The sequence below is a fragment of the Dermacentor andersoni genome, chromosome 1, assembly GCF_023375885.2.
Source record: "Dermacentor andersoni chromosome 1, qqDerAnde1_hic_scaffold, whole genome shotgun sequence".
NCBI lineage: Eukaryota > Metazoa > Arthropoda > Arachnida > Ixodida > Ixodidae > Dermacentor > Dermacentor andersoni.
This window is the reverse complement of record NC_092814.1, coordinates 382,015,601-382,076,548: the sequence shown is the minus strand read 5'-3', so window position 1 is coordinate 382,076,548 and position 60,948 is coordinate 382,015,601. Positions and strand designations below refer to the sequence as shown.

Genomic DNA, 60,948 nt, shown 5'->3' with positions numbered 1-60,948 from the left:
CGGATACTTATAAACTCGCCGACATCAGACAAAAATATGGGACTGTAGGAATTATCAGCAGTACTAACTTTCTGTTGGTGCTTTCTGACGGCAACATTGCATCACTGACGAATAATAATTCTACCATAAAAAAAGAAACTGCTTTTCTCTGCATTTGTGTCTCCTAGGCCAGCAGGCATGAGAAGATCATCACGTGTTCAAAGGTGGCAGCGTCCATGCGGTGGCGTAGTAAAGCCGGCGCATGTTCAGTTTCAGCCGTTTTGTTAAATGCGACATTTACTTGGTTAGCGAAGTAGATTGATGACAAAGTCGTATTTATTTCCAATAGTGGCTCAAGGGATGACCCAGACTGCCAGTGCGCAAGAGTGCGCTGTCGTCGCCGCCTCTTGGTTATTGAAGAATGGCATCCATCGGTGGACCGTAATGCCTTCCTCCGCTTCGGTGGCTGTACGTTGAGACAAGAAACTTGCAATGTTCCGCGTTGGCAGGAATACCTGTAACGGCAACAATTGAGCTCGAGCAATGATACTGGGCCTGGGCATTAGGGCTTTCGAAATGATACTTTTAAATTATAGTGCTAATAAACTGAATGAGAATAAAGTGGACGGAAGCATCAACCGGCCAGCTAGCAGTCCAGATAAGCAAAAGACGTAGGAGTATTGGTGGGAAAAAAGCAGGAAAAATTGATACGGCCGCATATATTATAGGCACAGGTAGCGGTACAAGGTAGATAGAGAAGTTTTGAGGAAGATAAAAAAAAAAGGTTTAAGGAGATGTATACAAAAATTTTAGAATGTAAGTGATGTAAAAGTATACCTGATAAACTCAAGCAGGATAGGTGAGTATTTCTCACTGCCCCGTTCCACAGGGGATCACAATCCATCAGCATCATCATCGTTAGCTGGGAAGTTCCATTATTGTTAGAAGATAAAAGATAATCACCCTAGACTCATAGCACTATGATAAATTGTAGCTCCACTGCTGCTGCAGCCTCGCCGGCACCTCCGACGTGCGTGACGTCGCCACACTTTCCCCCTCTCATTATTCGTCGAACAGGATTTAAAAGAAATGAAACGCGTGAAGGCCCATTTGCTACACTAAGTGCACTTTCAAAGTATATATGTATATATATATATTTATATATATATATATATATATATATATATATTGTTTCTCTTACAACGCCTAATTTATGCGGTTCTATTTGGACCCGAGATATTAAATTTAATTTTGCAAGTTGGCCGAGTGCTTGAGGCCTACTTCGCTTCTGCTGCGGGTCGGCCCGGTATTGCACTGTCTCCGTGATCGGCCTATGCATTCGTGACCACGCGCCGTGATAAGGACGTAAGCCTGCCAGGGTACCACCTGGGAAGGCAAGCCCGACATTGCACTACGTCCAGGATCGGTGCACACATTGATGTCGCCCGTACGGACATAAGCCGCCCAGGGTACCCCCCCCCCCCCCCCCCCCCGCCTTAGAATACATGCGGGGGATGCATACAGGGGCTAGAGGTAATAAAATGGGACCGAAGCATGTACCGAGTACGGAGGAAACAGGTTTAGAAGTGTTCATCGCCGCCACTTGCTTCGCGTATACGAAGCAGCGTCGAGTGGCGGCGATGAGCATCGAGGAGCGCGGTGAACACTCGAGCAGAAACGTGAAGCGGAGCAGCATCGACACGCAGCATGGCTTGGAAGGCCATTGCACACTTGCTGGTGAATGCGGAGTCGCGCAGCGTGGATGCGCAGTGACACAGTGATGAGCGAGCAGCGGAACCGTGCCGTGTTGTTTGCGGGTGCAAACAAATATTTTGAGAAATACTTCGTACAGGACAAGGTTGATTAGGCGACCAACTCTGGTTTCAATAACACCTGCCTGCGATGTCGGAGCGGCACAAGTTTATGTTGGGCGAAACGTCTATGGTGAAAATGTGTTCAACTTCGTCTTGTACTTATAATTGAAAATAGTCTCTAAACAAGAACAGCGTTCCTCGCAAGCGTCGAAGACAGCTTTGCTTGACGCTATTCGCACAGCACGTTGGATTCAGACTTCATTTTTTCAGAAAATGTGCTTCTGGGCAGATTTGATAGGTTAGAGCGGGATATGTAATAAAAGAGGCGAGAAATTCTAAACGTGTTCAAAACTCGACTTTCACAAAAGGTGCTTCCGCTTCGTTTGAACGACATGCCCTAGTTTGGCCTAGTAATTGAAGCCGCGGTTTGGCATTCCATGTGAGCTTGGAAGTTTGCTGGAAGAACGGACAAGTGCACTGCGCAACTCCTATTTGAGCTAGTAATGCGAGATCTGGGATGTCCTTGTGACTGTATGGTGGGCTGTTCGATTGATATGGCTAGTAAGCCTACTGATCATATCATCCAGGGGCATTGAAATGCTCCGAAGTCACATCAGACAACAAAACAATGAATTATAATCCTGTGTGAGACAAAATTTCAATTGATTATCGTCATTAGTCACTATGATAACTAAGTTGATTTCTTCTGAAAGGTGAATGCAGCACAAAGCGCGAGTATTCAACATGTTCTGGATGTTCTGGATTTGCATGTCAACGAGGTGCAGGAACGGCATACCACATCTCACCTTTTAACGATGCCTCCTTGTAGGTCTCGTAATGGCTAAAGTGACTTATTATGATGCGATTAAAGGTCTTTTTATTGCCATTACACCGCCAGGTAACTTCGATGCCATCATAACCACTCGGATATGCCTCATTCCATTTGAGCAGTGCGTCAGATTTGCTCAGTACGATAATGACAGTGGAGAGCGAAGGTGGACCTGAAATTGCAAATGGGTAGAGGTTCAATATATCAGTACATTGTGAGATGCGACGCCTTTAACATCAGTAGCAGTACTGTACGTTTCATGTATGTTCATGTTCATGTCTATCTATGTTTTATCAAATTAACTCTGGGTGTTTAAGGATACATGAACAGGTGATAGCAACTAAGACGACATGACTAGAAAATTCAGGATTATTGCTAGAGTGCATAGGACTGCTGTGAGCTGGGATAGTCTGAAACATTTTTTTCCCCAGGTAAATAATCCCCGTGACTCCGTACTTAGGCGCTTGAATGAAATCGTGTTTCAGTTCACTGATAAGGCTTACATAGTTAATAACAACGGCCGTATGCTCGGCTATATATACAGGGTGTTTTTTTATTCGTTACCACAATTATCAAACATCCCTCGTGGTATACTACGCGTATAGCACAATTCTACTTTATGACCTAGATTACTCTCAGAGGCGCGCATTATTTTCACGAGAAACCATAGTTAATATTTGAGTAATAAACAAAGCTTTAGCAATTAACATTTGAGCCTATTATTTAGGGCATATATTGCAATTTAAGAAATGCAGCCGGTGACTTGGAAAGTCATATTCACCTGGAACGAATTTCGAAGTTCACACCAGTTTCGTGATATGCGTTCTGAAAGTTTGCGACGGAATGCATTGGTGTTTCAATAACGCTTTCTTGCTCCAGTGCCTAAGATAGCGTTTTATTAATTGTGGTTAGAAAAGTGAAACAACACATTATATTTACGGCAGGTTTGAAGGCGCATATCACGAACCTGGTGCTAGTTTCAGAATTCGTTCCAAGTCGATGGACCATGCGAAATTAGTGAATATTGCGGCATCCATTATAGGAACCTTGCAAGCGAATCTCCGCCGTTGCCGTTATGCTCCTTACAAAGTCTAAACGTGAAAATATCCTATCGAGCCTCGCGTTGCCTTACACTGTAGGCACGAGGGAAAGGACCATGCGTTTGTGTCGCGGCGCAAACCATAGCTTGCAGACACCATGTACGAGGATGGCAACCAAGAGAGAGAGAGAGAGAGAGAAAACAAGGGTAGGAAAGGCAGGGAGGTCAACCAGAACAGCATCCGGTTTGCTACCCTACACTGGGGGTGGGGGAAAGGGGAATAGAAAGAGGAAGAAAGGGAGAGAGGAAGCACTGAGTACGTGTGGGAGCGACACCTTACACAAGGACACTATAAACGGTCTGTTAAGCCCGTGCACTTCAAGTACCGCACTAGTGCACGAATCGCTTTTCGAGCTAGTGACGGGTGTGGCCACGGTCCGAGTATCTTTGACTCGGTGAAACATCTCGAGTCCAGTCTGCGTAAAGTTGCCCGCAGAGAGAGGCGTTGGACATCGTAGCGAGGGCAGGTACACAATAGGTGCTCGATGGTCTCCTCGCACCCACAGGAGTCGCACTTCGGGCTCTCGGCCATTCCCATACGGTAGGAGTATGCGTTCGTGAACGCCACTCCCAGCCACAAGCGACACAACAAGGTTGCTTCGCCGCGGGGAAGGCTAGATGGCAGTTGTAGCCGTAGCTTGGGGTCCAGTTTACGTAATCTGCAATTTAGGCCACTTGAAATCCAGAGATCTTGGGACTTCTTACGCGCAAGTCGGCGAAGTTCTCTGGCAGCGTCCGACCTCGCCAAAGGTGTTGGACGCGTCTTGGTATCTTCGTGGGCACAACCAAGAGAGCCGGCTGCAGCCACAGTATAGGAGGAATTTTTGAGAGCGAACGTGCCATGTGCTAAGTAATTGTTCGGTGTTTGAATTCAAACATGCGGACTAGCATTTTAGAGCATCGGTGAAGACGAAATTCAAGCAGTCCTTGAGATAACGTTGCAGCCACACTTCATGAAATGCACTAAGTGACTGGCGATCAAGGAGTGGCAACCAGGCACTCCAGCTGTATAGAATATATGTTCGAATACGCGGCAAGTATAATGCAAAGAACATCAACACATTACTGCTGCCTCATCATGGAAAAATAAATAACGTTTTCTATGGTTTCTAAGCGCTGTAATTTGTTTGAAATAAGTGTCGCTTTGCTTCGTTTCTACACTAGAGTGTGTCGAGCGCAACAATATTTACCAAAATGAAATCTATATGCCGTTGTAATAAAAATGCTGTTTCTACCCCCGCGCAAGAACTACAACAAAAGAGAAGAAAAACAGTTGTCATGCACAAGGTGAATACCGGTTGATATATTAAAGTAAAACAGATTCTAAGCTTCTGAGACGAACTGACACATACGCATATAAACAACACACTTTAAATGCACGTGCGATACATAATTTTTGCTCTGCACCCATGATGTCGTTGTGTGAAGTTCTAGTGGTCAGATGAAGTAATCAGCGTCATAACAAAATCAAAATGTGAAATAAGTGGCGGCCACCAAGCAGTTAGCCTATCACAACGTTCGGCCAATCGCACTGTCCATGCATAGGCGCCGATGGATAGAATTTGTGCGCATTCATAACTTTGGGCGTTACCCTTCGCTAACGCAAGGTTCTTTTTAAAAATTACTACAATCACGTGTATAATGACAGAACATTTGCGAGGCGATTTATTTTGTTTCTGTCGAAAAGATAAAAATTGTTTAGCGGCCCCGGAGCCGTGCGAATCAACTAATTGAAGCGAAGTGACAACTTGTGGTGGTAATTTTTTGAAGTGCCGGTGTTTCATAATGCGTATTGCATGGAGGACGGGGTAAGCTTACGTGCTGGTAACGTACTCAGCTACCACAGTGAGACTAACGCGGTCATAGAAAATTTTGTCATTTTTTGGTTGTGTCAGAAGACGAACGACACCTACGGCGCAGTTGAACGAGGGGTTAGCTGGTGCACTTTAAGTAAAGTTTGGGCACTAGATGTGCGAGTGCTCAGGGCATGACAGCAACACATGGAAAACATGAGAAAACGCAACTAGTAAGTTGTCACGAGGAAACGACCAGAAGTAACGTTGCACTCGTGGAGGCTTCGCAAGTATACGACTCCCGCAAAAACTTTCCCAGGCATTGAAACAATGGTGAAACAGATCTGGTGTGCTTCGTCTGGAAAAAAAAAAGTTATAATCAGGTTAACCTAGTGATAACATCACGGGTGTAGAAACGAGCGTCTGAAACTGCGTTTGCCAGCCTCTCAAGTTACAGGTGACCTGATATACGAAGAGTTGACATGATGCTCTCCTTTGCTCATTTCGAGTGAAGCATTCTTTCACGGGTTTGCGGCATATAGTCAGGTGCTTAGTTAGCGCGCAGGACGCGTTTCACCCGCACTCTGGCGGTTAAACATGGCGGATTAGCGCAAAGCTGCAGAAGTGGTTGTCTGACCGTTGCTGCGCGTGGCGCGTGCAGCCGAGACTGCTCGTGGTTTCGTGCGCGCCGTCGTGTTGCAAATCGAGAGGTCGCCGCTGCTGTTGCAGCGAGTGTCATCCAGCGATATCTGTTCTGTCTGTGCGCGCGTGACACCACGCTCGTTAGTTTAGTTAGTAAGCGAATGGTTACTGCAATATATACGGCCGGTAAATCTACTAACCTCACTTCGCATAACTATCTAATGATTTGCTATCGCGATCAACGCTTAACCTTTCGGGCGAAACTGCGACTTCTTTGTGTGTATTTCAATATGTAACCCATATTACCCAGTTATAAAGTTGATTAGTGTAATTTTGTGATTAATTAAATTATGTATTTTTATTTGCGGTGTAAATAACGTGCGTCTCTCCGAGTAATCCGGCTCAATGAGTAGATTTGTGCTATATCCCACAGGCCATTTTAAAATTTTCTGCTAATGTACAAAAAAAAGGAAAAGAAAGAAAAACGTTTACCGTGACACCTCTTTTTTTAAAACCTAGGGCGCTGTAACGTAAAACTATTCCAAACTTTTCTATTCCAATTCTGCAATCAGTCCTTCACGATTGCTGAAAAACTTTTTTGGACCACTCCCGCTTTACCTGTCTATCACGCGACGCCACGAAAACTGCGATAGCTCTCCATCTGATATGACGTGTACACACTGATTATGCATGATTTTGCAAGTCTTTTGGCCATTATCCCTCGGCTATTGGTGAAAAGCTTTCGGGCTGCACCCACTTCACCTGCGTGTCAGGCGACGGCACAAAACCGCAAAAACTCACCACGTCAACGTGACGTTTACGCGTTAAAGATGCATTAATATGCCGGACAAAACTTAATTTTCTTCTGAATAGCCTCAGGCTGCCCGTTCCGAAAGGAATAAAAGATGGCTGCCGCCGATCGCTCAGGCACTGGCTACTCACACCTGCCGGAGAGCATGGGTTTATTTGCGCGTAATAAACTTTTTGCGTGGCCGTGTAACGTTTTCGAGCACTTTCGGCACGTTTACGACCTCGTTCTGCCAACTCTTCTTTGCTCATGATCCATTTTAGTGGCATTCTTAAGCTTCCGTTGCATGCCGCCGCGATTCTCGACGAGCCACCGTAAGCTAAGTAAGGGAAAACGGACCAATCACAGACGGTGGCACCACCCTCTTCATACGGTTATCGATTTTCAGTGCAGTGGTTCGGCCCCATCAAATACTTCTCCACCTAAGCGTGCTCCTCGCCTCTTGCGAGCCAATTAAATAAGACAAGCCGTTCAGTGTAGGCAATGTTATTCGTTTTTCAAGCAAACAAAAGTGACCTCTTATGAACGGGGAGAGCGTTTGATTGGTCTGTTTAGACAATCCTGCGGGTGACCGCCTGATGCTTGCATCGGCGGTTACGCAAATTTGACGCCAGGAGATTGGAATAAAAACATATTGGAATAGTTTTACGTTGTAGGGCCTCTATTTTTCGAGACACTCGTCAGTTGTATGGTAGAACATGCGCTATCCGTGTGATAGACTAGACAGAATAAATGCCGTAGCTCGAGTCCTCCCTTCGTTTGGTTATCGTATTATTACCGGAATGCAAGCGTAAGAGGCATGAAATTGAACGTGTCATTCCTATCCTTAGCTTCCCGCAGATGAGCATGTTGCTTAAGCTTATTTCGTGAATTGTTACACTATCCCACAAAGCGCGGATTCCTCATGCATCGAACGCTTTACCTCACCCAACGAATCGATCATACCATGAAAAGCCACCGTTCACATGGAATGCTGAAATTTTTCTTCGGTATTTTGTACCTCGGACTTGACGTGAAAGACACGACGTTTTCAAAGAAGTTGCTTCTATACTAAAGGTCAAGTGCACCCTTGAGACGGTTTAAGAAATATTGCATACTGTCAGGTGCATGAACGTTACCGTCATTTATGCTACTCGCATTTTGCAGCTCCTAGGTCGTTGTACCTAACGTTGTGACCAGGCCGACACAAGGCACCTACTTCCTGTTACCGTATTTTGCTTCGTATACCTGGATTTTTTAGATGCGCTATACCGAAAAACACAATAGAATCAATACTAGCTGTGGCTTGTCAAGTACTTCTTTTTATGATTAACCCACTTCCCTCTGTAAAACTATTGCGTGCTGACTGTATAATAAATAAATAAATAAATAAATTTGAAGGATCTTATATATAGGACGTAAAGTGCTGCGCACACTTTTAGCGAAACGACAACGTAACGCAAATATGCGCGTGGCGGCGTTATAACAAGCTTCCTGAAAGTAGACGCCAAGGGTGTGGCAATTTCGCTCCTTGTTATTCCGCAGGAACAGGATACTCTACACGCGTGGAAGAACTTATAAAATTTGAGGGCGATGGACTTGGCTTCAAGCATTGCATTCAGGTTGATCGTATGACTCTTCAAGTTAACAAGTTAATTAGTTTAGTTTTTATAACCAGTTTCCCCATTCCGACCGCGCGTCATTAAAACGTCTGAAGGTCCGGTAAAAGAAAAACGTTATAAGCATGGGAACTTGCATATTTTAGGAGAATTTCGTACCGTATTCTCTGAAACGCTGAATCAGAGACAACCGCGCTTGAGCTGCGCACCAAGCTGTAACAGCGCTATCTATTACTGCTTATCCACCGTGTATGGAGGCAATCGCCCGGAAGATGCTTGGATTTGAAGACGTATGAAAATTGTAGGTACAGAAAGAGTAGAAACTTGATACCTGCACTCTGCGACCTCTGTGACAAATGTCTCTCTCGTCCGCATCCATGGTCATTACAGCCGCGGATCCAAATCGTGATGTAGTCTTGCGGTATTTGGTGGGTCAGCCGTAGGTATCCACTTGACAACGCAGCGGTCCGCCCATTGTTAATAGTGATATCGCAGTCAGCCGAATCACTGCATGTGGTCCATTCTTCTCCCTCCAATTCCCTGTACTAAAGAAAGAACAGAAAACATGCTTACATTGTTAACATGCGTACCGCATCATGGGGTTCACCAACTGCCACACTGCTTATTCGTTAGGTACGGCACTATGGGTACATTACGATGGCAAAGACTCCAGTGAGAGCAGACTATGATAGCGTTTCTTGAAAACGAAAAGAAGAGCTTTTAAGAATTATATGTGGTATATCGTCTGATAAGCGCCTCCAATTGGGGAGAGGACAACACGAAACACACCGATAAAATATCACACGTCGCAGTCATTGAATAACTATAGCATTTTTTATTCCAAAGCTGCCTCTATGCCAAAGTGGGAAGGGGAGGAGATCGACACTGCTACAATGACCAATTAATTTATGTTGATTTTATCTAAAATTGAAGCAGCGCGATGGAGCGGACATACGAGAAACAGGAAAACAATCCCAACAGGACTAGCGATGAATTCATTCCATTCAGCTGCCGATCCCGAGGATGTCAACCAGTGTTCGTTTAAAGATTGCGGATGGTGCCCGTTTCACGGGCGGCGGCGCAGAACGCCTCGAGACCACCGCGCGTATCCACCCGTGATCGAATTCAGTCCTCGAGGTAAGTCGCCAAGAGAGGTGCTTTGCATGCATATCCCCCACAAGGCGCGAGTTGCCAGTCAGAGCTCGTTCTTGTGCTTGCTTTGTCCATTTGTGTTCAAGGTCGCACTGGTTTTCACAAATAAGTGTAATAACTTCTTGGAGACAAACTAGTTAAATAAGTTAGCTGCCAGTTTTCATTACGCTCGCCAAGCTTATTGGAGTGTTGAATGTTACTTATGCACGGAACCGTACCGCGTCCTTCGACAAGTGACTGACGTCACTTGTGTCCGCCAGCCCCACTACATTTTCTGTACCGTTGTCCAGCGACGTTGTCCACGTTTCGAGATTCTCAAGCTTTACCAACCGCCCTCTGCTGTGCGCTTTTAGTGGCCGGCGCTTCTGCCGCCGGGGTTCAAGCTGCTCGAAGACGATGATGTTGACCCTCGGATTTAGTGGGACGTAAGCGGCCCCTGGCCGAGGACGACGATGCGCCTCGCCGGCTGGCTTCCATGTTGGCCAGTACTTGCAACCCCTTGTAACTACACCTTGGAAATAGTTTACCTATACTGAGCTTCCACGTAATAATATATTGAATGGCAGGTATGAGGTTTATCCTTTGAGTCTGTAAGGGTTTAATAAACTATAATTGGCTGTGATATTCAGATACCACCAAAGTGGAGGATAGAGGCAAGAAATGCTTCGTATAAAAGAAACACCGGTGGTCAGTTTTCGCGCGGCTTCGCATTCTTACGGAATTCCTGGCCACATACGTCGCATCCGCCCCGTCGACTTGAGGAGGAGGGGGGGCAGGGAGCCAAAGCTCGTTTGCTCCGCTATGCCACACCGTGATGTCCGACACAGGTCCGCAAGATGACGTCGCGAGGCGGCGGACCATTTGTGTGCGGCGACGGCGCGAACGAGGCTCCCAGTGGCAGCAGCGCTCTTTTAAAGGAAGCTGGAAAATCGTAGGGGCCATCCGAGTCACCTCTTTTGCAGCTCTACCCGGTACTTTTTGTTGGTTACCTCTGCTACAGTGCGCCTGCACTTTCTCGGATTAGTGCAATTGCTGTGCGCACACTTGAAAGTGCTCGGGCTCGCGCACTTTCACAATGACTACCGCGATGTGCGTCAACTTGGGGCACTATTGCAGAGGCACACGCGTGCCCAGTTCGAGTTTATCTGCAACATGTGTCATTGCGAGTGCATCTAAGGCTACTGACTCGACACAGGAATCATCCACTGACGAACGTCGCAAGCCGGTCGCCGCCTACTGAGAAGCCATGTTGTCGCAGCAAGACTTATTGCTGTCGGATTTCGAAGTGCATGACACACCAGAAGTTCCACTCTGGACGATGGCAAAGCCAAAGTGAGACTCTCAATCACCGGAATAACGAAGAAGTCGAAAATACCGCTTGCTGGGCTCAAACATTTCGCGTTATCCTACATTACTTACATGTATGGATATATCGAACACGTTTTCGTTGATGATTATGTGACACAGACCTCTTCCGTGGCAGCTTACATGATACCTGGAATGGGGATCGCACAACGGTTCAAGATAAGACACAGAACGTCGTCTGGAGCAGCTGAGTTGACCGGAATTCGAGAAGCAATTCCCTGCATACTACAACAAAGCCTCGAGAAATGGACATTGTTCTGTGACTCAAAACCAGCACTGCAATTCATCGGCAATTATATGAATCACAGAACCGCATATAGTCATCTGGTTTATGATATCATGTATCTGCTTGCTGAGACATCTCAATCCGGGCATTCCATCGTGCTGCAGTGGATTCCTAGCCATTGTGGAATAGCTGGAAATGAACAGGCTGATGCGGAGGCATCAGCCTGTTCGTCACGCTTGTAAGCATACGCCTGTAAGCAAGTCACGCTTGTAAGCATAACAGATTCCCTACACTTGCTCAAGGGCTGAATAAATGTTAACAACCGATCACCAGTCAGTTCTCCCAGCAACACGTCTCCTCGGTCCAGTAGCAACTTGGCTTTGAGTCGCTTCTGTTACTCACTCCACGAGTAATAATCGACAGTACCATTGTGCACACGAAAAAAAGTTGCAGTGGGACCTGAAAAGGGAAGCATTGCCAACGATGGCAAATTATTAGAAAACTACACGAAGTAAGAATCGTAGGTGAGAAAGACTACTTAAACATTCGCTTACTTAATAAATTGACAAGCATGGTGTTACACGTGCAGAGGCAAACACGGACACATATCACTCGTCGAGCGCGAACACACGCTGTCACCGCGCTGAACCGAGGGAAACGGACGCTTCTGCTGCCTCTCATCCGCTCCTATTAATCATTTGCCTGCTTTCTTTTTCCCGCCAATACTCTAAACGTCTCTTACTTATCTGGGCGGCTGACTGATTAACGCTTCTCTCCGCTTGGAATCAAATCGCTTATGGAAGGTGGACGTTACCTACTGGTCTAACCTTCGCATTCCTTTTGGTTGTACTGAGCTGTTTGCAGATTTTTGCTGCAGCGGACGCATATGGCATGCTATTCCGAATATTTGCTCCGGTATGTTTTGGTACTTAGGTAACCAGGTTCGGTCTCAAATAGCAAGGCACTGCCCTTGTGTGTTATCGTACAGAGTTTCCTTTCTGACTTCTTGCCGAACTTATAAATCTCCATGGTATTTATTATTTCTATTCCTTGCACTCAATTTACCGTCTTTGTTTCTCTCACTTTCTTGTGATGATTCCTGGATGTCAATTTATACTTTCAATTAAGCTGTACTCGATAACCGACTTTTTTCACTTCTTCCTCCATTCCGTTTCCTCTTTGTGAGGTACAGGTATTTGTGCCCTTTTGCCGCTCATTTATTTTCCTTCATGTTCCTGAGTCTTTATGAAAAACTAATCTCGCTCTGCGCTTCTCTGATTTCAAAAAAGGCCCAACCCATGCCACTGCCTAATTTGTTGTTTTACTGTGGGCTCTCAATGCCAACCGGCCTACCGATCTTTGGTTAACTTCCTGCCCCGACAAGATATCTGTTAAGTACAGAATGCTTTGAAAGTGAGCGCAATTTCCATTGCTCCTTGTTTATTATGTACTATATGCTACGTATGCGTTTATTATGTATTATGGGTGTTATATTACATATTTATTTGTCGCTTTTTTGTGCGCTGCCGCTTTGCCGGTAAAGGAAGGCCCGCAGCTCCGTCAAGCTGTCATCTATGATAGCTTGACACACCAGTCGTTGTGTGTGCCACATCTCTCCTCTGTTTGTGTTTTGACTGGTTTAAATCTCAAGAATATGTAGCAACTGACACAGACCGCAACTCATCTATGAATGATTTTTCTGTGGGAATTCCCGCATTTTGCAAAACTACTTGTTGCAAATAAAGCTCAAGGTTCAAAGGTCCCAATGGCAAGTGGCACTCAAGCCTGGTGATGATTTATTGGCATCTCCTTTGAAACGGGGCGGTGACAAAAGGTCAGCTAGCCTGCTTGAATTACTCAGGTATGCTGTAGATGCTTTTCATTCTACCATTTTTGTATAACTCTCCTTAATCTTTTCTTCTTCCTCAAGCCTTCTCCATCTACCTTGTACCGGTATACCTATGCCTGCAACGAATCCGGTCGTATCAATCTCTTTCCTGATTTTCCCCCTCCATTACTCTAAACGTATCTTGCTTACCTCTGCAGAGGCGCCATTAGCGGCAGTTTCTCTCCCTATGGCAAACTTGCCCTAAAGTTGCAGCCTCTTCGCAGAACGGCGGTAGATACATACAGCGAAATCAACTTTGCTTCTATGCTTCTGTGCTTGCTTCTATGCTCGAGTGCAGAAGCAAATTACTGGTCCAGTGAAGAATTAGGCTTTTAAAGCGTTTGACACCGCCAAATCATCGTCAGCACTGATGCTGCGGCGCCATTTGATACCAAAAAATCACGACAATTTCGCATGTCCGTGGCATCATATCTTTTAGGTTCGCCGAAATAAACAGTTTGTCTCAATAAAGATGAAACATGGCTAATATTTATGTGGATAGTGTCAGACGAGGCTAATCTAAGGCTCATTTTAACGTTTACTTGATGTCCCTTTGAGGTGCGAGGAGCCCTGGCAAATTCGCGTTGAAGTGGACGACCTGGGCGACGCTGTCATGTTACGCGATCACGGTAAACGGTGGTCGCGGGTGAGGCACGCACGCACGCACGCACGCAGGCACGCACGCACGCACGCACGCACGCACGCGCACGCGCACACGCACACACATACACACACACACACACAAAAAAAAAAAGAGCGAGAAGAAAGGGGGTTAACCGAGGGGCCCGATTTTATTAGTCATATCTTAAGAAGCCAAGAAACACTGACACCAAGGAAAATATTGGGGAAATTACTTGTGCTCAATAAATGAAATAAAGAAACGATAAATTATTTTCCCTTATGTTGTCCTTGGTGTCAGTGTTGGCTTCTTATGATATGACTAATAAAATCGGGTCGCTCGGTTAACCCCCTTTCTTCTCGTTTATTACATAACGAGGGTCTCGAATCAGGCAACATCGATGCCTTCAGGTAGCATGTGTGGGTTTATTGACCGGTTGCCTTCACCCAAAAGAAGATCACCTTCTCGTGACGCCTGCGGCAGAAAGGATGTTCCACATCCGTCGCCCAGGTCTGCGAGTGGTGGCGCTGGCTAGCACTCCCAGGGTTCTACTAAGAAACATAAATACCCAAGAAAGTGGATGGGGCAACGGTGCCGTGGTAGCTGAATTGGTAGAGCATCGCACGCGTAATGCGAAGGTTGTGGGATTGTTCCCCACATGCGGGAAGTTGTTTTTTCATCTACTTTCATTTCCATTAATTTATCGTTTCTGTATTTCATTTATTAGGTACAAGTAATTTCCGCTAGGTTGTCCTTGGTGTCAGTGTTTGTTGGCATCTTATGATATGACTATATATATATAATATATATATATATATATATATATATATATATATATATATATATATATATATTGTATTCTACGAAAAAGGTAAGACGACGATTGGTAATCTTTTCAAATACTTTAGAAAAGCAGCTCGTCAAAGCGATCGGTCTATAATTTATCATGAAAGTAGAGTCGTTTCCGGTTTCGAGAATGGGAATAACTATGGCTTTTTCCACGTAGAGAGAAGGCGGCCTGTAGCATAAAGTGTGTTAGACAGGCCAAGTAAACATTCTAGCATACTTTCACGTAGCATTTTCATCATATCATATGTTATTCTATCCGCCCCGGGTGCAAAACTTTTGCACAAGTCTAAATCAATGTTTAGCTCCTGCATAGAAAAAGGTTGGTTGTATGTATCTGCAGTTGCGTGCCGAGTATGCATTCGAGCTGACTCCACTATCCTTCCATAGCTAGAAAAATTTTGCGTGTACTGCTGTGAGATAGATATATACTCAATATGCTTCCCTAATGTATCACCTGTTGTTCCAACGTGTTTCCGTGTTTATTACCAAGTGGAAGAGGGTTGAATGCATTCCCTTTGCGCCTCCTAAACCTGTTATAGACTCTTTTTTGTATCTGTGTAAGAGTTGACAGACGAGAGGTAATTTGTCCAGCTCGTTCTTTTCCCAATGCGGGGTCTACGTCTGCCGTTTACCTTGCATCGTTTAAAGGCAATAAATCTGTCCGTTGTAGGGCAGCGGGAGAATACACTCCAAGATTTGTTTTGTTCCTTTTTTGCTTTTTCACAATCCGAATTCAACCAAGGCTTTGACGAAGGTCTTCCGCTCGGGGACTGATGAATTTATTCTTGTGCGGCATGAAGGATGGGCTGACATATGTACACATTTCTTCCACCCCCAACTTTTAAATTGCGTCAAATGATAAGGTAGAAAGCTCTTTAAATTTACTCCAATTAGCTCCATGCAAGTTCCGCTTTTTCGGAAGGTCAGCAGGCTCATGTTGAATGGTCTGTAGCGCCACTGGGAAATCGTCGCTATTATACGAATTTTTCATCACTTTCCATTCTATATACGGTATGAGTGCTGAAAAACCTATTGCTAAATCTATTGCAGAATAAGCCTTACGCACTGTGTTGAAATAAGTTGAATCTTTTCATTGCACAGGGAAGTACCTGACGACATAAGGAACTTTTCTATGAGTCGTCCCCTTGCGTCACAACGTGAGTCGCCCCACAGTGTGTTGCGAGTGTTCAGATCCCCGACCAGTATATATCGCTCCGGCAGTTGGTTAATTAAGATTTCAAATTCCACGCTATTAAGACGATATTATGGTGGAATGTACAGCAAACACACCGTTACAAGCCTATTCGAGAGTATGGCTCTAATAGCAACAGCTTCTAGGTGTGTTTTAAGTTTTACATTTTGACATGCAACAGTATTTTGGACCCCTTTGAGCCAACCTGTTCCAGATGTCGCGGGCGCCTTCGCCCTACACTTCGTGTCTGTGTACGCTGAAGGGTACAGTGACCGAGCTAGTGAGCTTTCCAATCACCCTTCCCTGGTTTCAAGTCTATCGGTCACAGAGGAAATTGTCTTTTAGAACATGAAACGCTTACAACCGTCTTTTTCACGTAGTCCTGATGACAATCCACCTGCTTTGATTAAGACGTATGGGTCTTTGCTTGTTCCAGTGCTTACTTGTATTTTTAATTCTGCTTTAATAACGAACACATTCCAAAATGCTTGGAAACGAGCGCGGGTCGTTCCCGTTTTTAAGTCAAAGGTAAAAACTGCTGCGAGTAACTACAGACCTATTTCTCTCCTATGCGCAGCATATAAATTATTCGAGTCAACTCTGCACTCAATAATTTCATCGATCCTCTATTAAAAATACTATAATTCCTCAGCAACATGGATTCATATCGGGACGCTCCACGACTAGCAACCTCGTTAGCTTCATGATGCATGCCTCTCAAGTAGTGTATAAGAAAGGACAGCTGGATGTCATTTATTTTGACCTCAGTAAGGCGTTTGATGTTGTATGCCACAAAATACTCCTTCGAAAGTTGACACAACTTGATCTGCACCACTCTGTCACAGCGAGGATCAGAAGCTGCCTACGCGACCGGCACGGCTACGTTAGCGTATAAATGGTCAGTCGTCAGAACTTTATGTGGTTACAAGTGGTGTTCCTCAAGTGTCTGTCCTGGGCCCTCCTCTTTTCTCACTGTTTATTAACATTTCGACAGCCATTCAAAACTCTTCAATTTTCTTATACGCTGATGACGCGAAACTTTTCAAAGCTGTAAAAAATGTGATCATTGAGCCGCTCTTCAGAAGGACATTGCGAATGTTGCGTCAGGGTGCGCTGGAAACAAGCTGGTCATAAACGCATCAAAAACGAAAGTTGTAAGCTTCCCGCGGAAGACCAGCAGGCCTTTTTTTCGATATGGCGTTAAAGACGTTCTCCTGCCAAGAGCTCAGGGAACAAAGGACCTTGGAGTGTATACTTCGATAGCTCTCTGAGTTTCTCGCCCCATGCTCAGCAGACGAGGCAGCGCGAACTTCGAACGCTCGGGACAGTATGTCGGGTGACCAGAGACTTCAAACAACCTGGGCACTTTGTAACTTTATATAAGAGCGTATGCCTTCCAGTTATTGCGTACGCCTCCGTCGTTCGGGGCGGCACTTGTAGGTCAAATCGCTCACTTCTCGAATGTGTGCAAAAAAGTTCACATCTTCATTTAAACATCGATTCTGTCAAAAGCCTTCCATCTCCATAGAGCTGACAAAGACACTCGTGTTACCTGTTGACTACCCTAACCTGTAGACGCAACAAATCGGATGTTCTTTTTCTCCACAATATAATACATGAAAAAATCTGCTGCTCGAACTTTCTTTCTAATGTGCGCTTTTACATTCCACAGAAAGGCACAAAGAAACAGCGTGCCTTTCAGCCTTCCGATTTTTGTGACCCTGTATCTAGAGTGCAGGCGACACATAATGCCCATTCCGAGTGCCTGGATGTATTAATGCCTAATTTTAATATTTTCCTGAAAGTAGTTGCAGAGTAGTTTGAATAACTGAACAAAAACTCTCATTTTTGTTGTGTGTTCCGTCACTTTTAATCCTTTTTCTGTTTCTCCACTTGTGCTTTGGATTGTCTTCGTGCATACATATTATGCTGCGTTAAAATCTGTATTCGCGAAATTATTATTATTTTTATGTATGCGCGCATGTGTATGTGTGTGTGGGCGTGCACTGTTTTTCTTGTGCATTATATTGTAGAGAGCGCCAACACCAAGACCCTCGAAGTTCTTCCTGAGCACTTTAATAAACACCCTGTATTATTATTATTATTATTATTATTATTATTACTATTATTATTATTATTATTATTATTATTATTATTATTCAAGCCGCCGGAGGACACATGACGCATCACCCGGGAAGGCGCTCTCACAGGGTGCGAATGCGGTAGACCTACGTGATCAGGACGTTTGGAATGATAACCACCCTCTGCCTATTGCATTGAACGGGACAAAGCAAGCGGTTGGGTTCACCATCAGTTCAAACGACTCCTTGGAGTCATTTGAATATGGACGTTCTTAAGACGCAAAGCAAGCTTACTTCAATCATCAGCAGCAGCAGCCTATAGACCGTTTTTTCGTAGGCGCCGCCATATTGTGAACGCAGTGGCGCCGCCTATGAGCAGCGCCATACTGGCTTGGGTGAAAGCGGTCTTTTGCATGGCAGGTATACGCTCGGCGGTAGCTTCTGGCGTTTGTTTTCGCGGTCGTGCGGTCTGTTTAGTACGACGTGCGTCTTCTACGTGGTAAGCGGTTCTGTGAGACGTGCTGAAGTGGTTTAAGGCGTCATGGCCGGAATTTCTGCTGGCGTTGAGGTGGACGAAACACGCAGCGCGATGTGTGCGTGCATATTTGAGCCTACAATCAGCCTCGGAGATTAATTGTGTATTTCTGAATGTTCCAATCACTAATGTGACCTTATTGCAGTGTTATCCTCTATTTCTAAGCTGCGGTTTAGGAGCCATGAAACATACGCGACGATCGTAACAGCGTGGGTACCGTTCTGCTACGATAGGAGCTTTGCTGTTATACTTTGACAAGCGTTCAAACTGTTCGCTGCAGGTTACATTGCGTCGCTACTTCGTTGGATGGATGAGGTTTCCACCCATGAATAAAATAGTTTTGGCTAGTAATAGCAGCATACCTTACAGTCTGAATTAAGCTTGTCCAGCAAAGCGACCGTTTACGAACTGCGCGAGCGTCCTAATTAAGCAGTAGTAGGTGCTGGATTACAGATATTTTTGTTCTGTATGGCGCATGGTCCAAGCATACGGCATCAGCGGTTATATATTTATAAACGTTGTGCGGCGTTAGCCCGTTTTCTCTTGCTTTTTAGAGAAAGAGGATCATAACCGAATATTTTTTTCGGTTGTGTTCGTTCAGTTCTCTACCACGCACTCACACGTATTACGGAAATTTTGCGCTCAAAAATAGGCATCGCATTCTTTTTATGCGAACCCTCTCATATGTTATGGCTGTATACAGGCCAAAAAGGCAATGTCGAAGCACACAGCTTATATATGTATCGTGCTGGCTCACCAACCGCAGTGATCGCTGTGTTGAGCAGCGCCATGGGCCTCATGCAGCAAGGCTAGCGTAGACATGTGGTAATTTCAAGCATACTAGACTTGAAATGCGTGAGAACGATGCCGGTGTATCACAAATATTTGATAGCGCCTGCCGCTCAGATGTTTCGGGGTTGCCTTAGGTTGGCCGTGCACGAGCATGCGCTCTTATGTTTTACTCCCTACGCCAATCGATCAGACAGTGAGCTGATTTACCATTTAATGCTGGTACTACAGAGATGCCGGTTTTCTTTGTTGAATTAAAATCGATATAAACAATATAGTAAACAACACATACACGCACCGCGACTGATAATGCGCGTACACCGCGGCTGATTATGCGCGTCGCATTTTTGTGCCCTCAAGACATATTTCTGCCTGCAGTAGTTACCGATGCATCGAAAGGCTTCCCTGACGACCTTATATGAAGGAACATGGCGTAAATTTCACAAAGTAAGATCTAAAACATCTCGAAATCGTTCCGCAGCACGCGACAGCAATGCTTTCAAGCAGCGCCGCGCCGGATCGCCCAAGCTAGAGAGGAGGAAAGGCTCTCCGCGCGCCCCATCCTCCTCGCCTGATGAAACGGTCTATATATGCCCACTGTAGAACAAATGTCTCTCCCAGCGATCTCTACTTACGCCTGTCATGTGCCAGGTGGCCTCACCTTATGCCAGCAAACTTCCTAATTACAACCCGACACCTATACTTCTCTGCTGTCCTCGACAGCAGTTCCCTTCTCTTGGCGCCCATTCTGTAAATGTAACAGGCAAACGGCTATCTGCCTTACCCGTTACAAGAAGTGTCCAACTTTATTTCGACCTCTTAATGTGAACTAGTAAATCGACTACCTCCGTTTGCTCATTAATCCACACCACTCTCTTCCCATCTTTTAACCTACCGTCTATATCATTTTTCAATCCCATCGCTCGTTGCGCGGTCCTTCACTACTTCTCAAGCTTCCTTCCTTCATCATCATCATCATCGTCGTCGTCATCATCATCATCATCATTATCATCATCAGCCTGGCTACGCCCACTGCAGGGCAAAGGCCTCCCCCATACTTCTCCTACTACCCGGCTCATGTGCTAATTGTGGCCATGTTGTACCTGCAAACTTCTTAATTTCATCCGTCCACCTTTCTGCCGCCCCCTGCTACGCTTCCATTCCCTTCACTCTTAGGCAAAGTTACACCCTTTGGTTTGCCCCTTCTGCCACACAACAATAATCGTTATCTGCCTTGATGCGTTTCCTTTCTTTAACGCTGCGAGCCCGGTACTTTCCAGTAACGAACGGCACGCGCGTTATCAGCATAGAACAGTTTACACCCTTTGGAGTGCCCCTTCAGATAACGGGCGTGCCGTTCGTTACTGGAAAGTTCCGGGCTCGCAGCATTAAAGAAAGGAAACGCATCAAGGCAGATAACGATTACTGTTGTGTGGCAGAAGGAGCAAGCCAAAGCGTGTAACTTTGCCTAAGAGTGTTGGAATCCAGTCCGTAACCCTTAATGACCACCGGTTGTCTTCCCTCCTCATCACATGCCCTGCCCATGCCCATTTCTTTTTCTTGATTTCAACTAAGATGTCATTAACTCGTGTTTGTTCCCTCACCCAATCTGCTCTCTTCTTATCCCTTAACGTTACACCCATCATTCTTCTTTCCACAGCTCGTTGCGTCGTCCTCAATTTAAGTAGAACCCTTTTCGTAAGCCTCCAGGTTTCTGCCCCGTAGGTGAGTACTGGCAATACACAGCTGTTATACACTTTTCTCTTGAGGGATAATGGCAACCTGCTGTTCATGATCTGAGAATGCCTGCCAAACTCACCCCAGCCCATTCTTATTTTTCTGATTATTTTAATCTCATGCTCCGGATCCGCGGTAACTACATGCCCTAAGTAGATGTATTTCCTTACCACTTCCAGTGCCTCCCTACCTACGGTAAACTGCTGTTCTCTTCCGAAGCTGTTAAACATTATTTTAGTTTTCTGCAGATTAATTTTTAGACCCACCCTTCTGCTTTGCCTGTCCAGGTCAGTGAGCATGCATTGCAGTTGGTCCCCTGAGTTACTAAGCAAGGCAATATCATCAGCGAATCGCAAGTTACTAAGGTATTCTCCATTACCTCTTATCCTCAATTCTTCCCAATCCAGGTCTCTGAATACCTCCTGTAAACACGCTGTAAATAGCATTGGAGAGATCGTAACTACCTGCCTGACGCCCTTCTTTATTGGGATTTTGTTGCTTTCTTTATGGAGGACAACGGTGGTTTTTACATACGGCTCGTTTACACCCTGATTCCGTAATGCCTGCATGACTGCTGAGGTTTCGGCTGAATCAAACGCTTTCTCGTAATCAGTGAAGCTATATATAAGGATTGGTTATATTCCGCACATTTCTCTATCACCTGATTAATAGTGTGGATATGGTCTATTGTTGAGTAGCCTTTACGAAATCCTGCCTGGTCCTTTGGTTGTAAGAAGGCTAAGGTGTTCCTGATTCTATTTGCGATTACCTTAGTAAATACTCTGTAGACAAAGGACAGTAAGCTGATCGGTCTATAATTTTTCAAGTCTTTGGTGTCCCCTTTCTTATGGATTAAGATTATGTTGGCGTTCTTCCAAGATTCCGGTACGCTCGAGGTCACGAGGCATTGCGTATACAGGGTGGCCAGTTTTTCTAGAACAATCTGCCCACCATCCTTCAGCAAATCTGCTGTTACCTGATCCTCCCCAGCTGCCTTCCCCCTTTGCATAGCTCCCAAGGCTTTCTTTACTTCTTCCGGCGTTACTTGTGGGATGTCAAATTCCTCTAGACTATTGTCTCTTCCATTGTCGTCGTGGGTGCCACTGGTATTGTATAAATTTCTATAGAACTCCTCAGCCACTTGAACTACCTTATATATATTAGTAATGATATTAATATGCATCTGATTTTTGCCTATTCCTAGTTTCTTCTTCACTGCTTTTAGGCTTCCTCCGTTCCTGAGAGCATGCTCAATTCTATCCATATTATACTTCCTTACGTCAGCTGTCTTACGCTTGTTGATTAACTTGCAAGGTTCTGCCAGTTCTATTCTAGCTGTAGGGTTAGAGGCTTTCATACATTGGCGTTTCTTGATCAGATCTTTCGTCTCCTGCGATAGTTTACTGGTATGCTGTCTAACGGAGTTACCACAGACATTTATTGCACACTCCTTAACGATGCCCATAAGATTGTCGTTCATTGCTTCAACACTAAGGTCCTGAGTTAAAGCCGAATACCTGTTCTGTAGCTTGATCCGGAATTCCTCTATTTTCCCTCTTACCGCTAACTCATTGATCGGCTTCTTATGTACCAGTTTCTTCCGTTCACTCCTCAAGTCTAGGCTAATTCGAGTTCTTACCATCCTATGGTCACTGCAGCGCACCTTGCCGAGCACGTCCACATCTTGTATGATGCGAGGGTTAGTGCAGAGTATAAGGTCTATTTCATTTCTAGTCTCGCCATTCGGGCTCCTCCACGTCCACTTTCGGATATCCCGCTTGCGGAAGAAGGTATTAATTATCCGCGTATTATTCTGTTCTGCAAACTCTACTAATAACTCTCCCCTGCTATTCCTAGAGCCTATGCCATATTCCCCCACTGACTTGTCTCCAGCCTGCTTCTTGCCTACCCTGGCATTGAAGTCGCCCATCAGTACAGTGTATTTTGTTTTCACTTTACCCATCGCCGATTCCACGTCTTCATAGAGGCTTTCGACTTCCTGGTCATCATGACTAGATGTAGAGGCGTAGACCTGTACGACCTTCAATTTGTACCTCTTATTAAGTATCACAACAAGACCTGCCACCCTCTCGTTAATGCTATATAATTCCTGTGTGTTACCCGCTATATCCTTATGAATCAGGAATCCTACTCCTAGTTCTCGTCTCTCCGCTAAGCTACGGTAGTACAGTACGTGCCCGCTTTTTAGCACTGTATAGGCTTCTTTTGTCCTCCTAACCGCACTGAGCCCTATCATATCCCATTTACTGCCCGCTAATTCCTCCAATAGCACTACTTCCTTATTAGCATCCAAACTTCCGCCCCATATGCTAGTACCGGTAGAATGCAATGATTGTCCACTTATCATCAAGGGTACCGGTAAACTGCTTGTCATGACTTGGTAATACCAACGTTTATAAATTTTCTTCTCATTGTCGGGGTCCCCTGTGAATATTTGGCCTAGAAAATCGCGCTGTAGCTTAGATTCTAGGGGCTTATCGACTGCCAATCAAGAATTCTCTTTCACTTGCCAGACTATTGGACATTATCCTAACATTCTGCATATTAACGTTCAGACCTACTCTTACACTTTGTTGGCTAAAAGCCTCAGTGATTTGTCGCACACCATTTTCATCACTTCTGAAGAGAACAATATCACTTGCAAACCACTAGTTGCTGAGATGCTCCCCGTTGATTTTCATTATTACTCCTTCCCAGTCTAATAACTTGAATACTCCTTTTATTTATGTCATATTTACTTACGTGCACATACTGCAGCCGGCCTTGGGGCTCTAGTACACATGGATACAAACCACTTTAACATGGGCAATTAAATATCGTACGTCATGTCTAAAAACTGATACAGTGGCAAAGAACGCGTGTCATCTGATAATGAATTTCAATGGGCTATGGTTCTCGGAAAGAATGTGTACTTGATAACACGAGTTCGCGCCAAGAAAGCATGAAATTAAGCACATGAAAATGTCCCGTCATAGAGGGCCTAGCAGGTGCTAAGTATTTTGTGTTAGAAAGAAGACAAGAACTACTATGCATTGCAGAAACGCTAATGACTCAACAGCATCGCGTGAGGAGAAGAAGGTGAGCCCTAACAAGTATATATTTAAAGAAAGTGAAAATTCGTGGCCTTTGCGCTGCCAAATAAATCGTATTAGTGTCTTTTGAACTGACTCGATTTTATCAATATCACGCTGCTTATAACGGCCCCAAACAACAGGAGTAGCCTAATATTGTTACGGAGCAGTTGGGAATAGTGGGACCAGAACAAAGGCGAGGATTTGGCAAAATGAGCTTGCGGCTGTTTCGGGCAGCCATCTTGTGTATCCAGCGTTGCTGCAATTTGTAAATACCGCTAAATACACCTACGCTTCACTAATTCTGCCCTTTGCATATTGGTGGCGGTGGGAGCAGCTGATTTTAGTGTGCGACGCAGGTAGTGGGGTTTTCGTAAAGCTTTATTTAGTAACAACTTCAATATGCTGAGACGAAGACATATTGTTGGTGACGATGACGCCACGATGGCTATATTTTTCGACGCGGTCTAACGGCGAAACATTGAAGCTGTAGTTAAAAAAATTGAGATGAGCTTCAAATGAAGGACATTACAACAGTTTTGCGAAATGTAATGTTCATCGTCCAAGTCGTGCACCATGTACAATGCTGGGCAAACTAATCACGCAGTCACTAACGGCCTTGAGCTGATTTGATTGCATAATAAATACACGGTCATCGCCGTATAAGCGCATATGAGATGAAGTGTTACAAGGTCGATCGTTAATATATAGGAAAAAGAACGATGGGCCTAGGAGAGAGGTCTACAGAACGCGTGATCGTGTGTCGACGACAGTGGAGTCGATGGAGTCAAAGTTAACGAAATAAGAGCAGTGACAAAGAAAACTAGAAATACATGAATGTAAGCGAGAGTTATTCAGAAAAGCATTTCGTTTCTACGAAATTTTAACATTTAGGAAAGTACCATAGGTATATAAAAGGCGATAAAAATGGCATCGACAAGGTCACCAGTGTGCATATTACATTCGCATTACGCGTGCTCGCACGCGTAATGCGAAGATGTGGAATCGTTCCCCACTCGCGGCAAGTTGTTTCTTCATCCACTTTCATGCCATTATATTTATCATTTTTTAATTCATTTAGTAAGTACAAGTAATCTCCCCTATGTTTTCCTTGGTGTCTTTGTTTGTTGGCTTCTCATGATTTGCGTAATATATGAAACTAATACAAAGTGGTTGATTGTATGCCGCAGATTTCTGAATTATCTGACTGATGACATGAATTCTATCCATTGTTGAATATAACCCTTCTTGAAGCCAGCCTATTCACTCCATTGAATGAAGCCAAGTGTTGCCCTGATTATATTAGAAATTACCTATGGGAATATATTGCACAAAACAAATAGCAAGCTAACTGGCCTATAATTTTTCCGTTCTTTGGCGTCTCCCTACTTAAGGCTTATTATGGTGTTGGCATTCTTCCAACTATCCGGCACTCTTGAAGTATTGAGGCATTGCGAAGAAAGGGTCACTTTTGTTTGCTTGAAAAACGACTAACATTGCCTACACTGAGCGGCTTGTTTTATCTAATTGGCTGGAAAGAGGCGAGAAGCACGCTCAAGTGGAGAAGGATTCGATGGGACCGAGCCAGTGCACTCAAAATCCATAACCGGATGAAGAGGGTGGTGTCGGCGTCTGCGATTGGTCCGCTTTCCCTTACTTAGCTTGCGGTGGCTGGTTGAAAATCGCGGCAGCATGCAACGAAAGCCAAAGAATTGCGCTAAACCGGATCCTCAGCAAAGAAGAGTTGGCAGAACGAGGTTGTAAACGTGCCGAAAGTGCTCGAAGGCGTTACACGGCAACGAAAAAAGTTTTGTATACGCAAATAAACCCATGCTCTCCGGCAGCTGCGAGTGGCCAGTGCCTGAGCGATTAGCGGCAGCCATCTTGTATTCCTTTCGGAACGGGGCAGCCTGCGGCTATCCAGAAGAAAACTCAGTTTTGTTCGGCATATCAATGCATCTTTAGCGCGTACACTTCACTTTGACGCGGTGAGTTTTTGCGGTTTTGTGACGTCGCGTGACAGGCAGCTGAAATGGGCGCAGCCCGAAAACTTTTGACCAATAGCAGAGAAATAATGGCGAAAAGGCGTCGAATGAGAAATAAAAATATTTCTTTTGTTCGGTCAAATCATGCATAATCAGTGTGGACACACCATATCAGATGGAGGCTATCGCGGTTTTCGTGACGTCGCGTGACAGACAGGTGAAGGGGGGGCAGTCCAAAAAGTTTTTTAACAATCGCGGAGGGCTGATGGCCGAATTGGATTAGAAAAGTTTGGAATAATTTTACGCTATAGTACCCCTGGTGTACGAGCATGATCGCCGACATCAACGCGAACCTACGTGATGTGTCCTCCACGTGACATCATCCTGACTCCACGTGACCCCATTGGACGTAGCACAGTCGTCGCCACAACATATGCCCAGTGGTTGAAACATTCACACGTCGTCAAGAAGGTGAACTTCAGTTCACGGGCGGTGTTTTGGGCAGCGTATATAAAACTTAGGAAAAACAGTGCTCGGGAGAAAGAGCGCCCATTGTGCTTAAATACTTTTGGCATGAAACCATTTGCGCGCGGCACAAAACACCGCCATGAACTGTCACTAATTTGTCCAAGCATGTACTGCTGAACCTTACTTGTTCCTTACTTCGAACGACTCGTACCTGGATGTAATCGACGCTGCTGTTGACGCACACCCAGCGTAGCAAAGAGGTTGCAACTTCATCTTGAACGTTGGTTTCGAGTGTGACATCTAGGTCGGGGGCTGCGAGTGGTATATTAAAAAAATAATTTCGTGAAAAAATGTAATGAACTATGCAGAAAGCGCCGCAGTCAGGCTTATCATAAAGGAGAAGTGTAGGGCTGAATGTACTGTATGCATTTTACTGTTACAGGTGATGTCTTGGAGATGAATAAACTTAAGCGCTAGAGACAACACAAAAGGGTGTGAGTCAGCAGAAGGGCCACAAGATTCAAGAGCGTAGACTCATCCTGTTTCTATTTAAGAGCTTTAAAGAGCAGATTTGCTTCCACCTCAGTGTGCCTAGTGTGCAAATAAAAATCTCACGAACGCTTTGCTTTTAAATTATGGCCAAAGGTATGCCCTACGTGTCTATTCTAAAGTTTAGAGCTATGTTGGATGGACACAGACGTAAATTATGGAACGTACGCACGACGTACCTGGCCAATTTTCATATGGTTCGTCTTAAAGTAATACGTGGGGCGTACGCGTTTGAATTCGTTCATGGTACCTCGGAAGAATAAACTTATTTTCAAAGAACGACCTGCGTGTCACATTAAAGAAAAAAACATACACGGGACGCATCTCGTTAATGTCTGCAGTGTATTCAATGTATTGAGCGATAAGGGTGTTTTTTTCATATGCACCAAGAGACAGAGAGAAAGGCAAAGGAAAGACAAGGAGGTTAACCAGAGATTATCTCCGCTTGGCTTCGGTGGTTCTTCGGTGGTCAAAATTAATCCGGAGGCCCCCTCTACGGCGTGCATCACGATCAAATCGTGGTCTTTGCACGGAAAACTTCAGAAATCAATTCAATTCTTCTATGAAGCGCATTCCGCAGCCTGTGCTTCACAGAGTCACTTCGTTCGCGCAGGACACTTCATATTTTGCACAGACAGCCCTATCACCGGAAGTAAGTGATGAAGCCATATCCATTGCGACATCGTCCACTGATCGGCCACCTGGGAGTTCAGGCTGCATGGACGCAATCAATGAAACGAAGCGAATTAAGCCAACTTACTTTCCGCCAGAACACCGCAATGAAACCACGAACACCGTATGTTCATTTCACGACGAAGAGCATTTACCTTCATCCGCAGCGGATGAACAGCTTACATGTGGAGTTCAAGCTAATTTGCATATCTCAAGCTCCACACACTAGACCTCAGCAAACTGCTGGCATTACAGAAGCATCAGGGACACCAGATATCACAAATTGCCAACTAACAGAAGTGTCCGCTCAGCATGACGTCACATGAATAAGTGGCTTCTGAAGAACCACACACATGAACCTCACCATCAAACAAGCCGCCGCAGAAAGCGCGGTGCCAGCGCCTCCAAGAACAAGTTCGGCTAAGGGAAGGACAAATCCGACACAGACGACGACGTCGTCGAAAAAGAGAGCTATCGAAAGAAGGCATCTATCGAAAGAAGCTATCGAGGAGCTATCGAAAGAAGAACAACTCGGCCACTATGTCGTTTTCCTAGGAATGAATGCCTTCAACGCCAGTAATCAAGACTGCGCCTAGTATGACAAATGGGACACGCCTAGTATGACAAATGCGACAACATCCCAAACGACGGCCAAAAGGACAGGTGCGACCTTATGGCATACTAAAGCAACAAAAACATCACCTCAAAAACTTAGTGCAACCAGCACTCGTTTCAGAAAACGCACACGTCGAACCACCAGCACAGGGGCGAAACCAGGATTGTTTGACTGAAGGCGGGGGACCCACGACCGGAGAATTCCTTCGGAGGGGGGGGGGGGGGGGAGGGAGGCGGGGAACTTATGCGTTGTGTTTTTAGCATGTTTAACGGGCCTGAAGGCCTCCTAGACACATCAGTGTGAAGAAGCTATTCCAGCATCGCAATAAATATATAAATAAATATTTAGCATATTTCCACAGCAGTGCTCCTTCCAAGAAAATGAAAATTAATACAATACATGATAAAGCACATACATAAAAAACTGTATTAAATAAAGGGAAAAAAACATACCCTGCAGAAACAATATAATATCAGTTAACTAGATCGCAATATAGCTTCGAAAGAGTATATTTCACAACAGGAGAGAGAACTAACATATCTAATAAATGTGCATATCAATTCCAACTTTGGTAAAAATGCGCTAGATTACACACAAAAAAAATAAAGTTAATACACCCTTGTGGCGGCGGCTGATGATTCTAAACGTTGGAAATGGAAACAAAAATAACAAAAAGGTAAATGGGAAAAGAATAACAAAACAAATAGAAGAGAGCACGCAACATGCATTTCAGTCAGTGTCATATTTTGCCATACAGTACAGCATGTTGCACAAAAGCAAGTAACAGCTTTCCGACTATACACTTTTCACTACACAAGCTAGGCCACCGATGCGGCCTCGGACAGCACCCTGTATGGAGTCTCTTTCAAAGCGATGACAGGGACAGAGGAAGGTTTCGTCACAACCACAGATGCAAACGTTTGCGCTGTGACAGTACACAACAATACGCAGCCGGGATTTATTCGATGGTCAAGCGAGTGTTGATACCGGCATAGGTATCAGTCCTGCGCCCGCGCCGCACAATTTCCCCGCAAAAGCGCCGCAGAGATACGATGGGCTATCATTATACCGGCATACTAGTGCAGACGCATACGTCGATTACTGTGCGCAGCATCAAACATGTCGACAACACGCTGAAGGTCTGTCTTATTGGCAAGAGATCGCTCGAGCGCAAGTACAGCTAGGTCGCTCAGATGGTTATTCGTCAACTCGCTGTGAAGTTTCCAATGTTCGAAGGTACGAAAACGTCTGCTCGCAAGATGATGACGATGACGGTATCGTCACGGCGAGAACACCTAGCTTGTGCAGTTCGTGGAAGGCTAGTTTATATTCTCCCAAGACAGTCACCAGTTGCAGCAGTGTCTCTATCTTGCAATTCCTTTCGGCTTCGATGCATTGAAGAAGTTTCGTTACCTGTTTGCACTCGACTTCAACGCTTTCGATGTCGCATGAATAGTGCTCGGCGAAAGGCTTGACTAAGGAAATGTCCATAAAATTCTTACTCCGAGGGTAAAGGGCGCTGACTCCGCAGAGTACATCATTTTTCTCCGTGAACCGCCTAGTCAGCTCCGCAATCTGGTGGTTCAAAACGGCTAGAAAAACCTTGACTCTGAACGTTTCCTTTGAATCTAGAGACTGTTCTCAATACATACTGTTATAATGTAAGCGGAAGACGCGTCATTCTCTGCTTTTCTGTTGGGGGACACCGCGTTCTCCTCGGAAATACTGCAGGTTTGCTACGGTGTCAAAATTAATCCGGAGTCCCCCAGTACGGCGTGCCTCATAATCTGATTGTGGTTTTGGCGTGAACATCCCCATAATCCAATCCAAGTTTAATACTTCTGCCACGATGTGACGTGTCATCACGGCATATCCCATCATGGACAGGGGCTTCGCTTACAACGATCCCCACATTGCGTGGGATCTGCATAATGCTTTCGTTGACCCGTCTCTCGTTGCTCCCTCTCATGTGGTTTGCAGCGCGCATTCCCTCGGGGGAATATGTAACGGTGCGAGACGCACCATGGCTGGAAGCGAAGAGAGACGAAGAATAAAAGCTAGTGTTCGGGATACCATGTTTGTCTGCGTCCTCCTGATCGCGTCGCACATATATAGCGTTTGTTCCAAATTAGAATCCGGATGCGATGGCTTGACACAAGCCCGTGGCTATACATGGACGCGCGCCTTTTGCGTCCAATGTATATTGCTTTTATAGAAAGCCACTTAAGGCCAATCAATTCAATTATGGGGTTTTACGTGCCAAAACCACTTTCTGATTATGAGGCACGCCGTAGTGGAGGACTCCGGAGATTTCGACCACCTGGGGTTCTTTAACGTGCACGTAAATCTAAGTACACGGGTGTTTTCGCATTTCGTCCCCATCGCAATGCGGCCGCCGTGGCCGGGATTCGATCCCGCGACCTCGTGCTCAGCAGCCCAACACCATAGCCACTGACCAATCATGGCGGGTACCAATTAAGGTATTGCATAGATTCCTGGGGATGAGGAGTTTCTTGAACCTCATTAGGAAACTTCAGAAACGAGCGATTAGAACTGTCTCGCTCTAAAATTAATGATTACACGGCGTCATTGTTCAACCACTTTCACATATTACCATTTGATCTACAATGCGAACAGAGCATAACCATATCCAATTAAAGGGTTGTGAGATACAACTACTCTTTTAGCATTTCAGTGTTTCCTTTTTCAATGCGAAAAACCAGAAGTGTTAACGATGGGCATTCTAATCTTGCCCTATGTAATAACGTATATGGACAAGGTCTGTTGGTGTTCGCAGGTATCACACGTCGAAATAAACTACGAACGCAAATTATTTCCCCAGATTTGGCATACAACGCTAAACAATATTACTTAAACTTAATTACGTTTCAATAAATATTTCCCATGTCAAAGTTATTTTTTTCGTACAGTCCACGAAATACACTGCATTGTATTCATAGTTCATTCACAGGTGCATTGTGCTAGTATGTACCATTAAATATATTTGTATTGCGATAAGTTTTATTATGCTAATGAAGAGTAATCATAATAAAATTCTCATACACTCGTACAATAATTGCTGTTTTTTTTTTGACAGCTACATTTGTGGTTCAATGCATAAAAGGACGTTTTGATGAGAAAGTAACTGGAACGCCAATGCATTTCTCTGGAAACTTCGGAAATTAATATCTAGAAACTGGTGTCGTCCTCAGAATTCGTTCCAAGTAGATGCACCTTGCGAACTCCACGGTTAGAAATTGTAAATTACGATATGGGCCATAATGTAATTAGTTAAAAAAACTTAATTATATAATTTCGTTAACTAGTCAAATATGAATTTCAATTTTTTGTGTAAGTAATGTCCGCCTCTTCGAGTAGAGCAGCTCATGAGCTAGAATTGTGCTATCTGCCACAGGCAACCGTTAAAACTTTTTTAAAGTGTTCGGTGAAACACCCTGTGTATATAAATGTACAGGGTGTTTCAGCTAACTTTAGCCAGAGTTTAAAAATATGCCGATTCACTCTAAGACGACGCGACCAAATGCATGTTGCTCACTTCTGTATGTGGTGTGTCAAGCTATCTTTTGTATTTTGCTTAACTGGATAATTAGTCAGGATTAATTAACCAAGTTTCGAAGCAACGAAGCTAGGAAAGATATTCCACTTAGAAAGTTGCAGAGTGGCTTGCAAAACGCCCCGAATAAACAGTTTCTGTCTTTCTATCTATTAAGTATTAGTGTTTTTCCGCTTACTGCACGTGCCCGCGAAATAAAAAAACAATGCCACGTGACAAGCGCGCTTGCGCGTCGTGATTGCAGCGCTCCCAAACATTTCTCGCACAAACGAACATAGCATTTAACCGGATGTGCTGCCGCTGCGCCTGCTTATCTCCATCATGAACCGCCGCGAGGGAAGCACATCGCTGGCGTAAATCGCACAGTCAACGCCTGTCGCCTTTTAGGCAGCAGCACGCCCTGCTAGATGCTATGTTCGTTTGTGCGAGAAATGTTTGGGAGCGCTGCAATCACGACGCGCAAGCGCGCTTGTCACGTGGCATTTTTTTGCATTTTACGGGCATTCTTGTATTTCGCGGACTTTCTAAGTGGAATATTTTTCCTAGCTTCGTTGCTTTAGAACTTCGTTAATTAATCCTGCCTAATTATGCAATTAAGCAAAATACAAAATTATCGTGACGCACTACATACAAAAGTGAGCAACATGCATTTTGTGTGTGTATATATATATATAGGGTGTCCCTATATAGGTTATATATATAGGTTATTTAAGGTGCCCTACAACTGTGTAATTGATATCTTTGCAATTCAAGTAATCATTAAAAAGTTCACTCATCAAAAGTAATTGATTATGTAATACTTCGTGATTAAAAAATTGTGGCTGTCAGTACATACGACTACGGCTACTATGCGATCGGTACGATTTCTCTAGAGCTCTGGGGTATCCTTAAAATCTTGGTCCAAGTTCGCTGGGACACCCTGTGTGTGTATATATATATATATATATATATATATATATATATATATATATATATATATATATATATATATATATATATATATATATATTAATTATTACTTGAGGACGACGCAACGAGCCATGGAAAGAAGAATGATAGGTGTAACGTTAAGGGATAAGAAAAGAGCAGATTGGGTGAGGGAACAAACGCGGGTAAATGACATCTTAGTTGAAATCAACAAAAAGAAATGGGCATGGGCCGGACATGTAATGAGGAGGGAAGATAACCGATGGTCATTAAGGGTTACGGACTGGATTCCAAGGGAAGGGAAGACATTAAGACGTTTGCAGGGACAACATGGCCACAATTAGCACATGACCGGGGTAGTTGGAGAAGTATGGGAGAGGCCTTTGCCCTACAGTGGGCGTAACTAGGCTGATGATATATATATATATATATATATATATATTTGGTGTAAGGATACACTCTTATCTGCGTATTGTCTGTTACTTTTCTTGCTATGCTAGGATTTGCCTGTATTTTATTTATCGGACCACCTACTAGCCTTCGGCTACAGGTCCGACAAGTTTTTGTTTGCTTGTTTCTGTGATATGAAAATATTCCGCAAGCACCGTAAGTTAGTACTGGTTGTGTGCTCTGCATGTAATATGTTTATTCTCCGGTATGGCATATGAGATTGACAATACTGTTTTTAACATTTTAATGCCTGAGTTTAAAAGCTCGGTCAAATGCTCTGGACTTCTTCTGTGACAGAAGAAAAACAAGGGATAAAAAAATAATAATGTGCGCTTACTTTTCCGCCTCTGCTTTCTGATATTCTACTCTCTATCTCTCTTTTACTACGACGCAAGGCATGTATAACTATTTAACAATTTATGAGGCACCCTGAAGCTTTCATTAGACCAGCGGTCACAGTATTTTCTGCAACTAAAAGCGCAATGTTCATAACTCGGAGCTTTCTCATCATGATTACAATGATGAAACAGCAGCACCAGCGGTCGGTGTCGGGGCGTTGGTATAACGTTGAGAAACACTGGGAGAAGATATACACAAGCGGCGGACAGAAAAACTGACCGTACTCTGCAGATGAGGTGAACGTCGCACTTACTGTCTTTCCAGGTAGTAACAGCCGCCGCTGCAACATAACCAACCAGTAATCTTCCGTCCGAACTTCTGAACTGCGCTTGCACGTTAACTTGGACGGTGGTGCCAGGATAGAGCCCGTGCACGGTCAGATTTTTGTCATTGGTTTCAAATTCTACGCACGATGCAAGGTTACTCGGACAGTACTTCCCACGGAAGCCGTCGTACAGGCGGGTGTCATTTTGCGAGAATTCCCAGGCAATTTCAAACGAGCTGTTGCTCGCGGCTTCAACTCTGGTCACCGAGGGTCTTGGTAGTTCTATGAAGAATAGAAGGGCACAAAACAGAGGGAAAAAAATGGTTGTTTCAAGAGTCAGTCCAATCCAAGCTACTGAGTATTTCTCTAACACACTCCCATTCTGTCGTGTATGTGCTTAGCTGTAGCGAACCATTCGGCGAAATTGCCGGTGCCTCTTTTGCGTTAGCTAGTGGTAGAGATCGGCTCATTGGGGAGGAACATGGGAAGGAGTTGGAGGGGAAGCGTTGATTATAACGGAACACGTTTGGGGATATTTTGACACTGTAGGCACGTGAATTAAAATGACAGGAAAACAAATAACAAGGATTGGTGCAATCGCTTTTGTTAAGCGTCACGAAAGTTCAGCGTTAAATGATCAGTGGTCATATCTGGGATGGAAATATGGGCGCGTGGGCGCTTTACGAACACGCCGCTCCCGTATTCAAGATCTGACAGGCAGCATTTCGCAGCAGAATAGAGTGGTGTGAATAGCACGTTGTCCTTCATGAAGCTTTCACCGTATATATATATATATATATATATATATATATATATATATATATATATATATATATATATATATATATATATATATATATATATATATATATATATATATATATATATATATATATATATATATAAAGGGGGTTAACCGAAGGGCCCGATCTTTATTAGTCATATCATAAGAAGCGAACAAACACTGACACCAAGGACAACATAGGGGAAATTACTTGTGCTTAATAAATGAAATAAAGAAACGATAAATTAATGGAAATTAAAGTGGATGAAAAAACAACTTGCCGCAGGTGGGGAACGATCCCACAGCCTTCGCATTTCGGGTTCTACTAGGACACATAAATACCCAAGAAAGTGGATGGGAAAACGGCGCCGTGGTAGCTGAATTGGTTGAGCATCGCACGCGAAATGCGAAGCTTGTGGGTTCCTGTTCCCACCTGCGGTAAATTGCTTTTTCATCCACTTTAATTTCCATTAATTTATCGTTTGTTTATTTTATTTATTAAGCACAAGTAATTTCCCCTATGTTGTCCTTGGTGTCAGTGTTTGTTCGCTTCTTATGATATGACTAATAAAAATCGGGCCCCTCGGTTAACCCCCTTTCATAGCGTTTATATATATATATATATATATATATATATATATATATATATATATATATATATATATATATATATATATATATATATATATGTGTGTGTGTGTGTGTGTGCGTGTGTGTGTGTGTGTGTGTGTGTGTGTGTGTGTGTGTGTGTGTGTGTGTGTGTGCGTTTCCTTCGGAATGGCACAACTATCATGCTGCTGTCAAATGGCACACGCATGCATAGTCAGTCCGCCAATTCTTTAAATATCTTTTTGGGATATGTGGCCCACAGCGAGCCTCAGGGCAGCGAACTTCATTTGCGGCTCAAGAGGTGCTTCAAGTTTTTCTTTCATTCGCTTTATGCGTTTGCCCCCCGTTACCACAACGTTGAATAGCTGACTGTAACAGGCTCGCTCAGGTCGACCTGAGCATTTTCCTTATAATATCGATTTAACTCTTTCTGCATGCATCATGCATGTATACTTGCTTACGTGCCTACAATATTTTTTTTTTACTTCAACACTTGTTTTTAAAAATATGTGTCCTTACCTGTTGGTGGCGTTATCAATGTTGTGTTCACTGCGGAACTGCAGATTTCACCGGAGCAACCTTCGAGGCTCGCTATGTAGTACGTCCAAGGTTGCAGATTGTTAATAGGAACAGTACACCTCGAGGACATCTTGTTCGTACCTTCAAATGCCCAGCTTCTGTGGAAGCTCAACTTTCCGTGCTGGAAAGCAGCAGACAAAGTTGAAGCACTCGTGAAGCACACTACGTTACATTCCAGTATTCTCTCGGAGTGACGTGCCGAGTGCGGAAGAATTTAACAGCTCACAAGTCTAGTGCTTCCCAGCTGGTAAATACTTTGTGGCAAGTTATCGTGTACACGCTGCCGGTTGTTGCACTTGGGAGGCCCAGAGCGCGCCGATTAGGGAAAGGAAAAACCACGCCCAAGCGCTGCTTTGCTGGCGGATGACCTTGCCATTGACGACTAGGATTTGTCAGTGTGTTGTGAAAGCCTGGAATCGCGAATAGACAGGGCTTACCATGGCTGTCGTAACAAGGTAGAAACAAGCCCAGGGCGCGTGGCAAACTACACTGGTCCAACAAGTCGACACGGGCGGGAGTATTTCCGGCGAAATTTTGTGCAGAGTGTACATCAAGAACGCCCTCGCTGAAGGGACGAGCTGCGCGTAGACAGGAGAGAGAGTGCTGGCGGACAGGAGCAACACGAACGAATGCGGTTGCTTCTCGAGAGTTTTCAGCGATCGCACTGATCAAAACACGCATGTCCTTGTGGTGAAGATGATATTTGCTGACAGCGAAGTGAGAGCGCAAAGACAAAGACGAACAGAAACACAAACCACGTTTACATGGAATGTGACAGTAGCGTGTCGCATTCGTTAGCGAATCACGGACATCACTATGCGACAGCGTTTACGCGTGGTGCATTGCCTTCGTAGGAATCGTGGTGCACCCCCTTCGGTTCCACGTTGGAACCTGTTTACGGCGATAGACGCTCCGCCGTTGAGTGGAGGAGGGCACAGGGCAGCACTGACATTTGGGCGAGTTAGCGCAGCTTCATCTTAAGGAACAGCGCAAAAACACACGAACGAAAAGGAAAGAACCAATCAGACAGGCGCTGACCCTCTGCTGACGCGCGGCAATTTTGCGTGTAAATCTCGGGCTTCTTTCGCGCTGGGAAAAACTATTATGCAGCGCGTATTGGGTTAAAGAAACCTGTATCGGGAGTTTTTCATGTCGCTCTACAATTTTCTCATTCACACTTTTCGTCTAATTGCAATATTTAGGAAGTCGATTAAAGAATTAATTAATACTAATTATGTAATTAGGCGGAATGCAAACAATCATATGAGTATCTCCAAACCAAGTCAAACAACATTACCCTGATTCTGTGCAGCTACGTGGCATTTGCGTATTTTTAAATGCTGGCGCATATTAGTTGGGATGCCCTGTGTATATCAAAAAGAGAGGTCGATGCCCAAGTGAAAATATTTTTGTTTTATGAACAAACGCTTCCACGATGGGCCAAACCGAGTACCGTGCAGGGCCAAGCAATGTCTTTCGTGACGTGTTGCTCTTATGGCTAGTGGCATGGTGGAACATCAAGTTTAATTTTCCCTGGTAGGTCAGCACTGTGTCACATCACTAAGAAACTTTGCCTACTTTGTCCCGTATTATTGCGCGCTTTCAACTAGGTGTCTCAAAGATCTGATAACCAACGAAAACCTGCCAGCTATCTGTCGGCGGTACGCATTGAAATATACGTAAGCAGCGACGTTTCGCTATGGTTCGGTCATATTCTGGTATTGAAAGTCTCTTATTGCCGCCAATTGATAATATTGTTCCAAAGGCATAACGAAGATGTTGCAATCGGCAGATGATGGTGTGACTGTTATTGCTGGCTATAGGCTGCCTTGGTGTCTGAGGCGTCTCGGTTGACTCCCCAAGCATGTCAATTTTTACACTAAAAGCGCGTAATGTTCCTTTAAACGCGAAATAATGTCACGTATACATGACACCTGGCAATCAGCTGCACAATTTGTTTGCACACTTTTTTAGCTTTTTAATTTTTTAGCACGTTCGGCTAGCATCATGCCTGTTCGTGCACTGATCCGTCACTTATTTGATGCCCCGTTTATTCGATGGACGCGCTGCTCCTGTAGCAGAGCAGTAACGCACCGCAGCGACCTCATTCCTTGAGAATAACATGCAGCGCTTTCGGTAATGTTCTTAAAGCAGTAATATAGAAAACTGAGCGTATGCGTTCATGGTGTAGCTTGTGCAGCGCTCACAATTGGACGAAGTTATACGAAAGGCGCTTAAGGGCTTGGCAACTGAAATGAAATGTGAGTAGCCTACAGCGCGCGCGACTTACCGGGCAGAGCACGCTGCGCAAGCAAATCCCACTTATCACAGCCCATAAACGGCAGTGCTGCAGTTCTTTGTCTAATGAAGGCAGACGAACAATTACTAGTGTCGTATACCTCCACACAACGGTCGTCGTAAGATATTCAGGGCGTCGCGCACGCACTGATAGATAGCCTAACACTCGATTCAGACTAAGCGTTTCGCGGACGGCCTGCCAGGCGGCGTCTCTGGCCGCTCGACTTCACAGCGTGTAGTGTTCTAGAAATAGCGTAAGCTGTAGTTCAAACTTGAAGGTCCACACGGTACACTCGATGACAGCGTCAAGCAACCTTCGCGTATTGCGAGCACGCGCGTGTCACGGCAGCAGAGGCCAACAAATGACATTACACACGAAAGGGTGCCACTCAAGCTTCTTCGGGCTAACACCTACACGTAGACATGCGTCAACATATATGAAAAATTACATCAGAAGGAATCATAATTATTACCGTGGGCTCATTTGTTCTGGAGGAGCAGACGTGCACGTAAACAGCCGCGGAAAAGATTGAGCTCGGAACTCGACCTCACTGAGCATCGCACTTCACTCAACCTTAGACTCGCGCAAAAGGTTGAGTTAACATTGCGAGTGAGACTTCTGACCTCGCTCACAAAATTTTGACCTGTTGCCAACCTCACCTCAAATGACACCTCAATTTGTCAGATTGAGGTCAAATGGACGCTGAGGTCCACCCCATGAGTTGGGAGCCGCGTGAAGTTGGGCATCTTCCTTTATACAAGGTATCCCAACTGTCATGCACCACATACGTACAAAGTGCCTCAAGCGGCCAATCGCGCGGCAATTTCACGTGCATTCGCGGGCTACTTTCACGCTCGGAATAACACTTTTATGTAGCATGTATTGAGCTACAGAAAGCTGTATCGGGAGTTTTCCATGTTAGTGTAGACTTTTATCATTAACACTTTTTGTGTAATTACAATATTTGAAAAGTTGAATAATACCTTGAGTAATTATGTAATTAGGCGAGATGCAAGAAGTAATCGGAGTATTCCAAGGGCCGGCAACCACAATTACCTTGATTTCTTCAAGCTACGTGGAATTTGCATATATTTAAATTTCGGTGCATGATAGATAGTTGAAGCACCACGCATATATATATATTGTAAAGGAGATTTATTAGGGTTCGTAGCGACCGCCGGTTCTACGACGCACCGAGCAGTTCCCGAGCTCGAGCTTCCGCTGCGCGCTTGATGCTGCCGATGCTGCTGACCCAGTGCGCACGTTCGTTATCTTCCTTACAATGGCCCCGCGGAAAAAAAAAGGAGCCATCCTGGCGACTTAGGTTTCTGGAAGGACGGTAGAATCGTGATACGGCTTGAGACGCTGAACGTGAACGACTTCGCGGTTACGACGTCGCATGTCGGACGGCGGCGTTAGCGGCTCAATCAGGTAATTCACGGGTGATGTTCTCTCGAGAACGCGGTATGGCCCGTCGTACTTCGGAAGGAGTTTTGAAGCGAGCCCAGGCGTGCGGTGTGGCACTAACAACCAGACGAGAGCGCCCGGGAGAAAAGTGGGAGTCGAGTTCTGGGCATCGTGAACGGCTTTTTGACGGTTCTGGTCGTCCGAGGTGAATAGGCGGGCCAGCTGGCGACATTCCTCGGGCGTGTATGGCGGCTTCCGAGATCGGCAGGCATTCGGATGGGTCTGGCCGGTAGGGCAGAATGGTGTCGATTGTGTGCGAAGGATGACGGCCGTAAAGAAGGTAAAAGGGTGAGAATCCGGTAGTGGCCTGAGTCGCGGTGTTGTAGGCATAGGTGAGAAACGGAAGAACGAGGTCCCAATTAGAGTGATCAGGTGAAACATACATGGCGAGCATGTCACCAAGAGTTCGATTAAAGCGTTCCGTGGTACCGTTAGTCTGTGGGTGATAAGCAGTGCATTTACGATGAACAATAGCGTATTCAGCAAGCAGTTGTTCGATGACTTCAGATAAGAAGGCGCGGCCTCTGTCGCTTAAAAGTTCACGTGGACCTCCATGACGAAGGAGAAAACGGTGAAGTATGAAATTGGCGACCTCTTGCGCTGTAGCATTTGGTAGAGCAGCGGTCTCCGCATAACGGGTTAAGTGGTCTACCGCAACGATTATCCACCTGTTGCCGGTAGGAGTCAACGGAAGTGGCCCGTAGAGATCTATGCCCACGCGATCAAAGGGTCGGGATGGGCATTGCAGAGGCTGGAGTTCACCGGCGGAGTTGTGTGGTGGCGCTTTACGGCGTTGGCACTCACGACAAGAGCGGACGAACGTTCGAACGAAATTGTACATTCCCCGCCAGTAATAGCGGTGTCGAAGTCTTTCGTAGGTTTTGAAGACTCCCGCGTGGCCACACTGAGGGTCGACGTGGAACGAGGAGCAGAGCTCTGATCGCAAGGTTCTCGGAATAACGAGTAACCAGGTGCGTCCCTCTGGGGCATAGTTGCGTCGATATAGTAGCTGGTCTCGAATCGCAAAATGAGGAACTTGGCGCCGAAGCGTACGTGACGCTGGAACTTTCGACGTATCCGAGAGAAGGTCGAGCAGAGATGCAGTCCAGGGATCATTACGCTGTGCAGCAGCGATAGTGTCAACGTCCAGAGAGGATAATGTACACTCGCAGGCGGAGTCGTCACGGGCCTTCGGGGGAAGCGGCGATCGGGATATCGCGTCAGCATCGGAGTGCTTTCGCCCGGAACGGTAAACCACGCGGATGTCATATTCTTGGATTCGCAATGCCCAGCGGGCAAGGCGGCCGGATGGATCTTTGAGCGTCGACAGCCAACATAGTGCGTGGTGTTCGGTCACTACGTCAAACGATCGGCCGTATAAATATGGGCGAAACTTGCCAAGCGCCCACACAATGGCCAAGCACTCCTTTTCTGTAACGCTGTAATTTGTTTCCGACTTGGTTAACGTGCGACTCGCGTATGCGACGACGTATTCTGTGTGGCCAGGTTGACGCTGTGCCAACACAGCGCCAAGGCCTACACCGCTTGCATCGGTATGGATTTCGGTTGGCGCTTGAGGGTCAAAATGGCGAAGAATGGGTGGCGTCGTGAGAAGACGGCGCAAGGTTGCGAAGGCGTCGTCACACTCTGGAGACCATGATGAGAGATCTCTAGCGCCACCAAGGATCTGGGTGAGAGGCGATATAATTGACGCAAAGTTTCGAACGAATCGTCGGAAGTAAGAGCAGAGGCCGATAAAACTGCGTAGCTCTTTCATAGTGGTAGGTTTTGGGAACGCAGTAACAGCACGTAGCTTCTCGGGATCCGGGCGAATGCCCTCCTTTGACACGACATGGCCTAAAATTGTGAGCTGACGAGCAGCAAATCTACACTTCTTCAGGTTAAGTTGGAACCCCGCGTTGGTCAAGCAAGTGAGTACGTGCTGTAGGCGGAGCAGGTGCGTTGCGAAATCAGGGGCGAACACGACACTGTCGTCAAGATAGCAAAGACAGATTTTCCATTTGAGGCCACGTAGAAGATTATCCATCATTCTTTCGAACGTAGCAGGAGCGTTGCAAAGTTCGAAAGGCATGACGGTGAATTCATACAAGCCGTCTGGTGTAACAAAGGCAGTTTTCGGGCGATCGGCCTCTGCCATCGGAACCTGCCAGTAGCCTGACCGCAAATCCAGTGAAGAAAAGAACTCGGCTCCCTGTAAACAGTCCAGAGCATCATCGATGCGTGGTAATGGGTAGACGTCCTTCAGCGTGATCTTGTTCAATCGTCGAAAATCAACACAGAAGCGGATGGAACCGTCTTTTTTTTTGTGACGAGGACCACGGGAGAGGCCCATGAGCTTTGGGAAGGTTGAATGACGCCTCGACGGAGCATGTCATCGACCTGGTCTGCAATGACGCGACGTTCCGTAGCGGACACGCGATATGGTCTTTGTCGCAGCGTTGAGTGAGAGCCAGTGTCGATGTAACGCTCCACCGTCGATGCACGGCCAAGAGATGGTTGCGCAACGTCGAAAGAACGGCGGAAGTGCTGAAGGAGTGTGAGCAGTTGAGATCGCTGCGAATGCGTCAGATCTTCGGCGATGAATGGGCTGAAAACACCAGTCCATGTTGAGTCGGGTACGGAGAGGGCACTCAGTTCATGGACGGCAGTAGAAGGCACTTCGTCGAGGACGGAGACAATTCGTGCTGAATCGACCGACTCGACGTAACCAAGACATTCGCGGCGGAGCAGTGATAGCGGCGATGAAAGATGATTGTAAATGGGCATCGTGCTGACACCGGCGGGAAGGTCAAGAGCTGCAAAGGGCAAAGGAAGCGCTTTTCGGGTAACAAAGCTATGAGAGGGCATGAAGAAGACCGTCCCGTCGGATATGATACTACAGAAGACTGGTAAGAATGCTGAAGAGCGCGGAGGAATACAGGTGCCTTCTTTCATGACAATTTTAGCGGCAGGATGAGCATCGACGGAGGCCAGGTCACCAAGGTGGAAAAGTTCAATCTCAGCCCGAGCGCAATTGATGATGGCATTGTGGCGTGAGAGAAAATCCCATCCTAGAATAACGGCGTGGGAGCACGATGAAAGAACTATGAATTCAATCGTGTACAAAACGTCCTGTATGGTCACACGGGCAGTACAAGCAGCGGTAGGGCGAATGGGTTGAACACTCGCCGTTCGGAGCGACAATCCAGACAGAGACGTCGTCACTTTACGAAGCGAACGGGAAAATCTTGCATCCATAACTGAAATAGCGGCACCGGTATCGACGAGGGCGACTGTAGCGACATCTTCGATAAACACATCAATGACATAGGCAGGTAAAGGAGGAAGACTTCGGCATGTCGACACTTGCGCAGTTCTTGCCTCGGGAACTGCGTCGTCTAGTTTCCCTCTTCGTTAGAGACGGGTCGTCGACGCATAGGGGAAAGCGATCGGCGACGTGGGGAGGGTGACCGGAGGCGTTCGAAGCGAGGACGGTGATCAGTCTGGGAGCGAGCTGGTGATGGGTCGAAGGGTCCGTAAGGCGCATTTGAATCAGGCGGCACATAGGGCGCTCGGCGATCGTCATCGAACGCCTGCTATCGGCGGTGGCAGAACCTTGCGACATGACCGGGATACCTACAGGCGAAGCATATAGGGCGATTCTCCGGCGTACGCCACGGGTTAGCGACGGCAGTGGTGGTCCAGAGGACGGGAGTGGGAGGGCGGTGCACAGGCTGCTGGAAGCGACGCACGGGCACAGTGCTAGGGGCCATTGCAGCAACCGTAGCATAAGTGAGTGGTGTAGTCACGACATCTTGCTGGTGAACAGCCGGCAACGCTTCCGCGACCTCTTCATGGATCACGTTACGAAGATGAGACGGCAAAGTGCTGGCAGACTCCTGAGTAACGGACACCAGAGATAGCTGTCGTGCAACTTCTTCGCGGACGAAATCCTTGATTTGGGTTATCAGGGAGGCTTGTTCTGGGCCGGTGGTCAGTCTGCAGAGTGACGTCGCATTCGGTGTGGGATGTCGCCTTGTCAGAGCTCGCTGCTTACGCAACTCATCACAGCTCTGGCACAAGCTGATGACGTCGCCAACAGTGCGTGGGTCCTTGGCCAGAAGCATCTGGAACGCGTCATCATCGATTCCCTTCATGACATGCTTGATCTTTTCCGCTTCCGTCATGGCAGCGTTCACGCGCCTGCACAAATCTAGAACGTCTTCTATATAGCTGGTGAATGTCTCACCCGTGTCCTGTGCGCGTGTACGCAAACGCTGCTCGGCTCGGAGTTTCCTGACGGCGGGTCGGTCAAATACTTCGGTAATCGAAGTCTTGAACACCGACCACGTTCGGATATCCCTCTCATGATTTCTGAACCAGAGACTGGCCACGCCCGCGAGATAGAATGATACGTAAGCCAGTTTATCTGAGTAATTCCATTTGTTATGAACGCTCGCCCGCTCGTAGGACGACAGCCACTCTTCAACGTCGTTGTCGTCGGTTCCGCTGAAGATGGGAGGCTCCCGTTGGCGAACGGTACCAGGGCAAGGGATGGGTGGCGGTGGAAGAGTCTGCTGGTCGGCGTCCGGCATGGCAGAGGGTAGCGTCCGAGAACGGAGTTCCAGGATGGCAGAGTGGAACGTTACCCAGCACGGCTCCACCACTTGTAAAGGAGATTTATTAGGGTTCGTAGCGACCGCCGGTTCTACGATGCACCGAGCAGTTCCCGAGCTCGAGCTTCTGCTGCGCGCTTGATGCTGCCGATGCTGCTGACCCAGTGCGCACGTTCGTTATCTTCCTTACAATATATATATATATATATATATATATATATATATATATATATATATATATATATATATATATATATATATATATATATATGTATATATATATAAGGTAAGAGTCTGCCCCTGAAGAGTGAGGGTTGGGGAAAGTAAGGGTCCTGCCCTGACAAAGGCCAGACCTCGGCCGAAACGTAGTAGAAAATAAAGCATCGTTTATTTCGTACGTGCGTCCTCAACCTACAAGTGCATATATATATATATATATATATATATATATATATATATATATATATATATATATAGAGAGAGAGAGAGAGAGATCAGATATCTGCATGGGAACGGACGGAGGGGGGAAAGGCCCTAGAAGGAGGTGGGTGGAATAATATAAGAAAGCACGTAAGCTTCGTAAATCTTGATGGTTGATGAAAAAAAAATGAAAACTTCCTTTCTTGATGAAATAAAATGGGTAGGACACAATTTAGAGAGCAAACCTATTAGTCAATATATGTAAACTAGAAAATGGAAAATTGGCATCTGCTGAAGCACGAAGCTACAAGGGAAACCCATACTATTTTCTCAAAAAGGAAGTTTCGCAGTTGTAAAGTTAGCCCGAGTCTAGGGATTAAACCTTGCACCAAAGCTTTTCTGGGTGGTCGCTCTACCATCTGAGCTAACCAAGAGGCTAGCTCATATTTCAGGGTCACGCCGAAATGGTTAACTCGAAGTGGAGGAGCACTGAATATGACAAATCAGTTTTGCGGATGTTCGCAAGCTGTAGGAAGTTTCGTTAACGAGGAAAATTAGCATCCACCTGGACTATAGCATGACGCTACAAAGGTGACGCAGGAGGGAAAGGAGACACGGTGGAATAAAATAGAGATTGTGGCCCGTTAGAGGAAATTCTTGCGGGCGCGGAGGATGGAAAAGGGCTGAGGCGGGAGGGGGATTGAGGGAGCAACTGTATTGGGAGACCTGTTATGCTCGTCTCCTCTGTGTTCTGGGTGGCACAGTCACACAGTGACAGTCATAACATAACAGATAGTCAGCACAGTCATCACAGTCAGTTATGGGTGGCACAGTCACTCGCGTTCTCATCGCGTGAACCACTACGCGGCAGGCACTCGCGTCCACTCACGCACTCCGACAGCCTCGTTCCTGTTTCTACTCCCGTCCACTCACACCATTCCTCACTCGCACTTACATCTGCGGAAGGAGCGTATAAATGGGTGTACTCTTGAGGGAGTACGCCGACCTATCACAATGACACATAACATAGACACAGATGGATAAGGAGCACACTATCAATGCCAACCGGCTTAGAAGCTAAACCTTAGTTAAACTCATATTTCCCAAAAGTAGACTTGCCAAGTTTACTCGATATTACGGCACCTCACATTTGAAAATTTCAAATTATTGCACCTCCCACCGGCGATGGTTCAGTGACTAGGTGTTTAACCGCTAGGCCGAGCACGAGGTCGCGGATTCGATTGCCTGCCATGATGGCGGCATTTTGATGGGGATGAAAGGAAAAAGAAAAGCTCGTGTGCTTACATTTAGACGCACCTGAAGGAACCCCAGGTGGTCGAAATTATTCCAGAGCCCTCATAACGGGTGGTGCAATTTCGGCACGCTAGACCTGGCAATATTTAATTATCGGACCTAAGTGAGCCCATTGTTTGTGCATACTGGCTCAGGCTCGCTTTTTTCAATTGACATCGCTCCTTGTTACATAGATTCACTGTAGATCACGTGAAATTATCTTCGCGTGTAGTTCCGTGAACGCAAGAACCAAAAGAATCCGTCTGATTCAGACACACCTAACCTTATTCAGACTCGTGCTATCTCCAGTTTACTGTGGGACTCAGACTCAGATTAATACTCCATAAGCATCATCTGGACACACTGAGATTAACGCTCAATCTGACTCATCTCGACTCACTCACAATCGCACTCGTGCCTATTCGAAGTCACCGCGACTAACTCATACTCGGACTCGCATCTTTTTGTCTCACTCGATCGGGCTCACCTAACACTCAGGTCCACAGGTTGTTGTGAGTCTTCATGAGTTGCATCATTAGTTTCAGTGCCGACGAAGTCGTGGTAAGCGTGATTTGTTTGCATGTAAAAACAAATGACGCACGATAATATGCACGCGTATATTTCGCCACCTTGTGTGCTATGTGAAGGCTTGCTGAAGAAGTACGAATTGGCGTGCCATTCACAAGCTTAAAGATATATCTATTCCTGCGCAATTAGCATCTATTTGATAGTGCCAGAACAATGTACGCTACTCCACGGCGAATGTACGTAGGGCAACGCGCTGAACATATCGTGTCTGATCACCGATATTCTGTCTTAAGTAAAGCTGTGAACTAATTACCTTCCTAATCGCCGTTATGCATATTTTTACTGCATATACATTGTGCTTTGATGGTGCACATTAACGCGAACAACTGAGAACAGCGAAGGGAGGCGAGAAACACGTTATAAGCATGGCAAAGGTACAGCAAAGTTCATGCAACTCTCATGAAGCGCCTAATGAAATGTCCTACAGCTGTGTTCATCTTCTGTGCCGCGTTTTGAACCATAGAGATCACGCGCCTGCCCGTCAAGACGAAAATGCGTGGAGATCCCCGCCACGCGACCAAGGTCCCACGAGACCGCGTGGGTATCTCCGAGATAGGTCCAGTGTCCATAATCCCATCTACGGAATCAGTACCGTTTACAATTACACTGTCGTCAGGATCGGCCCATGTTACTCGACGAGAAACCGATCGAGAAGACGCGCCAAATCCTGAGGAAAAAAGCACAGAATGTTTCCCTTTAATTAAGGACTGTGCGCGGGACGACGTGTACGTGTTACAGTGAAGATATTTAGCTACATTGTTGTTTCACTGCGTAATTACGTAGATGACAAAGCCAGCAACCGACACATCGGTGGTGGTCGTCCAGATGGCTATATACAAAGAGCAGCATTTAGGATGGTTTGCGAAGAAAGCTTCACTTAAAAAAAATGTGGTTTATTCAGTGCACCCACAAAGGGCAACGGGTTCTGAATGCGTAGATATCGGCACGTGCGCAATTCAGACTTTGCGAATTTAGCATGACAGGATAATCACTGTATCGTAGTGATAGACCTGAGCGAAAGGACCGTCAGTTTAAATGTGAATTTGGCCAGAGTAGCGAGCATAGAAGATTTGCAAAAAGCCACACAAAAATGAGCGTGCATATAGAACGTCCGTAGCTGGTGATCGAGTTCTCCTTAATAGCCGATTATGTTCTGCTTCCTATTGATCAATGCCAATCGAGAAGCGTGCAAAAGTACTCACCGAATCAGTGTACAACGTCAGCTGAAAAAAAAAGAAAGGAAATTCTGTAATGGAACCACCACACGTATGAACTGATAATATAGCAGACCTTAATTACAGCAAATATTTTCAATATTTGTTAGAAACAATTCTAGCAAAGATAAAGAGCAGAATAAAACAGGATTAAGTACCAAAATCAACATTTTTTAATTGCTGTAAATAACTCATAATAATTTATGTTTGACCTGTTCACAGTTTCTGCCTACAGCAAAATTGAACTATAGCCTTCACCTCTAAACGAAGCAGTATTGTCTATAAACACCAACAAGCTCAATGGGATGTTGAGATCTGACGATTTAGCATGAGTGCACTGTGCTTTGCACCGGATTCTTATTTATTTATTTATTCAGTTACCCCACAGGCTCCCAAAGGAGCATTGCGTGAGGGGATGATACAGGGAATTAGCAACAAAGGAAGGCGTACCAAGAAATTATACATTGTTAGCGAGCAAACATGAAAGAACAAATATCTAACAATATTGTTACGTGCAGCTGAAGCCCAATGCTATATACAATTTATTTACAGGGAAGCTAACGGAAGGCCAAAATGGGGACGCTATATCAAGCCAGCCCACGTCGTCGTCTTCTTCCTCTTCAGTGCAGCCACACTGTGGCGGCTGTTCCGTAGCATCACCCCCGGCAGTAGAAGCGCCGTCCCGGTGCTGAATATACACATCCGCGGTGAAAGGTGTGTATTATGGCTTTAGTCTTGCCACGTGAACGATGTCACTTGCAGCCGACGATGACGCTGAGAGGTCGGCGGGGATGACTTCATACGTGACATCGGTCACTTGCGCACCACACGGTGTGGGCCAGTGTAGCTCGACAGCAGCTTTTCGGAAAGGCCCACACGTCGAATGGGTGACCAGAGACGCACCGGAGAACCCGGAGTAAAGTGCACGTCGCGATGGTGGCAATCATAGAGGCGTCTCTGATGCTCCTGCGAGGCCTCGAGACGGGTGCGGGCGAGCTGGCGCGCGGGGTCGGCGTGTGCGATCGCGTCGCGGGCGTATTCAGTGGCTGAACATGTGGCCGAGGGCAACAAAGTGTCTAAGGGCAAGTCGGGTTCTCAGCCATATAGGAGGTAGAATGGTGAATAGCCGGCGGTGTCGTGACGCGATGAATTATACGCGAACGTCACATATGGTAAGTGAAGATCCCAGTCGTGGCGGTCGGTCGCAACGTACTTCGAAAGCATGTCGGTGATGGTCCGGTTGAGACGCTCCGTGAGGCCGTTGGTCTGTGGGTGGTAGGGCGTGCTGAGCTTGTGCTTTGTCGAGCAGGAGCGGAGGATGTCCTCGACGACTGCCGACAGAAAGCTGCGGCCATGGTCATTGAGTAATTGGCGCGGAGCACCGTGCACTAAAATGATGTCATAGAGCAGAAAGTCAGCAACATCAGTAGCACAACTTGTCGGGAGGGCTCTGGTGATTGCGTACCGCGTAGCATAATCAGTAGCGACGGCGACTCATTTATTTCCGGAGCCCTAGAGAGGGAACGGTCCAATCAGGTCTAGACCAACTCGGAAAAAGGGTTCTGGTGAGATGTCGATCGGCTAGAGACATTCAGCTGGAGGTGTGGACGGCTTCTTCCGGCGCTGACAGGGCTCACAAGCGGCAACGTAGCGCCGCACGGAGCGGGCGAGACCCGGCCAAAAGAATCGACGTCGTACACGGTCGTATGTGCGCGAGACGTCCAAGTGTCCAGCCAAGGGAGCGTCGTGGAGTTGTTGGAGGACATTCGAACGCAGGTGCGATGGAATTACGAGCAGAAGGTGAAGGCCGTGTGGATCGAGATTGCGGCGGTATAATGTCCCCTCCTTTAGGAGAAACATACGGAGAGAGGCGTCGCCAGGCGTTGACTCCAGATGGTCGATGATGGCTCGTAATGAAGGATCGTGCCGTTGCTCGTTGCCGATTTCAAGCAACTGGGGCACAGAAAAAACCCAAGCGATGGCGTCAGCATCAGCCGGTTCGCCGACGGGGTAGCGGGACAAAAAATCGGCATCCTGGTGCAAGCGTCCGGTCTTATATACCACGGGGACGGTATATTCTTGCAGGCGTAACTTCCAGCGAGCGAGTCGTCCCGTAGGGTCCTGAAGCGAGGATAGCCAGCAGAGCGCGTGGTGATCAGTGATGACACAGAAGGGGCGTCCGTACAAGTATGGACGAAACTTCGCAACAGCCCACACAAGAGCGAGACACTCGCGCTCTGTGATTGAATAATTGCGCTCGGCGGGTGATAGAAGTCGGATGGCATAGGCTATAACGCGATCATGTCCACGCTGGCGTTGTGCTAACACTGCTCATATGCCGTGACCACTCGCATCAGTTCGAACTTCCGTTGAGGCAGACGGGTTAAAGTGGGCCAGAATTGGAGGCGTTGTAAGGAGAGTAGTGAGCTGTGAAAAAGATGCGGCATGGTCAGGTCCCCAAGAAAATGGGGCGTCTTTCTTCAAGAGGTCGGTAAGGGGACGAGCGATGGTCGCAAAATCCTTCATAAAGTGTCGGAAGTAAGAGCACAGCCCTACGAAACTACAAGCGTCCTTGGTAGACTTCGGAACAGGAAAGTTCGTAACGGCGCGAATTTTGTCCGAATCAGGTCTCACGCCTCTGGCGTCCACGAGGTATCCAAGGACGGTGATTTGGCGGCGAGCGAAGTGACATTTTGACGAGTTCAGCTGGAGACCGGCGCGGCGGAACACGTCAAGAATCGCTGAAAGACGGTCTAGATGCGCGTTAAATGTGGGCGGATAAACGATGACGTCGTCCAGATAGCACAAACAGGTGGACCACTTGAACCCCTGAAGCAAACAGTCCATCATTCGTTCGAAGGTGGCGGGCGCGTTACAGAGACAGAAAGGCATCACCTTGGACTGATAAAGGCCGTTAGGGGTAACAAATGCAGTCTTCTCTCGGTCCATGTCATCGACGGATATCTGCTAGTAGCCGGACCGTAAGTCGATAGAAGAAAAATAGGTGGCACCGTACAGGCAGTCTAGAGCGTCATCAATACGTGGCAAAGGGTACACGTCCTTTCTTGTGATTTTGTTCAGGTGGTAATAATCTACACAAAAACGCCACGTTCCATCCTTCTTTTTGACAAGTACGACGGGAGAAGCCCAGGGACTACAGGAAGGCTCGATAATGTCCTTTGCAAGCATCTTTTTGACTGCCTGTTGGATAACGGCTCGTTCGGACGCAGAAACACGATATGGACGTCGGTGAATAGGGTTCGCATCGCCAGTGTTTATGCGATGGGTCACGAGGGACGTTTGACCTAAGGGTCGATTGTAAAAGTGAAAAATGTCGCGATAGCCTTCAGGAACCCGGCAAAGAGCTTCAGCTTGAGCAGGTGTAAGGTCAGAGGAAACCATCTTCTCAATGTCGACGTCAGTACCGTGCGGTGACGTCACGGTATTGGCTGAGCTGTGACGATCTTCCGCTGTGAATGGCTCGACCTTATCATCCTGCAAAGCGCTAATTATAGCCAATGAAATCCCTTGAGGCAGAACTTGCGCGGTTAGCGCTAAATTGACAAGGGGAAGGCAGGTGCGGTTGCCAGTAATTGTCAGCACAGTGTACGGCACGGTAACACCACGTGTAAGTATAACTGCCGGAATTGGTGCGACTACGTAATTACCGTCAGGTACAGCTGGTGAGGACAACAAGTCGACGTGTGTCACAGAGTGAGGCGGTAGGCGAATAAAATCAATGCAGCATAAACGGCTTGGAGGCGGGTCCACATGGTCGGCAAGAAGGGGCAAGTCAAGGCGAAGTGAGCCGCTCGAACATTCAATGAGGGCACAATGATTGGCAAGGAAATCCAGACCGTGAATGAATTCGTGAGGGCAATGCTCGATGACGGCGAAGAGAACGACGGTGTGTCTCTCAGCAATGGTGAGTCGGGCAGAGCACATGCCAATAATAGCGACAGTCCCTCCGTCGGCGACTTGTACAACTTGGTTCGGGGCGGGCGTCAGAACTTCCTTGAGCCGACGGCGAAGAGCAGCACTCATAATGGACACATGCGCCCCGATGTCAATCAACGCGCACACAGGAACATTGTCGACGAGAACATCCAAAAGATTCTTGTTCGTGGGTAAGGTGAAGCGAGGATTTCGTGTCAATGTCGTCATTGCAGCTTCACCTCCAGAAGCTGCGCTGTCTAGTTTTCCGGTCGGGAGTGCGGCGAGTAGGTCGGAGAAGGCGCACGGCGTGACGGGGGCGAACGAGATTGCAGGCTGGAGGGAGAAGGCGAGCGGGAGTAGCGGGGTCTTGTCAAAGGTGTCGCTGGGTCAGACGATGGAGCGGGCATACAAGGGGCGAAGGAAAAGGACGCGCTAAAGGGGCGAGCGTGGTAATCAGGAGAATAGCGCGTCGGAGAAGTCCAGCGGCTGCGGAAGTGGCGAGCGACATGTCCAATGCGTCGGCAGTTAAAACAGATCGGCTTGTCATCCATGGTTCGCCATTCGGAGGGGTTGCGCTGTCCATAAGAGGAGTAAGAAGAGCGCGGTGGGGAGGTGCGTGCAGAAAGAGGTTCCGTGCGTACGGGACGAATGGATTGCAGGCCGACGTTGGACAACTCTTGACGGACGACGGCCTGGATCAAGGAGATTGTCACCGGATAATGATCAGGTTACGGGATTGAAGGGGCCGCCGGTTGTGCCGCTTCGACCTCACGACGAATGATGCGGGTCAAGTTGTCACATCGCGACGGCTGGTGGAAGAGGTCGTCACAGGATGACGTAGCAGCTGTGTTGGGAAGTCGCGTGATGTGCTGGGATACCCGGCGGCTTTTAGCATGCTCGAGACGGTGGCACTCCTTGAGGATCGTATCGATGCTGGTGACGTTCGTAAACACCAGTAAAAAGAAGGCGTCGTCAGCAATGCCTTTGAGGACGTGATTAACCTTATCGTCCTCAGACATGGTCGGGTCAGCCTTGGTACAAAGGGCGAAGACGTCGAGAATGTACGGCACGTAGGACTCGGTCGACGTCTGTACACGTGTGGCAAGGGCTTTCTTGGCATTGACTTAGCGACCGAACGGATTGCCAAAAAGGTCGCGAAGCTTCTCTTTGAAGAGATCCCAGCTCGAGATCTCCTCTTCGTGAGTCTGGAACCATGCAAGCGGAGCTCCGTCGAGGTAGAAAAAAACGTTCGCAAGCATAATAGTCGGATCCCACCTGTGACTGGTGCTGACACGTTCGTATAAGCGGAGCCAGTCGTCAACATCAGGACTGCCGACTCCGTTGAAAACACCAGGATCCTGAGAGGGGGAAACGGCGACGTAGGTCGGGGCTGCAGGCGGAGACGGTTGTGTAGATGAAGTGCCGCCAGCAGGAGCCGAAGTTGCACTGTCGCCGCTGCGACCGCTGCGAAGCTCCATGACGGGTACGGGGAACGTCCACCTCCGCCCAGACGTACTGGGTGAAGGTACTGGATCCCAGAGGTACTGGGATTGATACCCCGCACCTCCACCAAATTAATGTTACGTGCAGCTGAAGCCCAATGCCATATAAAATTTATTTACAGGGAAGCTAACGGAAGGCCAAAATGGCGACGCTATATCAAGCCAGCCCACGTGGTCTTCTTCTTCCTCCTCAGTGCAGCCACACTGTGGCGGCTGTTCGGTAGCAATATATATAACGCGACAAATGAAAGAAAACGACTGTGTGAAGTAGCAAAAAAGTAGTACCAAGAAATTATGCAAATGGTAGCTGGTGCAGATAAAAAACAAGTCTCTAACGATGTTAACGCAATACAAAACAAACAAACAAAAAAAGGACTACACAACTTCGCTAAAAGTATTTACTTAGGGGCGCAGTAAGGTTCAGTTGGGATGAATTATAGAAATAATATGCATAAGCGCTTTGAAGGATACAGGGTCAAGAATGTAAACTATGTCGCTTGGGAGGTTATTCCAATGCTGAATGGCGCGTGGTAGCATGGAAGAATTGAAAGCATTGGTTCGGCCAAAGATACGCTGGAAACTCAGATGATTATGCAGACGCCGAGATGTACCAGATGGACGAGTGAGCGGCAGGGTGGACAGGCGCGTGCTATGGGCTATATTGTGAAACAGACAAAGCAATGCTATGGTTCTTCGTGATTCAAAAGATGAGAGGGATAAAGATGACTCAATGCTAGTCACGCTAGAGTCGCGGTGATAATCTCTGACAATGAAGCGGGTGGCATGGTTTTGTACTGACTCGAGAGTCGCGATTAGGTAAGCTTGATGAGGTGACCAGAGAGGGGCTGCGAATTCCAGTTGTGGCCTTACGAATGTCTGATAGACGATTTGTCTGGTGAGGGCAGGAGCATCGTGCAGGTTACGTTTAAGATAACCGAGCGTACGTGAGGCTTTAGCACTTATTTTTACGATGTGCGTGGACCATGACAAGTTAGGTTGATGAAGAGTAATTTATCTTTAATATCCGCAATCAGCGATAGGAGTACGTGATCACTGTGCCTCGCGACAATATGAGTGAAATTTCAATATGCTGAGAAAGAAGAAAATTCTAAGCGGTGGCGCAGTGCCTGAACCAGCAAAGACGATCAAGAGCTAGTGAGTTTTCGAGAATATGTTACGATCGCCTGTTGCAGATAACATAATTGCCATTGAGCGTGGTTGTTCAGAGTGGCGGACATCACTTGCACAAGAAATCGAAACATACTCAACTAATTGACAAGGATTCCCTAATTCACTTCTTAATTAATTATCCCCTTCGCAATTTGAGTTGTGCGAGCGATTCTTCGCCTACCCCTTTCAACTTTGGCCTGGCAATCTGGCCTCGATAGTGTGACTTGGTAGCAATCGTAAAAATTTATAACACGTTTAAGCTTCGCCTTTAAGACTAGAACGCGATAGCATTCAAAGATTCCTGACTGCGTCTCAGGCTTCCGGGCAACTGCTGCGTATGTGACCCTAACATTTCCCGGGAAACGCTCGCGGCGAACGCTATGCACGAAGGCGGGCTTTCTGGTAGAAACGCGGCCTCTTGCATAGGCCACGATGAGGCGGAGGCGAGCGCCATCTGCAAGTGTTTCAAGGAAGCGGGCTCGCCACTCCGTGGACTCCGAGATATTTACGCGCCGGCTTGCACAAATGGTGGACGTAGTCTCTTGTCCATGCATTGTAGAATTGCTGGAAAAGGGGTTTGAGTTTTCGCGTAACAAAATTATGTTTTCTCGTACATTCAAATTACAATGCGAGAGCTATCATGTCTGTAGGTTGTGTGTAAGTCTTAGTTTATGTTTTTTCCACTTATTTTAGCTTGAGAAATTCAATTAGTTCAGTCAGTTCCTTGCGTGACACAAAAGGCTTGGAGATGCTTGGTTCGAAAATTTATTTTGCCGTGACGACGTCCGACGCGGGACGCCGACACCGGATTTTCTGCGCCACGGGCTCCTTAGCGCTGTCGCGTTAAAAGTTCAAGACAAATTTAGAAGGAACAAATTCAGTCCCCTACGAGGAATCTAACCCGGGCTTTCAGCGCGGTGAGCGAGCATGTCTCCTTGGCACTACGCTAACACTTGAAGGGGCGCATAATACGCGCGTCTAGGGAGCCGACCTAGAGAATCGAACCCGAAGTGTGTCGTATTAGGAAGAAAAAGGAAACCGCAGCATGAGAGAAGCGAGCGCTGGTCGCAAGCCAGTAAGTTCAGCTTCTTCGAATAGGAAGGCCTTTGCCTTTACAGCTACAAATAAAGCCAGACACCGCGCGTCGCAGCAGTTAAGATGGGTCCTATGAAGAGACCTCCGTAAGCAGAAGAGGTTGAAGATAGGCAGGGACGGCGTGCTGCAACAGAACGTCTTTGCTAAGCCGCCAAGACAGGGGCAGCCAGGAAACGTTGGCTCCAACACTAGCGAGCAGCACAACTTTAACATTCACCGTCTCCCGGTTCTCGATATGGGCACGAAAAATGATAGAATGTAAGTTGAATAAAAAACTGCGCGTGTGGAGTTCCAAAATGTGTGTGTGTGTGAATGCTCTCGCAAGAACTTAGACAATCATAGGGAGATGGGTTCTGCTGGAATTTTTTAAAGATTTACCTTCCTCTTAATACCTCGTGTTCTTCATTCTGTATTCGTTTTCTCTGTGCCGATTTTCTTCTAGATCCAGCCGGCATTCTGCTCCTCTTGGTGGCAGTTGCCAGCTACTTCTCTCCTTCTGCTCTGTGATAGTTTTTATATGTGTTAACCAAATAAATAAATAAACAAACAAATAAATAAATAAATAAATACATAAATGAATAAATAAATAATATTATTCACTGCACGAAAAATCGCTTTCTATCCGCAATGTTTCCACTGAAAGTGTTCCGGTTTGCATGCTGAAAAGGTAGATTATTCGATCCCTGGCGAAAGTTACATGCTCCCTTTAAGTGCTCCCTCACCGGGCCTTGATTTTTCTTATACAGCGCAAACTTCAAACGGTCGTCCGGAGAGCATTCTAGCGCAAACAAGTTTTAAAAAGGGTTTAGTAGTAGCCGAGGCAGAGGAAAACAAACATAGTAGATAAGTGGTGCAAGCAGTCGAGCTTCCCACTCTGCTTTGAGGCTCTCTTTAGCTGCTTCGAACAGGGCCCGCAAGCAAAATCCTTTTACACCCTACTCCAATATCGGAGCTGTGGCCGCATCTCCTCCTTCTTTTATTGCAAAGCTCTCTTTGCCGAACGCCATGGTTAAACTTACTGCTTCCCAGTGGCGTACCAACTATTTCTCGAGTGGAGGGGGGGGGCAAACCGCAAACAATCTGACCTCTCTCTCTCTATATATATACATACATATTATACTTATTTATAACAGACGTAGACCTATTTTTCAATCACACTTGGTGAACAATGGGGGCCCGAAAAATTATTTGAATTTGCATATATTTCTTGCAACTATGTAATATCTCAAGATGATACATGGTCAAAAGCCAATGAATGCCTCACAGAGGTACTGGATCCCGCCTAGTAGCAGCAGTACAGCGCACATAAAGAATACGCATTTGCTACAATTTTTATAATGAAACAAAGAATTGTACTTGATGTTTAAGTCCACAGCATAAATGTATCGCTAGCTTACGTAATATCATTGTCGAGGTTATAGGCGACGAAGTACAATCACTATAAATTACTTGCAATATTCGCAAGAAAAATAGGCAGCATATATGTGCGACCTTGGGATAATTACAACCCGATTTCCAGCGAAGCTGGTTCTTTCGAACAGTTGCAATAAAAGTTTCAGTTTCTTGTGACTATATCGCATGCTTTAAAACGTTGCCCGTGTATACTGTTCTGTATGAAACCTTTCCCACAAGTAATGCTTTGGAGCACTTTTTGCTGGGAATTTTTAAAAAGCCAGTAATTCATCAGCACCCATGTTACTTCGCCGAAACATTCACCATGGTGCCCTACCTTGCTCCCTGCCCCCTCCCCCCCCCCCCATCTCAATTTCCGCTAGATTAGATATCGGTTGAGTTCACAGTTCTCACAGGGCAGCGGGATAAATTCTCTTTTCGCAAAACACATTCTCGAAACTCCGGATCACTTGCATGCGTAATTTACTGCAAATGCCATAATTAGTCCCCTGTCTTTGAAGTTTACCTACATATTGCCCATTACGCGCCCTTGATTTTCGCCAATTATAAACAAAATGTCTTGTTTAGTTCACCGAGGACATCGCTGAAACCCAGTCGGTACATGTTATGACGCCTGAAAATAGGGAAAGAAATTTCCTGCTTTTTCCTATCAGTAATTTCCTATCAGTAATTTTCTATCAGTAATTATTTGCAACACTTCTAACCGGACCAGGAACACAAAAATTTTGTCGCACATTGCAATCACCGTGGCCCCCGTCCGCGTTCCACAAAATATAAACCTGTTGTAAAGTGCAGCTATGTCGGGACACTGGGAACCATGGCTGACAGCAGCCACATCACACGCTCTAACACTTGAATAAGAAGTTTTTTTGCAAAGGCTGTGTTTGATTCAGCCATACTTCGCACAGAGAGTTTCCATAGCGTGCCACCATTTTTCGCTAAATTTGGTCTTGGTGGCTCCCGCTAGTTAGGCACGCTCATAACACTCCATAGTGATTCCATACGTAATTTATTGCGAAAGCCATTGTATTAACCAGTCCCCATTAAGTGTACACATTAACATGTGCCCATTAACTGGTCCCTGCACTCACCAAACAAAACGAATCTGTCTCCTTTATTTCAGTGAGGGCGCCAGGCGAAATATATCACGCATGAAAAAATAAAAAAAAAAGATGAGGGTTCAATAACTATTCTTAATGCGTCTAAATAAGCCAGAACCGTAAACACTTAAAATGCTGCCTATCCCTTTAAAGTATAAAACATGTGAAGCGCACAGTTCTCTTGGCACATTGGGAACGTATAGCTAATAGCAGCAACATGATACTTTCGAACACTTGCTTACAATTTTTAACCCTGAATTTGATTAACACCTTTTGACCGTCGCACATCAACTTGGCGGATTTTTCCCCTTATGTTCGCACAATTTGACCTCAGTTGCAATTTTACTTATGTCAGCGCCGCCATCTAAGTTATACACCGCTCGTAAAACAGACTAATAATGCTATGGAGCACTTGTATATGTATTATACTGGAAAATGCGTACACACTGGCCATACGACGCCCATAATTCTCCCCCGATATAAACAAGATGCCTTGTTCAGTTCACCGTGGAAACTGGAGAAACAAACTACGAATCTCGTATGATGCCCAAAAACACATGGAAAAAAGGGAATTTAGTATTTATCTGCAACACTTCCATTTAAAGCAGGAAAGTGAAACTTTCGCAGTGCATTGCGTTCTAAAAGTGTCTCTATTTTCACGGAATGTCAACCGTCTCTTGTGCTGTTGTTTTAGGAGTCTGGGAAACATTTATATTAGTGGCAGTCTGACACTCTGGAACGCTTCAATGAGCAGAGAGAGAGAGAAAGGCAAAGGAAAGACAGGGAGGTTAACCAGAGATTATCTCCGGTTGGCTGCGCTGTACTGGGGGAGGGGCAAGGGGATGCGATAGGTGAGAGCGAGAAGGATAAAAAAATGAAATAAAACCTACACACACACGGACGTACACACAAACTTTCTGTGGGCACTGTCACGCAGCCCGCAAAGGCATTCCTAGTGTTACGCAGTGTCACCGTACAATCCTACGTCACACAGTGTAGTCAGAATTTGTCACAAAGTCCCATGTCTTTTAAGTACCGCAGCAGCGCCTTCATAGCAGATCGCGCTGATGTTCGCGTAGGCCAGTTTCCAAGGCTCTTGTTTTCTGTCATTGGGCGCTTTCCCAGTTTGTCTAGGGTGGCTGAGAGGACTACTCTTTGCGGGTTGAAACGAGAGCACTGACAAAGAAGGTGCGCGATTGTTTCATTGCACCCGCAGAAGTCACAAAGTGGGCTATTGGCCTTTCCGATAAGGAAAGAGTACGCATTTGAAAATGCTACTCCAAGCCATAGGAGGACTAGAAGGGTGTAGTCACGTCGTGGAAGCTTGGGCGGAATACGGAGCTGTAAATTAGGGTCCAGGTTATGAAAACGTGCACTTGTGAAATCGGATGAATTCCATTGAGCTAATGTCAGGTCATGTGCAAGTACGGAAAGTTTTTTCGCTGCGCCGGCTCTCGAAAGAGGAATGGCAACGCGGTTGACGGCGTCATGGGCAAATCGGGCAGCTGCGTCTGCTCGATCATTGCCATGTATGCCACAGTGACTAGGCAACCACCGATATATTATATCGTGTCCTTCGTCAACTATGCGATGGTGGACTTCTCTGATCTCTGCGACGAGCTGCTCATGTGATCCATGACGCAGTGCTGAGAGTACACTCTGTAAGGCTTCCTTGGAATCACAGAAGACTGACCATGCATGGGGTGGTTCCTCCTCAATGAAATAAAGAACCGCACGCAGGGTTACCAGTTAAGAAGCTGCCGTTGGTGATACATGTGTCGTTTTTAGCTGTATTTTGATGGATCTTGGGCCCTATAACGCAAAACTATTCCAATGTTTTTATTCCAATCTCCTAACGTCAAATTTGCGTAACCACCGACTAAAGCATCGGGCAGTGACCTGCGTGGTCGTCTGAACAGACCAATCAAACGCTCGCCTCGTTCATAGGAGGTCACTTTTGTTTGCTTGAAAAAATGAATAACATTTCATAGACTGAGCGGCTTGTCTTATCTAATTGGCTCACAAGAAGCGAGGAGCACTCTCAACTGGAGAGGGATTCGATGGGGCCGAGCCAGTGCACCGGAAATAGATAACCGGATGAAGAGGGTGGTGCCGGCGTCTGCTATTGGTCCGCTTTCCCTCACTTAGCTTGCGGTGGCTGGTCAAAAATCGCGGCGGCATGCAACGGAAGCTTAAAAATGACGGTAAAACTGATCCTCAGCAAAGAAGAGTTGGAAGAACGAGGTCGTAAACGTGTTTGAAGTGCTCGAAAACGTTACACGGCCACGCAAAAAGTTTCATAATACGCAAATAAACCCATGCTTTCCGGCAGGTGCGAGTAGTCCGTGCCTGAGCGATCGGCGGCAGCCATCTTTTATTTCTTTCGGAACGGGGCAGCCTGAGGCTATTCAGAAGAAAATTCAGTTTTGTTCGGCATATTAATGCATCTTTAACGCGTACGCGTCACTTTGACGCGGTAAGTTTTTGCGGTTTTGTGACGTCGCGTGAGAGCAGGTGAAATGGTTGCAGCCCGAAAACTTTTGACCAATAGCTGAGGACTAATGGCAAAAAGGCGTCGAATCAGAAATAACTGTTTTTGTTTTGTTCGGTCAAATTATGCATAATCAGTGTGTACATTTCATATCAGATGGCGAGCTACCGCGGTTTTCGTGACGTCGCGTGACGGACAGGTGAAGTTGGGGTGGTGCAAAAATGTTTTCGACCAATCGCGATGGGCTGATTGCAGAATTGGAATAGAAAAGTTTGGAATAGTTTTACATTATAGTGCCCCTGGGCTTGCGCGCTTACCTGCCCCCCCCCCCCCCTTCCACCACCTCCCCGTAGCACCCTACCCCTCCTCCCGCCGCCTTT

The 60,948-nt window shown here is 46.2% G+C and overlaps 1 protein-coding gene across 1 annotated transcript; it reads right to left on the bottom strand.

The window, feature by feature from the left end:
* Nucleotides 1-297: 297 nt before the first annotated feature.
* On the bottom strand, nucleotides 298-36,102 carry LOC126518711 (uncharacterized). The gene is made up of 6 exons (XM_050168476.3): nucleotides 35,905-36,102; nucleotides 33,981-34,274; nucleotides 26,752-26,852; nucleotides 8,894-9,107; nucleotides 2,600-2,794; nucleotides 298-494 (listed from the first exon to the last, which is right to left on the bottom strand). Exons 1-6 carry the CDS (start codon nucleotides 36,032-36,034, stop codon nucleotides 391-393), a joined length of 1,038 nt encoding a protein of 345 aa, XP_050024433.3. The 5' UTR covers nucleotides 36,035-36,102; the 3' UTR covers nucleotides 298-390.
* Nucleotides 36,103-60,948: the final 24,846 nt, after the last annotated feature.

What these genes read in the sequence shown, in the direction of transcription:
- LOC126518711 (XM_050168476.3), bottom strand. Translation starts at nt 36,034, where the DNA reads ATGTCCTCGAGGTGTACTGTTCCTATTAACAATCTGCAACCTTGGACG. An exon ending in ACAGAGGTCGCAGAGTGCAG is followed by an intron (nt 2,795 to 8,893) that starts GTATCAAGTTTC and finishes TTGCAATTTCAG; the next exon opens with GTCCACCTTCGCTCTCCACT. An exon ending in CAAGGAGGCATCGTTAAAAG is followed by an intron (nt 495 to 2,599) that starts GTGAGATGTGGT and finishes TTGCCGTTACAG; the next exon opens with GTATTCCTGCCAACGCGGAA.